Source organism: Rattus norvegicus, chromosome 4 (genome assembly GCF_036323735.1).
Source record: "Rattus norvegicus strain BN/NHsdMcwi chromosome 4, GRCr8, whole genome shotgun sequence".
Classification (NCBI taxonomy): Eukaryota; Metazoa; Chordata; class Mammalia; order Rodentia; family Muridae; genus Rattus; species Rattus norvegicus.
The window spans coordinates 1122532-1185819 of NC_086022.1; the positions used below are offsets into that span (position 1 = coordinate 1122532).

General features: G+C 38.9%; 2 pseudogenes; one reads left to right on the forward strand and one right to left on the reverse strand.

Moving 5' to 3' along the window:
- Nucleotides 1-32350: 32350 nt before the first annotated feature.
- Nucleotides 32351-34755, reverse strand: LOC134486527 (ubiquitin-like; annotated as a pseudogene).
- A 23451-nt stretch (nucleotides 34756-58206) lies between these two features.
- Uba52-ps4 (ubiquitin A-52 residue ribosomal protein fusion product 1, pseudogene 4) lies at nucleotides 58207-58819 on the forward strand (annotated as a pseudogene).
- Nucleotides 58820-63288: the final 4469 nt, after the last annotated feature.

A 63288-nucleotide genomic window follows, 5' to 3' on the forward strand; every position in this document is an offset into this window, starting at 1 on the left:
AGAAATTTTTATTCCATTCTTGAAAATTTTTCTATATCCCGAACAGTCCACTTATTACTACCTCGGCCTATATGGAACTAGCGGAATTCACCATGTTACTCAGATTCGGCTCACCATATTTTGATAAATCTTTAAAAGTACACAAATTACAAGAGCCTGCTACTGGGAACTAACTGAATTCACAAAGAAACAGTGTTTCAGTTCGTTAGAACGTTGCTCTATCTTGAATAACAAGCTTATTACATCGAATCCTATTGGGAACGTACTGAATTCATCATGATACTTAGTTTGCGTTCCTAAAAATGTTGCTCTTTATTGAAAAGCACACTCATAGAAGCATGTCCCATTTGGAACTCACTTAATTCGCCTAGAAATTTTGATTCCATTCGTGAAACTTTTCTATATCCCGACAGTCCACTTATTACTACTACGGCCTATTGGGAACTAACCGAATTCACCATGTCACTCAGATTCGGCTCACCAAATTTTGATAAATCGTTAAAAGTACACATATTACTAGGGCCTGCTACTGGGAACTAACTGAATTCACAAAGATACACTGTTTCAGTTCGTTAAAACGTTGCTCTATCTTGAATAACAAGCTTATTACATGCGAATCCTATTGGGAACCTACTGAATTCACCGTGATACTTTGATTCCGTCCCTTAAAATGTTGCTATATATCGAAAAGCACACTAATACAAGCATGTCCCATTGGGAACTCACTTAATTCGCCTAGGAATTTTGATTCCATTCGTTAAAATTTTTCTATATCCCGAACAGTCCGCTTATTACTACTGCGGCCTATTGGGAACTAACCGAAATCACCATGTTACTCAGATTCAACTCAGGAAATTTTGATAAATCTTAAAAAGTACACATATTACAAGAACCTGCTACTGGGAACTAACTGAATTCACAAAGATACACTGTTTCAGTTCGTTAAAACGTTTCTTTATCTTGAATAACAAGCTTATTACATGGGAATCCTATTGGGAACCTACTGAATTCACCATGATACTTAGATTCCGTTCCATAAAATGTTGCTCTATATTGAAAAGCACACTCATACAAGCATGTCCCATTGGGAACTCACTGAATTGACCAAGAAATTTTGATTCCATTCGTGAAAATTTTTCTATATCCCGAACAGTCCCCTTATTACTACTGCGGCCTATTGGGAACTAACCGAATTCACCATGTTACTCAGATTCGGCTCACCATATTTTGATAAATCTTTAAAAGTACACATATTACAAGGGCCTGCTACTGGGAACTAACTGAATTCACAAAGAAACAGTGTTTCAGTTCGTTAAAACGTTGCTCTATCTTGAATAACAAGCTTATTACATTGAATCCTATTGGGAACCTACTGAATTCACCATGATACTTAGATTCCGTTCCATAAAATGTTCCTCTATATCGAAAAGCACACTCATACAAGCATGTCCCATTGGGAACTCACTTAATTCGCCTAGGAATTTTGATTCCATTCGTTAAAATTTTTCTATATCCCGAACAGTCCACTTATTACTACTGCGGCCTATTGGGAACTAACAGAAATCACCATGTCACTCAGATTCGACTCAGGAAATTTTGATAATTCTTAAAAAGTACACATATTACAAGAACCTGATACTGGGAACTAACTGAATTCACAAAGATACACTGTTTCAGTTCGTTAAAACGTTGCTCTATCTTGAATAACAAGCTCATTACATGGGAATCCTATTGGGAACCTACTGAATTAACCAAGATACATAGATACCGTTATTTATCATGTTACTCTACATTGAAAAGCACACTCATACAAGCATGTCCCATTGGGAACTCACTATGTTCGCCTAGAAATTTTGATTCCATTCGTGCCGTGGCCTGAGAGGCAACCAAGAAAGACTAATTCCAGAAACAAATCCAGATGGCCAGATTCTGTTTTTCCTCAACACGGTCGTTTCTAAAATAACCATTGTTTTTTTTAAATCTGACAAAACAGGAAACAGAAGTAACTGGGATAAAACCAAAATCTAGATCCTTTCTACTCTGCTATATGTCTTTCTTCTCGTTAATGTGTTTCTAAAACAATGATTTTTTTTTTAATATTTGTGGTTTTATAATTTATTCTACAAGGAAACCAATGGGAAAGACTTGCCAATTTCTTTGGAACTGTAATGCAGGGTAGTAAAACAAATGAAGATCTTGTGATTGTAAAGAGACTAATTTTCCAACAGAGTTACGGAAATATTTTTTCTAAGAAACCAGCTCAGTCAAATGAGGCATTTAGACTCTGGTTACCATAGTGCTTGTGTCTTTCCTTGCGCTGGGTTTCCCTGCTCTGTAGCCTTCCCTTGAAAGTTCTGTTCTCTTGGTGTCATCTCCTGAAAGCCGAAATTAGGTACCATGGTGTCTGCTTTTAAGTTCTAAAAAATACTGAAGAACCTAAACTTTAGTGTCTGCATGGTGACATAAGCCACATCGCTAATAGCTCATCTAGTTAATATGAAAAAATCATGCTTTCACTCCCAACCTAAATTGGGATTGAGTTCCAGGTGAACATCATCCTCCAGTTCCAGTAACCAAAACTATACACTGGTCATTGCTCAGATTTCGATTTTGTTTCGATTCATGTTGTCACTTGTAGAAGTTTGGACCCGGTTCTTCCTCCAAGCCCCATGCTCCCAGAAATAAGACAGAGACTCAAAATATATTAACAAATACCTTGGCCATAGAGCTAGACTCTTCTCTGACAAATTCTAACCCACTTACTCAAATCTACATTCCGCCATGTGGCTCATTACCTGTGCTCAGGAACCACGAGTCTGTCTGGTCACGTTTTCCAGGGCAAATCTCTCCAACCTGGCTCTATCCCAGAATTCTTTCTGCCTCCTGGATGTCCCACCTTCTATTCTACCCTTTCCTATAGGCCATAATTTTTTTTAACTGAAAGGTGATATATCCATACAAATACACAAGATACTCTCTCTACAGTCACTAGCATTCTTAAAGCCTTCAAAGTGCTAATTATTCCAATTCTACTTTTACTTCTAATGCACCAACACCAACACCAACATTCAGAGACCATCCATGGGAGGACTATTGCTTTAAAGAACTTATGTGCACCGGCTTTTCCTTTCAGTTTATTCTGGTAATAATGCCACTCGAGCTGGGTGTTAGTATCAGGATGAAAAGTTGTTCTATGTACACCAGCCTTGCCGGGAACTCATAGAAGTTCACCTGCTAGGATTAAAAGCTTGCTCCACCAAACATGGCTTTGATGAACTGACTCAATCTAACAGCAGCAGAGTCAGTTTTCTGTGGCCTTTGGTTTCTTACAATGAAAAACAGGCAACTCGGATACCAGGTTCAGATTGTAGGAGAAGAAAATGAGACAAAAAACTACAATCAGACTTTTGTAATTCTGGTATAAGTAGGTATAAATAGATTTTGAGAGCAGGTTGCTCAGAACAAAGAAACATATAACACACAAGCTCTCCTGCCTCACTACATAAGCCAGACAAAAGAACAATAGACCAGAAGGTAAGTGTCCCTAGCCTAAAATCAATTCCTTTACATTCAAAAAAATCCCTTTCAGAGCTGAGTCCAAACTATCCAGAACAAAATAAAGTCTTGCTGGGAATCTAGAATTTTCTAGTATTTTCACATAAGAGAAAAACTGACTTTCAAATGAAACTGCAAATGTAGCTATCTTGTCCAGAAAGAACTAAAGAAAAATGCTAAATAAATGCTTCTAATACCAGTAAGTAGTACACACATAAACCTGAAATTTCATTTGCAAAGCAGACTGCCCAGTTGACTCAACTCAATGATACAGAATTATCCAAAACCCAGAAGTTAGTATGTTTACCTACATTAAGGGAGGAGTTATTTGAACAGAAGAGAAAGTCTGAAGACACAGTATAGCAGCAAATTCCCCTTAATGTGCAATAAAAAGATATAGAAAATATCCAGAAACTCTCATCTATGTGAGATAACGGAGTCCTCAATTTAAGATACTCTTCTCTGTATATTTCAACGTACACTAAAGCAGTACTATTCTAATTTTCCTATACCTGTGATAATAAAGGGTAGCCAATTTGAACAAATGAATAAATTTAATTGAGAAAGAACAAAATACTTTCCAAAGAATATATTGTTATCATTTCAGATACACACACAGACACACAGACACACAGACACTCACTCTCTCTCTCTCTCTCTCATGTGTCAATTTTTTTAAACAAACAAGAATACAGATCTTTAAGATCTGTTATACTTCTTACACCCAGGAGACAAAGAAGAAAACAGTATCAACATGCCTTCCAGAGCTCTGATGTCTGGGTGCCCTCAATACTGACATATTGCCTAAACGGAAAAAAAGAGCATTCAAACCCAAACTAATTCTTCTCATTAAAAACATAGTTAGTCAATTTTAAAAAATCACATTTAAGAATAATGTTAACATAATATAGAATATATTATGGACTGAACTCCACCTTAATAGATGAATTTCCATTTCTTCAGTTTTCTGATAGAATGTTCAATCACTTCTAACAATAGCATAGCATTATTTCCTATTCTACATTCTAACCTTCTTCCTTTAAGATTATAATTTTATAAGATAAATCTGATTATACAATTTAGTTATGTGTAGTTTCACCTATTTAGCTTTGATAAACTCCATTCTGCACAACTCTACAAATTTTACTTAATGAAACAATTACAATGGCTACTACTACCCAATGTTGTTGATAAGTAATAAAACACAAGAAGTTTACAAGGAGTTAGATTAATTCTCACAACACTATAGGGAAAAATTACTATCACCCACAACTTGTATATTAGTAATATAAGTTCAACACCTGGTACGTGCCCAAATTGGAATTTATTTCCAGTCAGTCTGATTTCCAAGCTCTTAAATTATCATACTTGTTGTTATTAAAATCTCGTTGTAATAAAATACCCACCACACCCATCCAAATAGAGCACACAAAACTAACACAGTTCCACTTGGTGAAATTTAATGGGAGAACAAGTCAAGGGAAAGGGGCAAGAGAAAGAAGAGAAAAGAATGAAGAGAAGAGAGAGCATGAGGGCAGAAGAAGTCTGCCTTTCATTTGGTATATGACATAACTATTCCCACAAGGAGTTGGGATTTGGACCAAAGGAATACTGGGAAGTAGGGCTGTTGCCATGTCAACAGTTACCAAATGGTGTCGCTGCTCAAGGCAATTCCTGATACCAACAATACTGCTGTTATAATTCAACATATTTCAAAAAGTAGTTCACAAAAAAAAAAAAAAAAACAAAGTCTATACACACAGGGAATTGTTCTTTCATCATTAGCTGTTACTAGTTCTGCCGCATGACTATTATATTTATGGAGATGAAAGTAAATATTATCTCATAAGGAAAATTACTGACTTAGAATAACCAAAGATTGTTAATAAGGATTATTATAACCCAACTATTAGGTTAACATTACTTTATAATAATATTACTTCTAATAATCCCCCTGGTGTTCCAAAATATGATAGTACAGGTCCTAAAACTGCCACCCATTTCTCCTTGTTTCAAGCTCTGGCCGAATCTTTCCTGCACTGTGACAGCCAACTCTGTGAAAAACTGACTCATAAAAGGGCAGTGAAAGAACACAGACTAGAAACCATTAAAAAAAAAAGTCTATTCAGTCCCAAAAAAAAGGACACCTGCCTGGTAAGATAAAGGAGAGAGCAAGCAGTGAAGATCCAGGTAAATATATTTAAAATGCAAATTATACCAGCCCTCAACAAACACCGAGAAGTCAACAAAATGATCTAAGTATTAAAAAGAAAAAACAAGGGGCTGGGGATTTAGCTCAGTGGTAGAGCGCTTACCTAGGAAGCGCAAGGCACGGGGTTCCGTCCCCAGCTCCGAAAAAAAGAACCAAAAAAAAAAAAAAGAAAAAGAAAAAAAGAAAAAACAAAACAAACAAACAAAAAATCCTAAAAACCCCAAACCACTCTTTCTCTTCAACAAGGTGGCCAAGTAGCAGATACCAACATGCAGATCTTCATGAAAACCCTAATGGGCAAGACCATTACTCTTGAGATTGAGCCCAGTGACACCATCAATAATGATCCAAGACAGGGAAGGCATCCCACCGACCAGCAGAGCTGATATTTGCTGGCAAACATTTGGAGGATGGCCACAACCTGTCCAACTACAACATCTAGAAAGAGTCCACCTTGCACCTGGTGCTGTGTCTGCACAGTGGCATCATCGAGTCATCCCTTTGTCACCTTGTCCAGAATTACAATTGTGACAAGATGATCTGCCACAAGTGCTACTCATGCCTGCACACAGTGTAGTCAACTGCTACAAGAAGTTCGGCCACTCCAACAACCTGAGCCCCAAAGAAGAAGGTCAAATAAGGCTTGGGCCATACCTGGCCTGTGACCCTGTGACCAAATAAAATCCATTGACAAGGGCAAAAAAAAAAAAAAAAAAAAAGAGAGGGGGAGAGAGAGAATGACAAATAAAAATATCAAGCTGGGCACAGGACTTAAACCCTAGCATTAAGAGACAGAGGGCAGGCACATCTCTGTAAGTCTGAAGGCAGCCTGGTCTACAAGGTGAGTTCCAGGACAGCCAGGGCTATACAGAAAACCCTGACTGTAAAACAAAACAAAATTCTGACAATTAGCTTTTCTTTGTAAAACCATTATGACTCTTTAGCATATCCAACAAAAATTCATGTATTGGTGGCAAGAAAATACACTGTTAACTATGAATACTCTATGCTGGTACAGAACACCAGACAAACCCACATTTGGAAAATAGCTGTGTAAGAAATATGGTAAGACACACATTTAAACAACTAACATTATTGGATTTTGTACTAAAAACTGAGATCTTACGAGTAAACTGTAGTGGTTTGGCTTGATGCTGCTTGTATATTATTATTCATATTGGTTCCTCAAGAGGGGTTGCCCCCACCCCACAAGCAGAGCATCATGTACTTAGGTGATGCTATGTGAACCTTCTCTCCACTTTAATAGGTCAATAAATGGTTAGAGCCTATGATTGGGTACTGGATAGGAAAGGTGGGACTGGAGGCTCTGGAGGGGGTGGCAGGTAGAAGGAGAAAAAGAATGAAGGAAGAGGAGAGAAGGAAGCCACTATACACCAGAATCATGTGGCTGGGAGAAACCAGAAGTAGTAAGGAGTCTTAGAATTGGGAAATAAGTTAGTATTGTATTAGATATGCCCAATGTAGGCATATAACTTATAATTAAAATATTTGGATTGTGTGTCTTTTACATGGGCTGTTAGGGTTGGAAATTTTAGTAACAAATTGACAAACCCATGTCTGGCTTAGAACCGAAGTAACCCGATACGGAAATCCACCCCCATCCACTCATTATTAACAACTAGGGCTTCACTCTAAAGCTGCTTCAGGGTGGAAATTAAGCATGAGTCTAAAGGGTATACAGAGAGCTAGCTGAGAGGCTCCCTTCCCAAGTCCCAAGCAAACCTAGGCAACCAGAGGTACCACACCAGTCCTGAGCTGGGACACAAGGTGGCGCCAATCCCACAACATAGTTGGGGTTCCCTGAGTCTGAGAGAAAAAAAAGAAGGACAGGAAGTCAAGGTTGCCTGAGATGAGGCCTTCACAACTGAAAATTAGCAACTGAAAACACAGCAGGTATCTTTCCAAAGCTTTCTCACAGATAACAATGGGCTGATCTAGGCATCTCTCTCCCAAGTCACCCTTCCCATGCACACTTTGATTTCCAACATCCCTCCACTTCTAAACACAGGTAGCAAGACCAGCTCTCTCAACTGCTTACACTGCAGGCTGTGTAAGATCAATACACAGGCTGAAGGCTATACAGGACAGTCAAAAGACCTAAAGGGCTCAAAACACAAAAGCCAAGGGTCTTTGTACAGTCAGCCCCTCCCTACTAGTGAAAGAATCTGAAAGGACCTTAATGTCCTAAATCAAACACCAGAAGGAAACAAAGATAAAAGAAACTTCAGACCAAATATAAGAAATAAAATAGTACCACAGCAATCTTTTCCTCCTTCACTTTTTCCCACATAAGGTGCTATCGAGAATTGAGGAGTTTCTTAAGTAGTGAATATAAAAAGCATTGATTTTGTTTTTAACATTCTTAGCTTGAATATATATGACCAAAGTCTAAGAAATTAAATTTGCAAAGGTATGTTGAAGAAAATTTTTGCATTTTCTATAGGCTAACTCTAAAAGCTGTACCAGGATCCACTCTGACGTAACACTTTACCAGCAAAACTTGTAATTATAAACAGTATGATCTGCTCTCTTTAAGCAAATATCTTGATTGATTAGTATTTAACTTTAACTCAATGAATAAATAAAATAGTTAGATTCAGTCATCACAGAGACAACAACAGTACAATTAATACTGTAATGAAAATGTAGCTCTACCATATGTCTATATAACAAGGAACTATAGTAAGGACTAAAAAGTGCTAATATTGCACATACCCTAAGAGGCATGGACCTGGGCAGGAGAGATAGCTCAGTGGATAAGAGGTCCTGAGTTCAGTTCCCAACAACCACATGGTGGCTCACAACCATCTGTAATGGGATCTGATGCCCTATCCTGATGTGTCTGAAGACAGCTACAGTGTACTCATGTTAATTAATTAATTAATCAATCAATTAATTAATTAGCCATGTTCCCAGAGAAACAAGGTGAATTCATCTAAACCACTATGAAGACAACCAGGCAATCAAGCACAGTGATATTGAAAGAGCGTACCCCAAAACGGGGAGCTGCATCTCTCGCTCCGATCGCGGGGTGGGGTGCAATAACAATGGATGTTTGGAAAAGTTAAAAAACAAGAAAGCTATAGAATTTTCCCCACCAAATTCCCCTACAAAAAGATAAGAAAAACAAAGGGGAATAAACCCAAAACAGTAATTTGGAAAACCCTCCATTTAAAAAGTACTTACAAAGAGGGCCAGAGAAGGCTCGAAAGGTAAATAAATCCCTTTCCTTGAAATCCGAGTTCAGTTCCAGGAACCCATGTAAAAGGAGAGAACTGGAAAAAATACTACTAGAATGGCTTTCCTAACTCCCACACTTTCTCCTGTATAATCCACTCCCTGATTCTTTGCATTCTTGCTACATTCTTGATTGTTACTAGGAATACATGAGACTTGAGTTAAAAAAAACAAAGAAAAACAAGAAGCAAACCCACACACAAATTATACTTAAGCATATTCTATCAGTCTCTATGTCCTCCACACAGAAGTCTTCCCCTCCCCAGACTCTGTTTCTCTTAGGTTCTACTTTTCATTTCCTTTAAGACTTTCCAAGCTGCTCTAACACAGTGTTCTGTAAATAAATGCTGGTGTACTTCTGATGATGCAGAAAGAGCTCATGGCTGCCCAAATATAACATCAGTGTGAGCTGTCTCCACTGGGTAGTGAAAGCAGCCATGTTTCCAGTTGTCTTTGGCTTTCTTTGTGCTGTTTGCCTAGATATGCTGTGCTTTTCCCCAAATCAAATCACCTGTTATTGTTACATGTGACCTGCTGGCCACCAGCACTTCCTCTAGAACTTGGTACTTGAGCCAGAACGATGTTCCTGAAGTCAATGATAGCAATAGCAAGCCTTAACTGAGCCATCTATAACGTATAGGGCTCGGCCTGGGCACTCTTTCCACTGTTTTGTTTATCCGGTAATCGTGCCTCATTTTCAGATACAGAAATGGAGTGTAAAGGGATTACCTGCCTTAACCAAGAACCCACTCAGCAAGAGTGAAAAACCAAACTTCAAGCCCACGCTATCTGACCTCTGACTTCCCTCAAAACATGGGCAACAGCTGAACCTCTAATTCTGCCAGCCAGTTCTTCTGTTCCAGATTTTCATGAAGCTAGAATTATGTGTGCTCAACTGGACATACCTCATAAAATTAGAGGTCTTTAAATATCTGAATTCTTTAGACTGAAAAAATATGACACCATGCCCTTTAAAAGCTTGCAGTCTAGATTTGTTGATGATGTTCTCATAAGTCATTAAAAATTTATTACACAATAGACATTGCAATGGATTCGCAATCTTCGTCACATCGTATGAGATAAGAAAATTGAGATTTTGAAATTTTAAGTGGCTTACTCGTGCTCCAACAGATAACAGTAGCTAAATGAAAATCTGAATGGCCCGAAAAGCAACCTCATCCATAAATATAGCTATGCTTCATTAATCCAGCAGGAGGAACAGGGGTTGTAAGCCATCCAGAATTACTGCAAAGTTCTCAGAATTCTTCCGAGAATGAGCATCACACATTATACCACAACATAAAATACTAAATGAAGAGTGGGTTCCACTGAGATGGTATCATTTACTGGTAATAGAATGTCATGTCACACACTGCATGTCTCTTCCTACTGAAATACTATTGTCAAGATTATCCTGGGCAGTAGTGAGTTCTCACTTTCTCAGTGATGGAAAAGGGGGCTATATTCTAAGGCTGCTTTTCTTCTTTGTTTTGGTCATTTTTTTGGCTACTTTTAACTGTCATTTTTACCCAATCTAGAATCACCTGGGAAGAGAGTCTTACTTAGGAATTGTTTCGATCATGTTGGAGTATAGACACGTTTTGGTGGTTGTGGTGGTGGTGGTGGTAGATATCTTGAATTTTTTTTTTTTAATCTCAGCACCCAATGACTATCTTACTCTTGGTACCAATTTTTGTTCTAGTCTTATTTGTCTTACTGTCATTACATATCCTGGCAAGATCAACTTAGGGAACAAGGGATTATGGTGGCTTGAATGAGAATGGCTGCCAAAGGTTCATATGTTTGAATACTTAGTAAGAAGTCCTAGCTCATCCTACAACAGATAGAGGCCTTATATCCAAAATATACAAAGAACTCAAGAAGTTAGACCGCAGGGAAACAAATAACCCTATTAAAAATGGGGTTCAGCACTGAACTGAGAATAGGTCCCCTATTGAAGGAATAAGAGAAAGAACTGGAAGAGCTTGAAGGGGCTCGAGACCCCAAAAGTACAACAATGCCAAGCAACCAGAGCTTCCAGGGACTAAGCCACTACCTAAAGACTATACATGGACTGACCCTGGACTCTGACCCCATAGGTAGCAATGAATATCCTAGTAAGAGCACCAGTGGAAGGGGAAGCCCTGGGTCCTGCTAAGACTGAACCCCCAGTGAACTAGTCTATGGGGGGAGGGCGGTAATGGGGGGAGGGTTGGGAGGGGAACACCCATAAGGAAGGGGAGGGGGGAGGGGGATGTTTGCCCGGAAACCGGGAAAGGGAATAACACTCGAAATGTATATAAGAAATACTCAATAAAAAAAAATGGGGTTCAGAGCTAAACAAAGAATTCACAGCTGAGGAATGCCGAATGGCTGAGAAACACCTAAAGAAATGTTCAACATCGTTAGTCATAAGAGAAATGCAAATCAAAACAACCCTGAGATTTCACCTCACACCAGTGAGAATGGCTAAGATCAAAAACTCAGGTGACAGCAGATGCTGGCGAGGATGTGGAGAAAGAGGAACACTCCTCCATTTTTGGTGGGATTGCAGACTGGTAAAACCATTCTGGAAATCAGTCTGGAGGTTCCTCAGAAAATTGGACATTGAACTGCCTGAGGATCCAGCTCTACCTCTCTTGGGCATATACCCAAAAGATGCCTCAACATATAAAAGAGACACGTGCTCCACTATGTTCATCGCAGCCTTATTTATAATAGCCAGAAGCTGGAAAGAACCCAGATGCCCTTCAACAGAGGAATGGATACAGAAAATGTGGTACATCTACACAATGGAATATTACTCAGCTATCAAAAACAACGAGTTTATGAAATTCGTAGGCAAATGGTTGGAACTGGAAAATATCATCCTGAGTGAGCTAACCCAATCACAGAAAGACATACATGGTATGCACTCATTGATAAGTGGCTATTAGCCCAAATGCTTGAATTACCCTAGATCCCTAGAACAAACGAAACTCAAGACGGATGATCAAAATGTGAATGCTTCACTCCTTCTTTAAATGAGGAAAAAGAATACCCTTGGCAGGGAAGGGAGAGGCAAAGATTAAAACAGAGACTGAAGGAACACCCATTCAGAGCCTGCCCCACATGTGGCCCATACATATACAGCCACCCAATTAGACAAGATGGATGAAGCAAAGAAGTGCAGACCGACAGGAGCCGGATGTAGATCGCTCCTGAGAGACACAGCCAGAATACAGCAAATACAGAGGCGAATGCCAGCAGCAAACCACTGAACTGAGAATAGGTCCCCTGTTGAAGGAATCAGAGAAAGAACTGGAAGAACTTGAAGGGGCTCGAGACCCCAAAAGTACAACAATGCCAAGCAACCAGAGCTTCCAGGGACTAAGCCACTACCTAAAGACTATACATGGACTGACCCTGGACTCTGACCCCATAGGTAGCAATGAATATCCTAGTAAGAGCACCAGTGGAAGGGGAAGCCCTGGGTCCTGCTAAGACTGAACCCCCAGTGAACTAGTCTATGGGGGGAGGGCGGCAATGGGGGGAGGGTTGGGAGGGGAACACCCATAAGAAAGGGGAGGGATGAGGGGGATGTTTGCCCGGAAACCGGGAAAGGGAATAACACTCGAAATGTATATAAGAAATACTCAAGTTAATAAAAAATAAAAAAAAAAAAAAGAAGTCCTAGCTCACTATGGGCAGCACCATTCCCTAGGTTGGGCCCTGAACTATATATACAAGTGAAAAAAGCTAGTAAGTAACTATCCATGCAAATATGCTCTCTTTACTCTTGACTGTGAATATTCGTCAGGCATCTGCCTCAAATTCCTGCAATTCCTATGATTTTCCTGAAATAATGGACTGTTACCTGAAATTGTAAGTCAAATAAACTCTGTGTTTGTCACTATTCTATTGCTACGAGGAGATACCATGACTAAAGCAACTCTTGTAAAAGAAAATTTTTAATTGGGGGCTTGCTTACAGTTTTAGAAAATCAGTACACGTTATCATTGCCAGAAGCAAATAAGAAGGTGCTGGGGCAGTAACTGAGGGCTGTACATCCTAATATATCCCAGAATGATACACTGGACTTTGAAACCTCTAAACCCACTCCTTCAATAACATGCCTCCTCCAATAAGGCCATACCTATTCGCAAAGGCCACACCTCCTAATCCTTCTCAAATAATTCAACTCCCTGATGACTGAGTATTCAAACATATAAGCCTATTGGGGTTCATATACAAAAGAATGTAAATGACTAAACTAAATACTACACCAAGGACTGTGGAGAACCAACCCACTCATTGGACATTCTGTGCATGTGATGGCTTGTACTGGGTAGGGTTTTTCCTAAAAGGAAGAAACACACAATGTAAAGCCATAAAATTATAGGATACCACAAACTGTGGCTTTCCTCTTTGTGAAACATTAACATACTTTAAAAATTCGGTTTTTACAAAAATCACGAGCAACAGAATACTGAGGCAGCCACATGCCCCTCCCTCTATAAGAGGTCTGAAATGGCACTGTTGTTTTTTCCTGATCTTTGAGAAGAAACAATCAGACAATTTCAGTTGGGCTCTATTGAAAAGCCCTCACTGGGATCTAGAGGTGAGGTGGTCTATTCAGATATTTTGATGTTCAGAAGCCTACCTCCAAGAAGAAAACCGGACCAACCAACTTAGCCTCAACACAACCCTTTTCTTCTGGTCAACTTTAAATAGTGGGAGGGAAAAATAAAACAATAAAAGCCTAAAGCATAATAAGGTTATGAGGAGGTAAAGAGCTACTCTATTGATAAAAAAACTCCACAAAGGTCCGCTGAGGTTATCCAAAGCTAGAACTGAAACATATAGATTCACTGAATCCCAGACAGTTATATAACACAAGTGTCATGTATTTTACACACTGCAGGGCCCCTAAGAATTGCACCCCAAGCACCATCAACTGTGTCCTGTGTATTGAGGACTTACACATTCTGTTTAAGTAGTTTCTGACTACATGTGTTCTCTACTGTGTGGTGATATTTTGGTACTATCCCTCTAGGACCTTGCCCATCCTACAGGCTTGCCTTCTCTTGGGCATGCTTGAGGTTTTAGGCACAGTCAAAACAATAGGCCATTTCTTTCCATTCCCCCTCTGTACTGTTAAGTCAGCAGTCAGCAGAAGATAAAGCAACTTGGATTGGACTAAAGGTACCTTTGCTGAATTATAATTAATTTTGTTAGGCTTTCCGTTTTAAATTTTCATCGCATTTTTATGTGTATGTATGTGTATACATGTATGGGTGCGGAGGTCAGAGGCCAACTTGTGGGTGGTAGCTCCTTCTACCATATGTGATCCAGGTATTGAATTCAAGTCATCAAGCTCTGTGGCAAAAGCCTTTTGCTGAGCCTTCATGCTGGTCCTCAATTTTTATAATAGTTCTTCATGAGGAAAATGGACTTGACAAACAGATCTTATATTCAAGACTATTATTACTGTTGGCGAACTTTCCCATATTGATGTAAAAGGGTAAAAAAACCCTCCTAAACATTAATGATTGAACAAGGTGAGCATTCAACTAAATGGGTGTCTCCTCAGCTAGGCTTTGAGAAATTAGAAATCTACAGAAATAGCCAACCCCAGGAGTTTAATGTAGGCCTTGTTCTGTCTGAGAACAGAATTTCGACTAGATGTTGACCCTTCACATCATTGTGTTGAACATTGAGCATCCTATTTCCCCAGTCCATCCCTCTCCTGTATTCTGCTGAAATCTGTGGCACTGCTCTGTGTAAGGTGATGCCATTATGGAGCAAGGCGAGTCCGGGATAAGGCATACCCTATCATTGGATGAGAAGGAATGGTAGGTGGGGAAAAGTCTAGGAAGGAGGGAGGAGAAAGAGAGGTGAGGAAAAGCGAGATGGAGACAACAGAGCAGGATGATCCAGGTCCAGGTGGATAGTTTTCCAAAGCATTGTTTAAATTTGGCTTATGAGAAAGGAACAGATTTGTAGAGATAACAGTACTTGTTTGGTTCACATGGTATAAAAGAAACCAGTATGTTTACCTCCCTTTGACTCACTCTTTTTGTTAGCTACATCTTAAAAGGACAAAGTTTTGCATTTTGCCATATATTCATAAGTGTATATTCATCCAAATTACTGGCAGTATTTCATTATTTTTGCCTAAGAAGACGTTGTCTGATTCCTGGCAGCTGTAGTGACTGGTGTTTGCAGGATGCTGGGATTCAGACTGCAGGCCTCATGATCGCACAGCAAGTTCTTTCAACCTGGGAAGTATCTGTCTAATCACCAGAGTTATAGTTTATAAGAAGGCGAATATAGATTTAAACATGGACACTAAGGGAGGAGAAACACACATGAAAGAATGACAGGCATGAGAGAAGGGGAGGCAGATGTGGGGAGTTGAGCTGTGTAAAGCAAAGACAGAGTGAGCTGGGGCCAAGAACAGATAATTAGAAAAACTTTTAATTAATTAATTGATTGATTGATTAATTAATTAACTCATTAATGTATTCTGTGTCCATATGTCTATATATGTTAGTGTGTGTATATGGAGACCAGAGGACAAATGAGTGGGGAGGTCGTCCTCCTACACCATGGATTGTAGTGATAGAATTTGGATCCTCATAGGTGATGACAAATTCATTTACCCCTTTTAAAAGTGACAATTTTTATTTGTGTGTGTGTGTGTGTGTGTGTGTGTGTGTGTGTGTGTATGACAGGATTTGTATGTGTGAATGTTGTAGAAATGGTTTAATCCTCACACAGGGTTTCTCCCCTGCCTCTGACCACTTAGTTCCTAGATAAAAGACACTCACAAGCTTTATATTTACATTAATCAGCAAAGGAGCTGGGCAGATATGGATCCTCTTGCTGTTATGTCTGTTTCACAGCCAATAATCCCACTATAAAATTAAATTTCCTATGTGTGGGCTTCTCTTAACTCCAATTAGCCAACCTACCTGACCCATGGAGGCTTCCTCCTCCCTTCACATTCTTTTCCCCTCATGGTTCTTCTCTGATGCCAGAAGTCCTGGAATGCTAAACCCTGTCTCTGTGTCTTCCGCCCAGCTGTTGACTTTTGGCATCTTTATTCACTTATCAGAAATAATTTGGGGAAAATATCACATCTCATCACTTGGGTCTACTTGTGGACTCTTGTCTCTGGGACAATCAGGCCTTGGGGGTCTGCAGTTAGCATTACAATGCAAAGCAACAGACCAAACCTCAAAACAAGGAGGTCAGGGGCATCTGGTAGGAGTCAGGTTTTAGTGTTGGTCCCAGGTATTGAACTGATTACATCTGGCTTGGCGACGCAAGAACCTTTACCCATTGAGCTATCCAATTGGCTCATATCATATCCAAGAAATCATTAACAAATCCACTGTCAAAATATTTACCTATTTTCTTTTTCTAGACTTCAGTAGTTTTGGTCTTATGTTTAAGTCCATTTTAAAATCTATTATGAATTAATATTTATATATAGTGTAAGCTAATGGTCCATCTTTTTTTGCATGTGATATCCCAGTTTCACCAGCTCTCTTCATTTAAAAGACTGTCCCATTGATTTCTTACAGAGAAGCCCCTTTAAATACAGATGTCCCTGGATTGCACTATACCTTAAGGTCCTCAGTTGTAAGTAACTGCCTAAGTAGGAAACTGATGGCTAAGGTAAGGGAGAAAGGTACTGAGAAGAGAGATAAGTGTGGGCCCAAACCCAGCTTCTCTCTCCTTGTCTAAGAGTGGCCCCAGGTTGCTTTCTCTACATTTGTGGCACATTATGTGTTATGTCAAACAACTAAAATGGGCACAACAGTGAACTCATTGTACATTTGTTTTAGTTAACAAATATTTCTTGTAACAATTAAGTGAGGGTAAGGTAGCACTTTGTATCTGTATATGACCACAGCAATGAGACTGAATAAAGTCACTCAAAGCAGTTGCACTTACTTGTTTTGGTTATTGGTTTGTTTGAGATAGGATCTAACTACATAGCTATCTAGCCTCTGTTGGCTTGAACTCAGAATGCTCTTGCCTTAGCTTCTTCCTGTGTTCTGGGATTACAGGTATGATTTACTCTACCTGGCTTGTTCTTTTTATGTCTCCTCCCCACAACACCGCCATTACCACTCCTAGGTAGCCCAAACCAGCCATAACTGTTCAGCCTCAGTCTTCTGAATGTTGAAATTATGGGGGCGTGGGGGGGAAGGCAAGCTTCAGTTTCTTTCATTAATACTTCATATCTTTAGGAGTTACAAATGCCATTAGCTGTATTTGGGAGCATTTTGTCAGGGTGTGATAAATGAGCTCTTTCTTATTTATTGTATAAGTAATTTTCTTAGTAAATATGTGAAATGCCACTTGTGGAAAACCTGATTGTTCCTAATGAAGATAGTTCCTTTGAAAAATATTAAAATTAAGAATCAAATGTGGTAGTCTATGCCAAGACCCAGTCTGAGTCAGTAGGATAATTTTGAGTTCTAGGCCTTCCTTGGCTATAGAAACCCTATGTCAGAAAATCCAAAAAATAAGCAAAATTAAGTAAAGCTTACCAATGCCCACGTAAGCAGACAAAAGGAAGTTTTGATGGGGTGTGAGAGGCCTCTTAACATGTACATTGAAGTCCAGAATGAGCTGCTACTGCTGTGCCCATCAAGAAGGACACATGCTTTAGTAATCCTGTAAGTCAAGAAGCCTATTGTAAACATTCTAAATCCATGCTGCTCTATCATTCCCCTTCCATTGAAGGGAAGCCAGCTGGCTGACTGTTCTGGTATGTTGCATGGAACAGGGCATAGTTATATTTTATAGTCACTGATTGGCTGACATTTAATATTTTTGCCTTAATATTTCTTTACAGTTTTAGCTTACAGAACCTTTCAGGGGTTGAAGCACTTTGGGCAACTTTCATAGAGTCATATGAAAACAAGAAGTAAGAACTGTGTGGTACCATGAAAGAGAGCCTGGTTCCTGGTTGAACTAAGGCTAGAAATCCCGGTGACACTGAAGAGACAGTAGGCATTTCGCCTGACTCCTGGGAAACTAGGCAGATCACAAGCCCACAGCCCTCCATAGATTCATGGCCATCAGTCACAGAAAGGTAATGCCTCAAGTTCCTCCACAGGTAGAGGACATGGCCTGTGGTCTCATAGACTCAAGACATTTCTCCATTTTAATGAGGTACCAAAGGCCTGGAGGCTTAGCCAATAACCTTTCCTTCCTAGATATTTCACCCTTCAAAAGGTACTTAGTCGCAAGTCCACCCTAAGAAGTGGAGTATGGTTTTAATCATTCACTTTTCACCATGCCGATAAATATCGTAAAACCATGGACTGCCTCATTTTATTGGGATTCACCATGGTGAGCCACAGAGAAGGCTTTAGACTACAGAGCCAGCATCTAATCTCCTGCAGAAGGCCTCCCTGCTCTCCCAACCACAGCAACCACCACAACCAAGCCACACCAAGCACCCCCTCACCAAGCAAAGCCTCTCCTCAAAGGACTAGCTAGAGACCCCCTTCTTTCCCCTTCAGCCTGGGACTAGATCCAGTTCCATGGGCCCCAACTCTATTCTCAACTCTTCTGTGGCATTCAGGGGCACCTGGATGCCTAAGAGCATAAGAACCAGAAAGCCCCTGCCTTGTTGCAGGCCCAAGGAACCTTCCCAATCCCTCAGGCAGCTCCAGTGGTCCTGTGCCTCAGACTGCATTTCATCATCCCCAGAGCAGTGTACCTTGACCTCCCACACAACCACTGGTCGATGGGGTAAGTGCAGTCATCACCCACATCCCGCCTATTGCAGCCTTGCCCTGTGGCAGAGTGGACATGGGACCCACACAAAACTACACTGAGGAATTTTACACTATTTTTAGCTGACTAGTTTAAATCAGTCACATCTGTTCAAAACTCTTTAATTTTAAACCTTGAGGAGACTCTATTCAGAACTTAAATTTAAAACTTAAATAAGAAAAAGACTGCTAAAGACAGGATTAAACAATGGAACCCTCCTTGCTTGACATATTTACATTCAGTTCTCTTTACTCTGGTCACATCACTACCTAATATTCACATATGGCCCCACATGGGGATTTTCTGATCACTAGTCAGTCACATTTCTTGTTAATAGGTGAAGAGATCTGAGGCTCACTGCTCTTGAATATACTCTGTATAATAGCTAAGGTGGCAGTCCTTTGACTAAGATCTGAGCTGAGGTCTTTCATTAGTAAATCCTTTCCATTGTGTCTCTCTGTAGCGGTTGGATGGTGCCTTTAAGTAACTTTATGTTTGTATAGTTTTCAAAGGGATTCTAAGTCTGTTCCAATATGCTTTTTGCTCTGCACTGGCAGGATAGAATCCTGTGATAAATCACTAAAGTGTTTTGAGGACATTCCCCAAATGATGGGCATAATGTGTTGTAGGTTTATGAGTTCATGTCTAATTTACTTTTAAGCTTAAGTTTTTGACATCATCATTGATAGTTTCTCTGTTAATGTTGCAGAATATAGAGAAGTTGTGGGCTGATTTATTTTGTGCATTGTATTTTAGACACTGTTTATCACTGATGCTCACCTGAGATGAGCAAACACCATACAATTAGCTTTGGAAACCCAATCAGCTCAAACAAGGTGATTTTTACCTACAAGTCTAGCTTTATAATTGATGACTTGTCAATACAGAACCATTGCTTCCTAATGAGTCAGCATAGTAAAGAGGACACATTGTAATTGGAAAAGTTGCTTGGAACAGGAAGAAAAACCTCATTTTTTGAACTATGCCTCATCATGTTATTTGTATCCTAATCCATTGCCCTCTTCCCTTTAGACAAAGTCTTATTTAAATATACAGACAAGTCTTGTGGAGTGGGGAACCTCTCTATAGATAAGACCACAGAGACATCAATAAACTATTTCTTTTCTGGTGATCGTTATGGATTAGCAGAAATTTATGCTTTTATACCATGACACCTTATAGAGTATAATCCTATAAATGATTTGTAGTAATTTTCCACATACTACATGTTTTTTTTTACTATCAATGAGGTTCTAATGCTGGAGTTTTTTCCTATACTACTTTTAGGAGAGAATTTGTGATATATATGTTCAGAGTTTGAGTCTGAATTTTCAAAATTTTTTCTATTAAAATGTTTTATTTTATTTTAATAATATGCATGTGTATGTAGTAGCTGCTTGGTGGTGATGGTGGGTATGCACACATGTGAATGAAGGTGCTGGCATCCAGAGAGTGCGTCTGAGCTTTTGGAGCTGAGTCAGGTGGTTGTGAGCTGCTAGATGTTTTTGCTTTGGCCAAACTCTGATCCTCTGCAGGAGTATTATATTCTCTTCTCTACTGAAGCATCTCTTCAGTCCTGGAAAAAACTTTTTTGTTCATTTTCCTTGTTTGTTTTTTGTTTTTGTTTTTTTTTTTTTTCTTGGAAACAGGTTCTCACTATGTGTTAGTTTTCTGTCTAAGCTCCACTCCCACAATTACTTGGTAATGAAAGAACAAAAGGAAGAACCCCAAATTGGGACTCTCGCTCCAGTCTCCGGATGGCGGCATGCCCCAGGAAGCTCGAGAAGCCATTCATGGTGTAATAACAAGAGGCATCTTTTATTAACGAGATCTCAGGCCGACACCGAGGTCTCGGGCCGACATGCCACGCATCTCACGCAGGAGACAGAGGGCCGATGAACCACGAACCTCTAAAGGTGGGGGTTTATATAGGGAAAGCCATGGAATTTCGCGCGGTTACACAGGATTGGCTAATTCAAATGGTGTAGTTACTTTTGGCACGGAGTTACATCAGGAAAGCATACGTGCAACCTAGCTGCTCAGCAATGTGGGTAGGGATGATCCATCACACTCAGCAGGGGGATGACTCACCTCTAGAGTGAAGGAAGGGGAGGGGGTGGCTCCAAATGATTATGACTAACTTTTTGAAATTTAACTCTTCAGTAACAGCCAGTTATGCCTGGCACTATAAAAGGGGATGCTTGTCCCCTCCTCATTCTCTTACTCTCTTCCTTTCTTGCTTCTTGTTCTCGCCCTGCTTCCCCTCTTCCCCTTTGTCCCTTCTCTCCCCATTCTCCTTCCCCCGTCCCTCCTCATGCTCATGGCCTGTCTTTACTCCTCTCCTCTTCTACTCTTCTCTCATTAAACATTTCCACATGGAACCTTGTTGTCCCATTGTGGTTTGTCTGGACGCGAAATGAGATTTCTACCCCAACATTATGTAGTCCTGGCTGGACTGAAACACTCTTTGCTACCCAATCACATGTACAGTTAATGGCAATTTAATATATTTTCATGATAATATTTGAGTATGTGAAACAGGAGTCTTGTTGGTTTCAGTGAAATATGAACATGTACATATGAATATGCTCTCCATGTTTATGTCAGCTCAATCTAGGCTATAGTCATCATAAAGGAGGGAACCTCGATTGAGAAAATGCTTCCCCATAAGATCAGGTTGTAATCAAGCTTATAGGGTGTTATTTCAGTGATTTATACAGGAGGGCCCAGGCTCTTGTGGGTGTGGCCACCCCTGGCCTGGTGGTCCTGGGCTGTATAAGAAAGCAAGCTGAGGAAGCCAGTAAGCAGCACCACTGGTTGACCACTGTACCAGTTCCTGCTTCTAGGTTGCTACCTTGTTTGGGTTCCTATTCCAAGTTCCTTCAGTGATGGATTACCAAGTGGAAGTGTAAGGCAAATACACTCTTTCCTCTGCAACTTGCTTCAGTGTTTCATCACAGTGATAATAACCCTAACTAGGGCAATGAGTATCAATGCAAGTGTCGAGAAATGTATCACTTGCCTTGTATTTGGTCTTTTAGTAGAAGTTGTCCGGGGTTTAATTTCCGGAAAACTTGATTTGTTTACTTCTAGTTTGTTCTTATTTCTTTTTTTTAAATTAATTTATTTATCTTATGTATGTGAGTATACTGTCACTCTCTTCAGACACACCAGAAGAGGGCATCAGATCTCATTACAGATCTAATCTGAGCTACCATGTGGTTGCTGGGAATTGAACTCAGGACCTCTGAAAGAGCAGTCAGGGCTCTTACCCACTGAGACTTCTCTCCAGCCTCAGTTCTTATTGGTAATATAGAGATCAGTATATTTGGAAGATTCAACTCCAGTTCTCATTCGTTTCGTGTGGTGTTTGTTAAAATTATGGCTGCTCTTCAGCCACTCCTCTGGAGTTGACAGATTATTCTCAGAGAGGAAAGAATCCCATTGGGGAGAAGTAGCAGGTATTTGTAAGTTTTGTTCTCTTCAGATATTTATTTCACTGATTTCCACTACTTAGTAAGTGACTTTGCCTTGGGACAATTTTTTATAGAAAACACAGTTTTAGCTGCTTGTGGGGCTTGCTTGGTTTTGCGTTTTTCCTTAATTATTGACACCAAACCCACAGCCTCTTCAATGACAGGCGAGTGCTGCACCCCTGATGCATACTCATATCTTTCTCAGTGTCAGACTTGATACCCTCCTTGTTACACCATCAATAATGATTTTCTCACTGGCTTTTCACACCAGAAATTTTAGTGAGCATACCGTGCTCTTAAATGAATAATCAAATGAATTGTTATTATTTTTTATTTCTCATTTATTTTTCTTTTATTTGTTCATTTTTTTTATAAGAACTGAGAGTAGGGTTCTGTAGTTGAGGCTGGTCCTGAGTTCATTATATAGATAGGGCTGGCCTTGAACTTCTGATTCTCCTCATTGTACCTCCCAGACACTGAAATTAAAGGTGTAATACACCATACCTGGCTTTAAGTTTGAAGATATATTTTATTATTTGTAGAGAAATGGCCAAAGGACACTGTTCCTAGCTTGCCAGCTTGCAGGCAACCTAGGGTCTTTGTCATTCTAAGCAAACTGAGACAAAGGAAGCAGACTTTCTCAAGCAGAGAATCCTGGTGCTCTGCCAAGTAAGCTGCAAACCTGAGGAAGAGACCTTCCTGTTGCTTTTCCCATGAGAAAGTAACTTTGTTTATAGTTTAATCGACATCTTGATGGGAAGCATGGTGGTGAGCAGAAGCAGAGAGAGCAGACTGGATAAACAACATTCTTTACCTCTCAAAGCTTCCCTCCTGGGACATGCTTCTTCCAGCAAGGCCATACCTCTTAATCCCTTCCAAACAGCACCACCAGCTAGGTGTCTAAATATCAGAGTCTGTGAGGACATTCTCATGCATATGACTACATGTTGTTACATTTAATGACTGCCGCATACACATTTGCAGAATGTTCAAATCATTTGCTGTTAAAAGTACGTGTATAGATTCAGAGTTTCTTTGAACCAGTCATTATGCAATAGGAATTTCTTTGGCTCTTAAGGGATGAAGATTAGCAAATAAGTCTCTTAAGGAGAATTTGTGAGATACATCTGGCAATTCTGTGCTTGATATGGAACACACCATGGAACACCCTGGTACCAGCCTAGAGCAAATTTAAGAGCAAAGTCCACAGAATTAGTAATTTATTCTCAGGGCCTTTTACATAGGCCCCTAAAACATTTAAATTGTCTTTCTCACTCTAGAGACTTAGCTGAAAACGTCCGTGTGTTTTTAGCCATTTTTCATGTATATAATATGTTGTTAATACAAATGTCAGAAAGAGAAACCAAATCAAAAGGCATTTCAAAAACTAGGAATCATGTGTGTGGAAAAAATATGTTTTAAGATTAAAGATTCTTACAAATCTTACCAAAGCTAGTTTGACTTTGATACTGAAGGCTTCATATAATAGTCTTTGATATAATCTTAGAGAATTACAGAAAGCAATGTAAATATTGCATTAATTTATGAAAGTTAATGCAGTGGTGGCCTAACTTGTACCTGGAAAATTTAACTTTGTGCCTCTTTTGATCCAACAATGACTTATCTAGTTAGTCCCTAGGCTGGAAGCTTGAGACATGCCAGGATCTGGTAATCTTGGTGTTGTACAGTACAGTTAAGTGTTGCATTAAGAATGCCAGTCTTTTCTGTCCTCTGACCTTGTCTTCCCTTCTCTGGCCTCATGGCTCTGCTCTTGTCTGCCTGCTTCTACCCAGTCTCCAGGCTCTCACCGCCCCCCAATCCTTCTTACCCCTGATCTCTTGCATGTAATCATTTCTCAAGAGCACATCTTGGCATGGGTCTGCAGTAAGTAATACTCCCTAAATATATTTTGTTTCAACTTCATGTATTAAATTTGTTATCACACTAACAAGTCCCTTATGTAGATCTTTTAATGAAGTTCTTGGGGGTACATTTTGCTTAGTAGACGTATTATATTATGTGTGTTTTCTTGAGTTGTTTGTATGACACAGTTTAAGAGTCATTTTAGGTCAGATGATGAAGGAAATATTTTAATAGATTGTTTAACTAATTAATGGTAACGAGTAAGTTACAGTTGGATTTATTGATGTTTTATCCAAAGAGGATATTAAGTGTAATTCAGGAGCTCATAGATTCCCCATTGACCCCTCTTACAAGTAGAAAGTTGGAAAGTGTTTAAATATGAGACTAAAAGTGTAGGGAGGATGTTCTCTGGACAGACTGCACTGATAAAGCAACCTGAAAAGAACACATTTTGATAAGGTTTACTTGGGATTATACTTTTGTCTTTTGTTAATTGGACATTTGAGTTTTCAACTTTCCCATTTCCCTTGATAAAATATCAATGAAGAGTACGTTATGGTATAAAACTCACTTATTTTTTTTCTCTCCATACAGAATCTCTGCCTACCATGAGGAGGTGTTGTTGGAGGACGAAATCTGAAAATCATGGCTGGGAAAAAGACTGTTTTAATGAATAAAGATATTTACATATCCAGATAATTTTTGTTCACTTTAGTTTACAATATGGCTTCAGGTAGTATATATTTTCACTGTTCAAAAATTCTAACCTTTAAAGTTAATTTTACTCTCAAAAATTTTGTTCAGAGGAAGTAGATATTCTTGCACAAAACAATTTAATATATTTTTGTTTATCTCAGCATTTCTAGTAATACTGAGAATTGGGAAAAACATATAAGTATCTAGTACAAAGTGTTATTAGTTAATCATCTGTATATAGCAAAACATTTTCTTTTTATGTTTCTAATTTTTGAAAAATACAAAAAATATAAAAAAAATTTACTAATCAGTAAAAGTAAGTTGTTTGCAGTTTGGACAAAGTATACCACTAGTTGTCACCTATAGCTTCACTTTAAAGGCAAACTAATCTTTACTATATTAATCTTGCCAATCCAAGAACTTGGGAGATCTTTCCATCTTCTGAGATCTTCTTCAATTTCTTTCTTCAGAAGCTTGAAGTTCTTATCATACAGGTCTTTCTCTTCCTTGGTTAAAGTCACACTGAGGTATTTTATATTATTTGGGACTATTATGAAGGGTGTCATTTCCCTAATTTCTTTCTCTGCTTGTTTCTCTTTTGTGTAGAGGAAGGCCACTGATTTCTTTGAGTTAATTTTATACCCAGCCACTTTGCTGAAGGTGTTTATCAGGTTTAGTAGTTCTCTGGTGGAGCATTTGGGATCACTTAAGTATACAATCATATTGTCTGCAAATCATGATATTTTGACTTCTTCCTTTCCAATCTGTATCCCTTTGATCTCCTTTTGTTGTCTGATTGCTCTGGCTAGAACTTCAAGAACTATACTGAATAAGTAGGGAGAGAGTGGGCAGCCTTGTCCTCGATTTTAGTGGGATTGCTTCAAGTTGCTCTCCATTTAGTTTAATGCTAGCTACTGGTTTGCTGTATATGGCTTTTACTATCTTTAGGTATGGGTCTTGAATACCTGTTCTTTCCAGGAACTTTATCACGAAGGGGTGTTGTATTTTGTCAAAGTCTTTCTCAGCCTCTAATGAAATGATCATGTGGTTTTTATCTTTCAGTTTGTTTATACAGTGGATTACGTCGATGGTTTTCCGTGTGTTAAACCATCCCTGAATCGCTGTAATGAAGCCTACTTTATCATGACGGATGATTGTTTTGATATGCTCCTGGATTTGGGTTTGCAAGAATTTTATTGAGTATTTTTTGTTGATATTCATAAGGGAAATTGGTCTGAAGTTCTCTTTTTTTGTTGGGTCATTGTATGGTTTTGTTATAAGTGTAATTGTGGCTTCAGAAAAGGAATTCTTTAGTGCTCCACCTGTTTCAATTTCATGGAATAGTTTGGATAGTATTGGTATGAGGTCTTCTATGAAGGTCTGATAGAATTCTGCACTGAACCAATCTGGACCTGGGCTCTTTTTTGTTGGGAGACTTTTAATGACTGCTTCAGATTCAATGCAATCCCCAACAAAATTCCAAGACAATTCTTCATAGAGTTAGACAGAACAATTTGCAAACTCGTCCGGAATAACAAAAAAGCCCAGGGTAGCTAAAACTATCCTCAACAATAAAAAGACTTCCAGGGAAATCATTATCCCTGAACTCAAGCAGTATTACAGAGCAATAGTGATAAAAACTGTATGGTATTGGTATAGAGACAGACAGATAGACCAGTGGAATAGAATTGAAGACCCAGAAATGAACCCACACACCTATGCTCACATGAGTTTTGACAATGGAGCCAAGGAAAAAAGATAGCATTTTCAGCAAATGATGCTAGGTCAAAGGGAGGTAATCATGTAGAAGAATGTAGATCTATCCATTCTTATCACTCTGTACAAAGCTTAAGTCCAAGTGGATCAAGGACCTCCACATCAAACCAGATACACTCAAACTTATAGAAGAAGAAGCGGGGAAAAGCTTCGAACATGTGGGCACTGGAGAAAATTTCCTGAACAAAACACCAATAGCTTATGCTTTAAGATCAAGAATTGACAAATGGGATCTCATAAATCTTCAAACCTTCTGTAAGGTGAAGGACACAGTTGTAAGGGCAAAACAGCAACCAACAGATTGGGAAAAGATGTTTACTAATTCTATGACCTATAGAGGGCTTATATCCAAAATATACAAAGAACTGATGAAATTAGACTGCAGGAGACAAATAACAGTATTAAAAAATAGGGCTCAGAGCTAAACAAAGAATCCACAGCTGAGAATGCTGAATGGCTGAGAAACACCTAAAGAAATGTTCAACATCTTTAGTCATAAGGGAAATGCAAATCAAAACAACCCTGAGATTCTACCTCACACCAGTGACTGGCTAAGATCAAAAACTCAGGTGACAGCAGATGTTGGTGAGGATGTGGAGAAGGAGGAACACTCCTCCATTGTTGGTGGGATTACAGACTGATACAACCATTCTGGAAATCAGTCTGGAGGTTCCTCAGAAAATTGGACATTGAACTACCTTAGGACCCAACTATACCTCTCTGGGCAGATACCCAAAAGATACCCTAACACATAACAAAGATACGTGCTCCACTCTGTTTAAAGCAGCCTCATTTATAGTAGCCAGAAGCTGGAAAGAACCCAGATACCCTTCAACAGAAAATGGATACAAAAAAATGTGGTACATCTACACAATGGAATACTACTGAGCTATGAAAAACAATGACTTTATGAAATTCATAGGCAAATGGATGGAACTGGAAAATATCATCCTGAGTGAGGTAAGCCAATCACAGAAAAACACACATGGTATGTACTCATTGATAACTGGATATTAACCCAAATGTTCGAATTACCCTAGATGCACAGAATACATGAATCTCAAGAAGTATGACCAAAATGCGAATGTTTCACTCCTTCTTAAAAGGGGAACAAGATAACCCTTGGGAGGGAATAGGGAGGCAAAGTTTAAAATTGAGACTGAACGAACACCCATTCAGGGCCTGCCCCACATGTGGACCATACATATACAGCCACTAAACTAGATAAGATGGATGAGGCAAAGAAGTGCAGGCCGACAGGAAACGGATGTAGATCTCTGCTGAGAGACACACCCAGAATACAGCAAATACATAGGTGAATGCCGGGAGCAAACCACTGAACTGAGAATGGGACCCCCATCGAAGGAATCTTAGAAAAGACTTAAAAAGCTTGAAGGGGCTTGAGATCCTATATGAACAACAATGCCAACCAACCAGAACTTCCAGGGACTAAGTCAGTACCCAAAGAGTATACATGGAGTGACCCTGTGCTCCAACAGCATAGGTAGTAATGAATAGTCTAGTAAGAGCACCAGTGGAAGGGGAAGCCCTTGGTCCTGCTAAGCCTGAATCCCCAGTGAATGTGATTGTTGGGGGGAGGGTCGTAATTGGGGAGGATGGGGAGGGGAACACCTATATAAAAGGTGAGTGGAAGGGGTTAGGGGGATTTTCTCCTGGAAACCAGGAAAGGGAATAACAATTGAAATGTAAATAAGAAATACTCAAGTTAATAAAGATGGAGAAAAAGAAGCAAACTAATCAAAACAGTGTAAAACCATGAAATTGTATTTGTAAGTGTGTTGGGATTTTAAAGTTATTTTTGTGGCAGGGAGCTGTACCTGCTGTTTATTGGAATGTCTTTTCTCGGTTGTAGGATGAGCACCTGGCTGTCTTGTTCTAGAAGCTGGAGGAACCGTTTGTTCTGTTAAGCAGGAGGATGGAACACTGCAATATTTAGAGGAATTGCTATCTATATTAATGGTTAGAGATGTTGAGAGCTTTTTACTGGTTTTGTGCCCAATTTTATCATGAACTTTTGAAGATTAAGAAAAAATTGTTTTAATCTTCAATTACTTATAGTCTGACTTATTTGCTTTTCTGTTGCTATAATGAAATACCATGACCAAGCCAGTTTATGGAAGAGGTCATTTTGGTTGGGCTTCCATGAGACCATCATGGCAGGGCGCTGAGAGATCACATGTTAAACCCCAAATATGAAGCAGAGAGAGTGAACAGGAATTGGGGCTAGTCAATATATAATAGCCTCAGAGCTAGTCCCTAGCAAGGTATAGCCTGTAAAGTCACCACCAGGGTTCAGACATTTGAGCCTATGGGAGATAGTCTCATTCAAACCACCACATTTCCCTCCCAGGCTCCAAAGGCCATTGTTAAAATATGAAGTATATTTAATCCTACTTCAGAAGTCCCCATGATCTCCCACAGTCTCGATAAAACCCTGTGAATTTGAAAACTGAATTCATTTCAACATACAATGGAAAAGATATATATTACTATTTCCTAAAAGGAGGAATGGGGGCATAGTCAGAAAACGCTGGACCAAGCAAGACTGATAAGGCAGCATGTAAACATCAAGTCCCGTAGGTCAGACTTCCCACCTCTGGGTCATGGCCCATTTACAGGGGCTCCCTAAGTCCATCTGTAAACATATATTTACATTATGATTCATGACGGTAGCAAAATTACTGTTGTGAAGTAGCAACAAAGATAATTTTATGGTTGGGGTTCACCACAACACAAGGAATTGTATTGAAGCGTCACAGCATTAGGAAAGTTGAGAACCAGGGCTCTAGCTTAATATCTGATATCAGAGGCTTAGATGGCGCCATCCCTCCATCTTTCTGCCTGTAAAATATATCTCTTCCAGGCTGGTTCTATCCCATGTAAGCAACTCTCCCTGGCAGAAATCACAGCTTTGGCGCTTCCAACATGTTGGAGTCTGAAGAAGTATCCCAGGCTTCACTTCATCTCTCAGGGTCTTCATGCAGGAACTCAGGATTAGGGTTGGCCCTGAGGTCCTTTGGTGTGCATGCTTGTGATTTCCTAGAGAAAGATCTGTTTTTTCTTGCTTGAGAAAGGGTACATTCATAGCAGAGAACATTTTTGGATTTGTCAAAGAAGGTCAGGAAAGGGCCACAATTGTCAGTCTAGAAAGGGTATCACCGAGTTACCCCTTTGTATTGGTTGCCTCTTCTACCAACTCTATCTACTCTTCCTGGGTCTAGTCTCTGGAATGAATGAGTAGTTTGTCTTGTGGGTCTGTGAAGATATCTGGAAAGTTTAATTTTTATATAGTTTTAGCTATGATCTCCCTGTCTAAAGACTTATCTGCTGTGATGATTTGAATAGGAATGACCACCATAGGCTCATATGCTTGAATGCTTGTTGTATAAGGAGTGGCACTATTAGGAGGTGGGGCCTTGTTGGAGTATGTGTGGCCATGTTGGAGGAAGTAGGTCACTGGGAAAGTGGGCTGTGAGGTCTTTATATTCAAGCTATGACCAGTGTCGAAACAGTCTCCTGCTCCTGTCTTCAGATGAAGATGTAGAACTCTCAGCTCCTTCTCCAGCACGATGCCTCCCCGAATGCTGCTGTGCTTCCCGCCATGGCGATAATGGACTAAACTTCTGAGAGTGTAAGCCAGCCCAATGTCCCTTTTCCTTATCAAAGTTGACTCAGTAACAGCGTCTCTTCACAGCAATAAAACTGTAAGACACCTATTCACCTACTTTCTTTTGCCCAGTGAGATTGTTCCATCTGTTTCTGGCCCCAAATTTTTTTATTTATTTAATTAATTTTATTTTCCTTTTTTTTATACCAAATAATTTCTTTCTGAGTTTTCATTTACCCAATCTAGATTTATTCCTTTCTGATCATTTTAGCACTTGTCTTTCTTTATTGAGTATTACTACCCAAATTTTTCTTAACTTTGAGTCTTCTTGATGGTCATAGTTGTGTATGTTTGCCCCCAATTGACAGCAAATTGCTGTCAATATGTATGTCTGTGTCATTTTTTTAACCCGTGCAGTTGACTGATACATATTTGTCATTTGAGATCTCTTCATATATCACTGTGCGTGATTGTCTGGTTGTCTTCATACTGGTTTAGATGAATTCACCTTTTTTCTCTGGGTCCATGGCTAATTAATTAATTAATTAATTAATTAATTAACATGAGTACACTGTAGCTGTCTTCAAACAAATCAGGATAGGGCATCAGATCCCATTACAGATGGTTGTGAGCCACCATGTGGTTGTTGGGAATTGAACTCAGGACCTCTTATCCACTGAGCTATCTCTCCTGCCCAGGTCCATGTCTCTTAGGGTATGTGCAATATTAGCACTCTTTAGTCCTTACTATAGTTCCTTGTTATATAGACATAAGGTAGAGCTACATTTTCATTACTGTATTAATTGTACTATTGTTGTCTCTGTGATGACTGAATCTAACTATTTTATTTATTCGTTGAGTTAAAGTTAAGTACTAATCAATCAAGATATTTGCTTAACGAGTGCAGATCATACTGTATATAATTACAAGTTTTGCTTGTAGAGTGTTACTTCAGATTGGATCCTGGTCTAGCTTTTAGAGTTAGCCTATAGAAAATGCAAAAATTTTCTTCAACATACCTTGGCAAATTTAATTTCTAAGACTTTGGTCATATATACTCTGAGAAGCTAAGAATGTTAAAAACAAAATCACTGCTTCTTATATTCACTACTTAAGAAACTCCTCAATTCTCTATAGCACCTTATGTGGGAAAAAACCAAGCAGGAAAAGAGTGCAGTGGTACTATTTTAATTCTTATATTTGGTCTGAAGTTTCTCTTATCTTTGTTTCCTTCTGGTGTTTGTTTTAGGACATTAAGGTCCTTTCAGATTCTTTCACTAGTAGGGAGGGGCTGACTGTACAAAGACCCTTGGCTTTTGTGTTTTGAGCCCTTTAGGTCTTTTGACTGTCCTGTATAGCCTTCAGCCTGTGTATTGATCTTACACAGCCTGCAGTGTAAGCAGTTGAGAGAGCTGGTCTTGCTACCTGTGTTTAGAAGTGGAGGGATGTTGGAAATCAAAGTGTGCATGGGAAGGTTGACTTGGGAGAGAGATGCCTAGATCAGCCCATTGTTATCTGTGAGAAAGCTTTGGAAAGATACCTGCTGTGTTTTCAGTTGCTAATTTTCAGTTGTGAAGGTCTCATCTCAGGCAATCTTGACTTCCTGTCCTTTTTTTTCTCTCACACTCAGGGAACCCCAACTATGTTGTGGCATTGGCGCCACCTTGTGTCCCAGCTCAGGACTGTTGTTCTACCTCTGGTTGCCTAGGTTTGCTTGGGGCTTGGGCAGGGAGCCTCTCAGTTAGCTCTCTGTACACCCTTTAGATTCATGCTTAATTTCCACCCTGAAGCAGCTTTAGAGTGAAGCCCTAGTTGTTAATAATGAGTGGATGGGGGTGGATTTCCGTATCGGGTTACTTCGGTTCTAAGCCAGACATGGGTTTGTCAATTTGTTATTAAAATTTCCAACCCTAATAGCCCATGTAAAAGACACCCAATCTAAATATTTTAATTATAAGTTATATGCCTACATTGGGCTTATCTAATACAATACTAACTTATTTCCCAATTCTAAGACTCCTTATTATTTCTGGTTGCTCCCAGCCACATGATTCTGGTGCATAGTGGCTTCCTTCTCTCCTCTTCCTTCATTCTTTTTCTCCTTCTACCTGCCACCCCCTCCTGAGCCTCCAGTCCCACCTTTCCTATCCAGTACCCAATCATAGGCTCTAACCTTTTATTGACCTATTAAAGTGGAGAGAAGGTTCACATAGCATCACCTAAGTACATGATGCTCTGCTTGTGGGGTGGGGGCAACCCCTCTTGAGGAACCAATATGAACAATAATATACAAGCAGCATCAAGCCAAACCACTACAGTTTACTCGTAAGATCTCAGTTTTTAGTACAAAATCCAATAATGTTAGTTGTTTAAATGTGTTTCTTACTATATTTCTTACACAGCTGTTTTCCAAATGTGGGTTTGTCTGGTGTTCTATACCAGCATAGAGTATTCATAGTTAACAGTGTATTTTCTTGCCACCAATACATGAATTTTTGTTGGATATGCTAAAGAGTCATAATGGTTTTACACAGGAAAGCTAATTGTCAGAATTTTGTTTTGTTTTACAGTCAGGGTTTTCTGTAATGCCCTGGCTGTCCTGGAACTCACCTTGTAGACCAGGCTGCCTTCAGACTTACAGAGATGTGCCTGCCCTCTGTCTCTTAATGCTAGGGTTTAAGTCCTGTGCCCAGCTTGATATTTTTATTTGTCATTCTCTTTCTCCCTCTCTCTCTCTCTCTCCCTCTCTCTCTCTTTTTTTTTTTGTCCCTGTCAATGGATTTTATTTGGTCACAGGGTCACAGGCCAGGTATGGCCCCAGTCTTATTTGACCTTCTTCTTTGGGGCTCAGGTTGTTGGAGTGGCCGAACTTCTTGTAGCAGTTTACTACACTGTGTGCAGGCATGAGTAGCACTTGTGGCAGATCATCTTGTCACAATTGTAATTCTGGACAAGGTGACAAAGGGATGACTCAATGATGCCACTGTGCAGACACAGCACCAGGTGCAAGGTGGACTCTTTCTGGATGTTGTAGTTGGACAGAGTGTGGCCATCCTCCAAATGTTTGCCAGCAAATATCAGCTCTGCTGGTCGGTGGGATGCCTTCCTTGTCTTGGATCATTATTGATGGTGTCACTGGGCTCAATCTCAAGAGTAATGGTCTTGCCCATTAGGGTCTTCATGAAGATCTGCATGTTGGTATCTGCTACTTGGCCACCTTGTTGAAGAGAAAGAGTGGTTTGGGGTTTTTGGGGTTTTTTGTTTGTTTGTTTTCTTTTTTCCTTTTAATACTCAGATCATTTTGTTGACTTCTCGGTGTTTCTTGAGGGCTGGTATAACTTGCATTTTAAATATATTTACCTGGATCTTCACTGCTTGCTCTCTCCTTTATCTTAACAGGCATGTGTCCTTTTTATGGGACTGAATAGACTTTTTTTAAATTGTCTCCAGTCTGTGTTCTTCTTTCACTGCCCTTTTATGAGTCAGTTTTTCACAGAATTGGCTGTCACAGTGCACGAAAAATTCGCCCAGAGTTTGAGACAAGGAGAAATGGGTGGCAGTTTTAGGACCTGTACTATCATATTTTGGATCACCAGGGGGATTATTAGAAGTAATATTATTATAACGTAATGTTATCCTAATAGTTGGGTTATAATAATTCTTATTAACAATCTCTGGTTATTCTAAGTCAGTAATTTTCCTTATTAGATAATATTTACTTTCATCTCCATAAATATAACAGTCATGCGGCAGAACTAGTAACAGCTAATGGTGAAAGAACAATTCCTTGTGTATATAGACTTTGTTTTTTTGTGAACTACTTTTTGAAATATGTCAAATTATAACAGCAGTATTGTTGGTATCAGGAATTGCCTTGAGCAGCGACATCATTTGGTAACTGTTGACATGGCAAGAGCCCTACTTTCCCAGTATTCCTTTGGTACAAATCCCAATTCCACATGGGAGTAGTTATGTCATATTCCAAATGAAAGGCAGACTCCTTCTGCCTTCATGCTCTCTTTTCTCTTCATTCGTTTCTCTTCTTTCTCTTGCCCCTTTCCCTTGTCTTGTTCTCCCATTAAATTTCACCAAGTGGAACTGTGTTAGTTTTGTGTGCTCTATTTGGATGTGTGTGGTGGGTATTTTATTACAACGAGATTTTAATAACAACAAGTATAATAATTTAAGAGCTTGGAAACCAGACTGACTGGAAATAAGTTCCAATTTGGGCACTCAGCAGCTGTTGAACTTATATTACTAATATAAAAGTTGTGGGTGATAGTAATTTTTCCCTATAGTGTTGTGAGAATTAATCTAACTCCTTGTAAACCTCTTGTGTTTTATTACTTATCAACAACATTGGGTAGTAGTAGCCATTGTAATTGTTTCATTAAATAAAATTTGTAGAGTTGTGCAGAATGGAGTTTATCAAAGCTAAATAGGTGAAACTACACATAACTAAATTGTATAATCAGATTTATCTTATAAAATTATAATCTTAAAGGAAGAAGGTTAGAAGGTAGAATAGGAAATAATGCTGTACTATTGTAAGAAGTGACTTAACATTCAGAAAACTGAAGAAAAGGAAATTCATCTATTAAGGTGGTGTACATTCCATAATATATCCTACATTATGTTAACATTTTTCTTAAATGTGATTTTTCAAAATTGACTATGTTTTTAATGAGAAGAATTAGTTTGGGTTTGAATGCTCTTTTTTTCCGTTTAGGCAATATGTCAGTATTGAGGGCACCCAGACATCAGAGCTCTGGAAGGCATGTTGATACTGTTTCTTCTTTGTCTCCTGGGTGTAAGAAGTATAACAGATCTTAAAGATCTGTATTCTTCTTTGTTTAAAAAAATTGACACATGAGAGAGAGAGAGAGAGAGAGAGAGAGAGAGAGAGAGAGAGAGAGAGAGTGTCTGTGTGTCTGTGTGCCTGTGTGTGTATCTGAAATGATAACAATATATTCTTTGGAAAGTATTTTGTTCTTTCTCAATTAAATTTATTCATTTGTTCAAATTGGCTACCCTTTATTATCACAGGTATAGGAAAATTAGAATAGTACTGCTTTAGTGTACGTTGAAATATACAGAGAAGAGTATCTTAAATTGAGGACTCCGTTATCTCACATAGATGAGAGTTTCTGGATATTTTCTATATCTTTTTATTGCACATTAAGGGGAATTTGCTGCTATACTGTGTCTTCAGACTTTCTCTTCTGTTCAAATAACTCCTCCCTTAATGTAGGTAAACATACTAACTTCTGGGTTTTGGATAATTCTGTATCATTGAGTTGAGTCAACTGGGCAGTCTGCTTTGCAAATGAAATTTCAGGTTTATGTGTGTACTACTTACTAGTATTAGAAGCATTTATTTAGCATTTTTCTTTAGTTCTTTCTGGACAAGATAGCTACATTTGCAGTTTCATTTGAAAGTCAGTTTTTCTCTTATGTGAAAATACTAGAAAATTCTAGATTCCCAGCAAGGCTTTATTTTGTTCTGGATAGTTTTGACTCAGCTCTGAAAGGGATTTTTTTGAATGTAAAGGAATTGATTTTAGGCTAGGGACACTTACCTTCTGGTCTATTGTTCTTTTGTCTGGCTTATGTAGTGAGGCAGGAGAGCTTGTGTGTTATATGTTTCTTTGTTCTGAGCAACCTGCTCTCAAAATCTATTTATACCTACTTATACCAGAATTACAAAAGTCTGATTGTAGTTTTTTGTCTCATTTTCTTGTCCTATAATCTGAACCTGGTATCCGAGTTGCCTGTTTTTCATTGTAAGAAATCAAAGGCCACAGAAAACTGACTCTGCTGCTGTTAGATTGAGTCAGTTCATCAAAGCCATGTTTGGTGGAGCAAGCTTTTAATCCTAGCAGATGAACTTCTATGAGTTCCCGGCCAGGCTGGTGTACATAGAACACCTTTTCATCTTGATACTAACACCCAGCTGGAGTGGCATTATTACCAGAATAAACTGAAAGGAAAAGTCGGTGCACATAAGTTCTTTAAAGCAATAGTCCTCCCATGGATGGTCTCTGAATGTTGGTGTTGGTGTTGGTGCATTAGAAGTAAAAGTAGAATTGGAATAATTAGCTCTTTGAAGGCTTTAAGAATGCTAGTGACTGTAGAGAGAGTATCTTGTGTATTTGTATGGATATATCACCTTTCAGTTAAAAAAAATTATGGCCTATAGGAAAGGGTAGAATAGAAGGTGGGACATCCAGGAGGCAGAAAGAATTCTGGGATAGAGCCAGGTTGGAGAGATTTGTCCTGGAAAATGTGACCAGACAGACTCGTGATTCCTGAGCACAGGTAATGAGCCACATGGCGGAATGTAGATTTGAGTAAGTGGGTTAGAATTTGTCAGAGAAGAGTCTAGCTCTATGGCCAAGGTATTTGTTAATATATTTTGAGTCTCTGTCTTATTTCTGGGAGCATGGGGCTTGGAGGAAGAACCGGGTTCAAACTTCTACAAGTGACAACATGAATCGAAACAAAATCGAAATCTGAGCAATGACCAGTGTATAGTTTTGGTTACTGGAACTGGAGGATGATGTTCACCTGGAACTCAATCCCAATTTAGGTTGGGAGTGAAAGCATGATTTTTTCATATTAACTAGATGAGCTATTAGCGATGTGGCTTATGTCACCATGCAGACACTAAAGTTTAGGTTCTTCAGTATTTTTTAGAACTTAAAAGCAGACACCATGGTACCTAATCTCGGCTTTCAGGAGATGACACCAAGAGAACAGAACTTTCAAGGGAAGGCTACAGAGCAGGTAACCCCAGCGCAAGGAAAGACACAAGCACTATGGTAACCAGAGTCTAAATGCCTCATTTGACTGAGCTGGTTTCTTAGAAAAAATATTTCCGTAACTCTGTTGGAAAATTAGTCTCTTTACAATCACAAGATCTTCATTTGTTTTACTACCCTGCATTACAGTTCCAAAGAAATTGGCAAGTCTTTCCCATTGGTTTCCTTGTAGAATAAATTATAAAACCACAAATATTAAAAAAAAAATCATTGTTTTAGAAACACATTAACAAGAAGAAAGACATATAGCAGAGTAGAAAGGATCTAGATTTTGGTTTTATCCCAGTTACTTCTGTTTCCTGTTTTGTCAGATTTAAAAAAAACAATGGTTATTTTAGAAACGACCCTGTTGAGGAAAAACAGAATCTGGCCATCTGGATTTCTTTTCTGGAATTAGTCTTTCTTGGTTGCCATCATCTGCTTACACGGTCCACCAGGAAGGGTGATTGTAGACACATATTTATAATTTATATCTGTATCAGTTTTTCAAGTTTTCTAGGGCTCTTATTAGCTGTTAAATGTTTTCAGAAAATATTGAGATTAGTGATTTGTGTCAGTAGATCTTGGGATAACTTCCTGAGCTATTTGAGTCTTTGTTTGATTGCTTGTGGTCAGTTTCTTCAGCATACTTGTGTACCATGTTGCTTTTTCTTTCTGAATTTCCTTCTTTGTATTATTAAATAGATAAAAATTTAAGTTCTAGAAAGCAAGGGATGTGTAACGGAAGGAAGTACACAGTACGTGTCCCATGCTGAACACTAAGAAAATACTTAGTGAACATCTGTCAAAATGAGGGAAAAAAAAACTGTTGTGCATGTTTGTTGGTGTTTCTAAGTTCCTTTGTTGCTCAGTCTGGTGGGTAGACTCCAAGTCAGCTGCTTGTTTTAGTAGTCTGCATCTAGATTTTGACCTGGGTAGGTGCTTGTTCTTTGAAAATAGCAGGAAACTAATCTTCTTTTGTCTTGCTTTCCATCACTGGCTGGCCAAGCATGGTTTTGCAGCAGAATATTTTCTTTGCTTACTTAATTAGCTGCATCTTATTAGCCACTGGATTTTTAAAATATTTAACATCCTTTTATAATTCATATCTTTTTCATTTCTTTTGGATCGGCCACCGGAAGTCAAATATTAGAGGAAATGTTTAAGTTCCACAAAATGAAATATTCCTTTCCTTTAAAAAAGTGGTCATAATACTTTGATACTATATTCTTGTTTTAACTTTATGACATTCATTTTTGTATCTTAAGGTCTTTGACCCATTTGGAGCCTGTAAAAGTATTTGATAGATATAAAATGACTAGATTGTCTTTTACTAAATTTACAGCCAAACCTGTGCCTAAAACTCCTTTTCCAATGCCTTTCTTCTACTTTTTTCCAATATCACATTCTCTGAGTCATTATTAGACATCGCACAAAAATTAAATGTACAAAGAGTCATTTTAGAAGTTAGTATCTTTGACTTCTACACATTAGCTCTATAAAAATCAGGTCTAATATTGACTTGTATTGTTAGATGAAGCATCTTTTGTGTTTTTTGGAAACTGATTTCTTGTTCCTTATACTAAGAAATTAGGTCAATGTAACCAGAGCATTTGATCCATCTGTGACTTCCTTTGTGTGCTGTTTCCTGAATCATCTCTTTGATGATTCCGTTTAGACCTATTTAATCTCTGCACATGTTTGGGGCCTTTTATAAACCCTTCCTGGATTCCCAGGATGCAGATGTTTTCTACCCTGTTAGGAACTTTACTTTTCATTCTACAAGAGCAACAATTTAAATTCTATTAGTCACATTCTGACTCTCAGTGATTACTCTTTCACAATTTTGTGTCTTGGTCTCTGATTTCTCCAACTATTCCTCCACTTCTTTTCTCCATGTGCTTCTCTAGTTTGCCCTCCAGTGAGGACCGTGTATCCTTGCATTTCCATGAATCTCAGATAGAGTAGTTCACTCTGCTTGTGGAGAGACCCATGCACTCTGCTGCACTGTGGAACAGGTCAGCTAGAGGAGCACTATGGTGTTGCCTCTCAGGCCACGGCAGTGGGGGTGCATGGCCCACACTCAGTAGTCAAAGATGAATTTTGCATAATTTCCAAGTGAGACTCTTATTTTAAAAGTTCTTAAAATATAAAGGTTATGTAACTTCCTTTTAAAGCTTAATTCATGGTTGTAACTTTGGAATATAATATATCATGGCTGTTGTCTTTGTTTAGTGGCATTTTCTGTTGGATTGTTATTGATGACCCTTAAATTCTTGCAGATTAAATAGTGGACTGTTGTGGAAACACTGGATAATCTGCTTACTTTGTGTTGAGTTTGTAAGAATGTGACATGTACTTACATTTTACCAGAAGCCATAGCTATGGGTGCTAGGATCTGAAAATATCTGTATGGGCTGTGTATTAGGTAAAGATGTTGATGGTTATTGGTCAGATAAGGAAAATTTATTGGTGGGGTTGGTGTGGTGCTGCTTGTATTTAAATGCTCCCACATACTGGCTCCCAAGACCCCGAAGCCCTGAGGAACAGATCCTCAAGTACCCCAAGTGATGCTTTGTAAACTTTGCTTCTTAGTTTAACTCATCAAAAATGGATAGAGTCTGTGATTAGGCAATAGAAGAAGAAAGGTGAGATTGAGGATGTAGTGGAGGGTCTCAAGAGAGCGGAGAATGGGGAACAAGAGAGGAGACCAAGGGAGGAGGAAACCACCATGTGAGGAGATGGACCCTGAGCATATGGCCTGGAAAAACAGCAAGTAACAAGGGACATTATGGCATGGAAATAGGTTAGTATAGCTGTAAACCTGCCCAATTAGGCTTATGACTTGTAAATAAAGTACCTGGATTGTGTGTCTTTTATTTGGACTAGTTAGAGTGTTTAATTCCTTTTATAATTGGTGCCTTTCACCCTGAGATTAAGTCTCATGCTCTACTGAAATGAAGTTAGATATTGTACTGTGTGTTTCTGGTGGTGCAATAACTTTGCTGTTTTTCATAGAGCATTGAGGTGTTTCAATATTTGTGAAAAAGAGGCAGTGAGTAGTTTTTTTTAACTATGTGCTACTGCAGTGTACACAGAATAGCTTTGTTTGGAATTAGCTAAAGTGATAGGTTTGGGTCTTGCTTTACTAACAGTGTAGTTTGTAGCAGAAAAGTTTCTATAAATGCACACATCATACTTAACCTAATAGTATTATCCAGAGCAATGACCAATTTCTTTAATATATTCATCCATTATTAATTGACTTCTTTATGGTTCAGGTGCCGGGCACATTTATACATCTGGGTGAGATTGCAAATTTTGTTTGTATATTACAAATGCCGGTAAGCTGTTTTTCTATCGAAACTGGAATTATGTTCTGTAAAGCAGTTACTACTGACAAAAATTGAGCTCAGGTTTTTTAGTTGAAGGTGCACTTGTTTCATGACAAGTAGAAAATAATGCTGTTAGACTGTTTTTACCTGTGCGTAAAAGAAAAACTTTAATGTTTAAGATAAAGTGTCATTATAGTATATAAAAATGTTCATATAATGTACATATATTTGTGTGTGTGTGTGTGTGTGTGTGTGTGTGTGTGTGTGCGCGCACATGTATGTTTGATTGTAGTGTATAGATGAGATCATCAAGCTAACTGACTTAGTTTCTGGATATGGGAAACAGGAAACCAAATTTTCTAAAAATGATTAGTAAGTTTTTGTTTAATCAAATGGCTGGCAGAAACTTGAAATTTCTTTAACATGTTATTTTTAAGTTCTATAGAAAGTTCTTTTAGGAAAGAAAAAATAACCATTCCAAGAAACTTCTTTTCTGTTTTTCCTGTTATAGTGAGCTGCATAGTTCTCCTAAGCAAGGAGGTGGATTTCATCCTCCTTACCACTTTCACCCTTGCCTACCCCAGGGACTGTCTGACAAGGTAAAAGAATGGTTTCCATTTATTAAAACATGATACCATGAGTTTATTGTGACGCGTTTTTGTCTGAACACTGCTGAAGAATAAAAAAACAATATTACTAGTTTTTGTACTAAGTATAGAAATAATGGCCATTCATGCAGGTGTTTGGAACCTAAATATTTGCACCTGAAAATAATAGAAACCATATTTCCTTAATAAAATTTAAGGAAAACATATTTTAACATAATTATTAAATCTTATTTTAATGCAGACCTAATATCAGATTCATCAGTGAGTAAGAATCCCGATTCTATGCAAAGAAATTGAATTGGTTCTGTTTTTTTCAAGAGATGAAATTGCTTCTTGTGGTTATGAAGGCAGGTATGGAGAAGCTAAGTGAGTTCTATAATAATAATAATAATAATAATAATAATAATAATAATAGGATCTCTACCTTGTGATCTAGACTAATAAATGAATCACAGAAAGAAAAAAAGTGGAGGTAGAGTTACCATTAAAGGTTTTTGGGGCCTGGGAATCAGATGCAAGGGACAGAGAGACTACAAGGCCACAGAATATGTTGCTTATCAATTATATTGAGAGGTTACAAAGAGGATGGCAGGTTTGAGGAAAGCAGCCAGTTAGACAGGACTGTGAACTAACACTTCCTTGCTTATGAAAGAAAACTCAAAAGTCACATCCAGCTGGAAAGTCTTATGAATACTATGAAGTACCTATTAATGTGGGGAGCCAGGACTGCCCAAGGCTGTCTAAAAGACCTGGACAAAAGAATAAGTAGAACACTAGTTCTATTCCCTTACCCAGGATCAAACTTCTCAAGGCCTGTCCGATGCTGAAGCCAATGCCTTAAAGGAGTCAAGGTTGAGGGAAGAGACTCTTGTGGTTATCAGTTCTTAGGCAGCTGTATCTGTGGTATCCCATGTTCTTTTCTTCAGCATTGTCTGACTTAATCATTTGCTGACTTAGTTGTTCCCCATGTACAACCATCAGTTACCCCCAGGACTGGAAAGTATAAATATGATTCTACAATTTCTAATAAAGTGCAAATAAATTTCAAGCAATCTTCACAAAAATGTTTACTAACAGCAATCACATTTTAAATCAGACAAACTAAAAATAAATTGAACACCATGTGCTCCAGCTGTATATCCTCTGGACATAACCCCAAGACACCAAATTACTACAGAGGTACTTGTACAGTTTCACCCATTGTTGCTTAGTTCCCAGCAGGGAGGAAATGCAATTCATATGAATCCTAATGGGGTGACTGCTCTGCTTTTCCTATCAGTTATTTTGCTATACTGCCACTATGCCGTCCTCATCGTGCAATCCTAGATAGCACAGTGATCTATGACTCCAAGATATAATGTTTGACTCTGTAATTGCAAATATTGGAAGAGAAGTGAAGTCTTAAACGCTTCTATATATTTATTTAAATGTCCCTGTTTGTTTTATTCCAGAGACTGTGCTGCAAAAGGTATATACATACCTCTCCCTCATTTCCTTTGCTGAAGGCTATGTGGCTCAGTTTTAATTCTCATGTGATAAAGTATCACATTCTCTATACTATTTCAAGAGATGTATCTCTATTATTCCTTTTCTATTTAAAGAGTCTAAACTGTCCTTATATCAAACTATGCTGTTTATATAACAGGCAAACCCAGAAATATCAACTGTGCTTCACAAGGTAAGTATGCAAAATACGATTTATAGAATTGATTGTAATGCATCTACTCTTATTTTTATTTTCTGGTCTATTCAGGTGTGTTTTATAATATCCACCTGCAGAGTTACCTATGGAAAATTACAAACGAAAGCAAAAACAGAAAACAATTAAGGTCTGTTATCAAATCTTAAGCAAACATTCACCACTCTAGGACTGGGAAATTGCTCAGTGGGTAGAAACATATGGACCTGGGTGTGAATATTCAGCATGTATACATAATGCCAGGCATAGGGGATAGCTACACATAACTATTACCTCTGAATCCTGAGGCCTCGCTGACCAGTTCTCCAATCCCACACTGAATTTCTAGTTCAACAAGAGAACTCATGTCAAGAACAGTGAACAGCACTAAAGAAGACGCTTGAAATCCTTCTCAGAACTCCAAAAACACATGCACAGATGGGTAAAGCCACACAGTTACAGGCATGCACCACACACTCACATCCATCAACATTCTTACAACACACAACACCACAGATACATAGAAAATGGTTAAGGGACTGCAGGGTAATTCTTAATTTGCTGTTGTCACCCAGCAGGTATCTCAGATACTGATAATAACCAAGAAAAAATTAAGCTGGAAGAGAGTTTATCCATAGTTTTAACTTTTGCTTTATTTTAATTTAATTAAAATGCTTCCGTAATTTTACACAAAATATTATATCCAGATTTATGGGATTCTAGAATCACCCAGGACAAAAACTTTTGAGCATGTCTGAGAGAGAGACATCAGACTGGAAGCATTCTAGTGCAAAGGCCCTCCAGCCAGAAGCTGGAACCCAGATGCCCTTCAACAGAGGAATGGATACAGAAAACGTGGCACATTTACTCAATGAAGTACTACTCAGCTTTCAAAAACAATGACTTCAGGAAATTCCTAGGCAAATGGATAGAACTAGGAAATATCATCCTGAGTGAATTAACACAGTTAGTAGATACTAACTAGTCCAAAGCTTGGAATAACCAAGATACAATTCTTAGACCATATGATGCTCAAGAAGGAGGAAGAACAAAATGTGTACACTTCAGTCCTTCCTAGAAGGGGGAACAAAATACTCAAGAGGGAGCGGAATATAGGGACATAGAGTGGAGCAGAGACTTAAGGAAAGGCCATCTAGATACTGCCCCATCTGGGGATCTATCACATATGCAGCCACCAAACTTAGGCAGTATTGCTGATGCCAAGAAGTCCTTATTGATGGAAGCTTGATGTGGATGTCTCCTGAGAGACTTTGCCAGAACCTCACTGATTTAGACAAGCATGCTTGAAGCTAACCATCGGACTCCATGGGGACTCCAATGAAGGAGTGAAGGAAGAGCTGAACTAAGTCTTTGCCTTCACACAGCTTCTCAACTGATTTCCAGAGATAGTTACAGCCCCAGTCCCACCCCCACCACCCAGCCAGCCGATAAATTTGGATGCTCGAATCTGAGGTTTGTCATGGTAGTGACTTTCTAAGGTGACATAGCTAATTGGGTGAAGAGATTTCTGGAGCTACAGGCCAGAAAGTCTGTCAAGATGAGAACAGCCCACCAGGGCCAAATGACCCATTGGTGCCATGTGACCTGCTGGTACATGGGGTAATATGGGATGGTGCCCTCTTCGGTATTTCACGCTGCAGGTGTTCAAATTCAGTTTGAACCAAAATGAGTACTTTGGTATTAAAGTCTAAGTTTTAACCAATATCGATATTCCAGCACTGACATTATATTTCTTAGCATAAAGCATCCTATGGGATCTGTGTACGGTTCAGAATGAGTTCTCTGTATTTGATCTTTTCACAAGATTCAACCCAACTCCCAGCTCCTTTGGAGGTCACCAACTATACTATAGGCTGTTCTCCTATGGCACCAAACCTGGACATAAAATGTAAAATGTTATCAGGTTGATTGAAATCCAATGAATCCATTTCCTTTCACTTTCCTCTTTGTTCAGCCACTGATGGCTTTTGGTTGTCTTTTTAAGTAGCCATACACATACCACCTTTTACATTGTCTTTTACAGAGAGGCTCTATGGCTCACGTCTGGACAAACCACACCAGGCCAAAGGGCTCTACGTGGAGAGGTTTATTGGAATGGTAGAGACAAAGGCCAAGGGGTGAAGAGGGGTGGGAGAGAAAGAGAGGAGAAAAAGGGAAGAGAGGAGAGAGAATGGAAGAGGGCAGAAAGGATCTGCCTTTTATGTGAAATGTGGTGTGACTGTAACATGAAATGTATGCTGGAAATGGATGACCGTTGCCTTGACAGCAGATGCTCAGGTGACCAGATGACAACATTGCTGGAGGTAAAAGCAGTTCCTGATACCAACATTTGGGAATTTAGGTCACCAACTGGGACCCTCCTTTGTACCTGTAGCATACCTGTCAAAAAAAACTAGATCTAACCATGCAGGGATGGCACCTTGTGTTTGTACCTTAGCAGCTGCTGAACTCCTTATTGAAGAATAAGAAAACCTAACATTTGGGTTGCCTATAATGGTCTTCTCCTCTTATAACATGTCACAGCTCCTACCTTTCAAAGGTTTACAGAATCTACCTCCCTCCAAGGTTCTTTCTCTTCAGGTAGCACTAATAGAAGACTCCACACTAACCTTTCAATCACACCTGCCTTTCCAATCTTCTTTCTCCACCAAATACTAACCACTCCTTATCTCACCCCTGCACTAAAACCTTAGAGGAATTATTACCTCACCCTTCACACATACAGGAGGGCAATTTGCCTCAGACCATCTATACATGGTATACAGATGGAAGCTCCTTTCTACAAGAAGGAGCCATAAGAGCCAGCTGCCCCATAGTGTCAGACACTGAGGCACAGGCCCTTCCTGCTCATATCACCAATCAACAGGCTGAAGTAGTAGTCCTTACCCATGCCTTTCAACTGGCACAGGGACAAACCCTCAACATCTACACAGATTCTAAACATGCTTTCCATATCATCCTGACCCATGCCACTAACTGGAAGGAGCATGGGGTACTTATGACTAAAGGAGGATCAGTAACTAATGCAAACCAAATTATGGCCATGCTAAAGGCCTCCCATCTCCACACAGCTATTGGGTTTGTCCACTGCCGATCCCACCTGACGAATGACTCTTTTGTCTCCAAGGGAAACAAGGGAGCTGAAGAGGCAGCCAGAGCTGCGGCCCGTAGGTGCCTACACATGTCTCACCCTCCCCAGGACATTCTTACACTGCAACCCACATCCCCACTCTCACTTCCTAACACTCATCAAATTCTGTCCTATTTTGGCCACATCTTTCATCCTAACAGCAAGGCATTGTCTTATTTTGTTAAAACCCACCTGAAGCCTACTCCTAAGGACTTAAGTTTCTTAAAATCCATCACTGCCTCTTCCAAAGTCTGTCAAGTGTCAGATTTCAACCTCTGGTATTGTAGCACCCCTTTTTCTACCCAACAAGGCAGAGGTTCACTTCCTGGAACTGACTGGCAACTTGTCTTTACCCACATGCCAAATGTGCCAAGTACCTCCTAGTTTTGATTGACACATTCTTGGGGTGGGTGGAGGCATATCACACAACTAACAAAAGGGTTCAGACAGTTTCTGAGCTCCTCTTCCAAGAGATCATCCCCAATTTTCATACCGTCAGTGAGACAATGGTCCCGAATTTACTTCCCAAATTTCTGAAATTCTGTCTAAGGCCCTAGACATCACCTGGCATTTTCATATTCCATACCACCCTCAATCTTCAGGTAAGGTAGAAAGAACTAACTGCTCCCTAAAAACCACTCTTGTCAAACTGTCACAGGAACTTCGATTGGGCAAAACTCCTACCTCTGGCTCATTTTAGGCTACAAGCTCTTCCCAAGTGACCTCTTTTTGTCTCACCTTTCAAACTCATGTATCGATGTCAGTACTAATTCCTGGTCTTTCAAGTAAATGCGCTCCCCTCCTAGACCATTGACTTACCCCATTACTTTGTCACCCCCTTTCTCTCCTATGGAACTCTACTGACCAACACTGACTAAGGCCACACGCTGTCTCCTGTCCACTACCTATCAACATTTGAGACCAAGTTCTTCTGTCCCCTCCAGATCAGCAGCTCTTAGCTGTCTCTCCTAAATGGTAGGGCCCTTCATGGACCCTGCTCTCTTAAGCTCCACAAGATGTTGAGACCACCCACCTTGTCCCCAATCCCAGAAGAATGAGACTCCACTCTAGCATCTGTGCTCCACTCCACTGGATTAGACCTGGGCTTCTCATCTGATCGTTTCCATCCATAGTATCACTTACATCTAGAGATTTGAGGTTCAAGGAATCCCCACTGATAACAAACAGACTTTCCCAATAGGATCAGGAAACTGCTCCATGCTGGGAGCCAATCCAAATTACTGTCATCCCTATATCTGTCATTCCTTCTACATATTATGTTCTCTTTGTCTGCTTCCTCTTTGACCAGACAAAAGATGATTGCAAAAAATGGCCAGACAAATATGGGGGCTGCCCACATTGGTCGTTCCAGATACATATGTTAGGATCAAGGACCAATCACTTCTGTCAGCAATGCAAGACCCTGTTCTTCTATATACCAGACCCATGGAATCCCAGGTAGAAAACAGGAGTTGTTGGTAAACTCTAATGTAAAAACCAAGCAGGGTCTTCAGTGAGTACTATCCACATCTAGAGAAATTTTGTCCAATTTCTCAAAATCTAGATATCAGAAAAATAGGAGAAATAATCAAACACTCCTCCAGGGTCCTTACGTCCTTGACATCCCCCCCTCACAAATGGTACTAACTTGTCATTTAGCTTTTTGATTCAGACCCTGACCTTGGTGTACCAACTCCTTATGGCACCCAACCTGGTCACTTTAAAGACTGCTAGCTATGCAGTATACCCCTTAAACTAATTCACAATTGCCAATTACAGCCTCTCTAGTGATACTGCCCAATAACCTTACCTCAGCTTCTATCAGCTGCCCTATAGTAATGGAACCAAGATCATTCATGGTTCAGAACCAAGAAGTATACCTTTTGAGTGTGCACAGTATTGTAATCTGTATTGACAATAAGTCAATATTACTTCCTGAATCCTATTTGAGCCGATATAAAGGTAGGGGAAGAAAAGAATGAAAATGGCGGCCACCACATTCTCAAAGCTTAAAAGGTAAGATATTCCAAAAACAGTTAGAAAACATTTACTGGGAGTCTAATCCTGATGCTGAAACCAAACAACCAAAAAAGAAAGTCATACACCAACATCTCTGATGACCATACGTGCACAAGGCATTAATAAAATACGTGTAAACCAAATGCATTAACACAAACAGATTTCCCATTAGGCTTAAGGCAACTTCATCCCAGAGATGGAGGAAAGAGTCAATACATGAGAATTAACATAATCTACCACATAAGTACAAGTACCACCCTATTGCAAACATAAAAGACCTTTGATAAAATACAGCCTCAATTTGAGATGAAAGTCTTGCAGAGAATAGAGATACAAGGGATTTACCTCAACTTGATAAAGGCAATATACAGCAAAAGTCATTCATAAGAGAGAAGAAGTCAAAGTATTTGTGTTGGAATCAGGACCAAGACAAGGATGTTCACTCTTCTCACTTCTCAACAAACTTCTTATAGTGTTAGGTCAAGCAATTAAACAAGTCAAGGTAATGAAGCAAATACAAATGAGAAGGGAAGAAATCAATATATGTTTACTTTCAGGTTTTAAGATTCTATACATAAAAACTAAATCTTAAAAAAAAAAACTCCTAGAGCTGATAAATATTGATAAAAGTTGAAAAACACAAAGTTAAAGCACAGGAATCAGTATCCTTTTTATATACAAAAGACAAACACAGAAAGCAAGGGGACAATACTATTCTCAAGAAACTAAAACAAAACAAAACAACAACAAAATACTTGAACTAAATATGACAAAGGAATGTGTGCCATGAAAACTGTAAAACACTAAAGAAATTCACTGAACATATTCCTGCTTAAGAAACAGCTACAGGTGTTTCTTGCCCTCTTGCTAAGAGCAGAAGAATAAATAATACTCTGTTAGTACTCAGTGGCTTCTGGGATTTTCCTAACATTCACATCACCACAGAGAACTACAAACAACTAAGAAACCTCTCAAGTTATTGAGAAGCAAATCCCAAGCTTCATGCATTTTTCATGTAAATAAAATAAACCATTTAAGTATCAAGTTTAAAATGGAGATAGGATCTAGTATGCACCCCCCCCCATTACCACAGTCGTGTGGGTGCGACTCAGTGTGACAGCTCCAAGGACTATGTGTCCCGAGAGCTATGTGTCCTGAGGACTTGATGCTGTTATGCTGTTATGGATTTCTACTCTGTTCAGTGCCAGCATGTTCCTCCTAATCTAAGAATTATGGGAAAATTCACTCACTGGCCAACATCTCTGGCACTAACAATTGATTTCTTATACACATTTTTGCCCTCAGCTTCCTGATGAGATTTATTAAAAATTGCTCTTGAGTAGATACTCATTCTGAGGATTTAAAGTAGATATGACTGATATTTATATAAGTGGTTAGATCTGTGAGTCTTTTAAGGATACTTTTTAAGAATAAATAATGAAATAATACTCCTGTCTTTATTTAGAAGAAAACTAAAACAATTACATTGCAATTTAATGATGCTTGAAAAATTTGGCTGGGATATATAAGTGATAGAACAAAGAATAAAGCACAAGGGTTAGGGCATCCATCAACTATGTGGATCTGTTGTGTATGATGGGCTGGAACACTGTTCCTTCTAACATAAACTCTGTGTGTGTGTGTGTTTGTGTGTGTGTGTGTGTGTGTGTGTGTGTGTGTTTGTGTGTTTTTGTGTGTGTGTGTGTGTGTGTGTGTGTGTGTGTGTGTGTTTGAATTTTCTCTCTTCCCTGGTCTTTCTCACTGACGCCAAGGAGTTAAGAGTTCATAGGTTTTTCGCTTGTCATAGAGAGTGCCAACCCCCCAGTAACTTAAGCTTTGCTCCCTCAGAAAACTGTCTGTTGAGTAACATCTCTAGTCGCTGGCTGCCTGTGGCAGCATCTCCATAGGTGTCTGGATCCACCCCCATCAATAGCTTTAAGCACTGATGCCCAACGGCTGCCTGCCACATTTTACGCACCACACAGATGCCAACATTGATCACCAGCAATGGTAGAAAATCGTTTACTTTTAATTTAGAAGAAAATCGAGTTTCAGCTTAATTTTCTGTGTATTTCTTGATGGATGTGACTTGATGGAAGAGACGGACTGCCCAGAACTGCAGTTATGAACTGTTGTGAGGTGTGTTTTTCTTATTTGTAAAGACTGACAAATAAGGCCCTGCCAATGCCATTCAAATAAAAAAAGAAAAAGGAAAAGAGAAATGTAGCTTTCAATTTCTTACCATTTTATACCAGATGGAAGATAAACATGACAATGTCTATTATTATTAATATTAATATTATTATTATTTTGGTTTTCACTGGAGAATCACTAGGGACTATTATGTTATTTAAAATTCTTTACATGGTAGTATAGATGAAGGACTCAGACTAAAATATTTCCTTTGTAATATATATTTCATATGTGGAAATTATAGAACTGACTTGCGAGGCTTACTCTTTCTAAAAATATAAAACAAATCAACTATCCATTAAGAAATAGAACTCACTTAGCTTCTCCATACCTGCCTTCATGGCCACAAGAAGCAATTTCATCTCTTGAGCAAAACAGAATCAATTTCTTTGCGTAGAATCGGGATTCTTACTCACTGATTAATCTGATATTAGGTCTGCAATAAAATAAGATTTAATCATTATGTTAAAACAGATTTTCCTTAAATTTTATTAAGGAAATATGGTTTCTATTATTTTCAGGTGCAAATATTTAGGTTCCAAACACCTGCATGAATGGCCATTATTTCTATACTTAGTACAAAAACTAATAAAATTGTTTTTTTTTTTCTTCAGCACTGTTCAGACTAAAGCACGTCACAATGAACTCACGGTATCATGTTTTAATAAATGGAAACCATCCTGTTACATTGTAACACAGTCCCTGGGGTAGGCAAGGATGAAAGTGGTAAGAAGGATGAAGTCCACCTCCTTGCTTAGGAGAACAATGCAGCTCACTATAATTGGAAAAACAAAAAGAACTTTCTTGGAATGGTTATTTTTTCTTTCCTAAAAGAACTTTCTATAGAACTTAAAACTAATATGTTAAAGAAATTTCAAGTTTCTGCCAGCCATTTGATTAAACAAAAACTTACTAATCATTTTTAGAAAGTTTGGTTCCCTGTTTCCCATATCCAGATACTAAGTCAGTGTAACTAGATGATCTCATCTATACACTACATCCATCAATAAATGCGTGCGCGCGCACACACACACACACACACACACACACACACACAAACACACACACACAAATATATGCACATTATGTAAATACTTTTATATACTATAATGACACTTTATCTTAAACATTAAAGTTTTTCTACACACAGGTAAAAACAGTCTAACAGCATTATTTTCTATTTGTCATGAAACAAGTGCACCTTCAACTAAAAAACCTGAGCTCAATTTTTGTCAGTAGTAACTGCTTTACAGAACATTATTCCAGTATCGATAGAAAAACACCTTATCAGCATTTGTAATATCCAAACCAAATTTGCAATCTCACCCAGATGTATAAATGTGCCCGGCACCTGAACCATAAAGAAGTCCATTAATAATGGGTAAGTATATTAAAGAAATTGGTCATTGTTTCTGGATAATATTATTAGGTTAAGCATGATGTGTGCTGTTATAGAACCTTTTCTGCTACAAACAACACTGTTAGTAAAGCAAGACCCAAACCTATCACTTTAGCTAATTCCAAACAAAGCTATTCTGTGTACACTGCAGTAGCACATAGTTAAAAAAACTACTCACTGCCTCTTTTTCACACATATTGAAACACCTCAATACTCTATGAAAAACTGCAAAGTTATTGCACCACCAGAAATACACAGTATAATATCTAACTTCATTTCAGTAGAGCATGAGACTTAATCTCAGACTCAAGGGCACCAATTACAAAAGGAATTTACTCTAACTAGTCCAAATAAAAGACACACAATCCAGGTACTTTATTTACAGGTCATAAGCCTAATAGGGCAGGTTTAGAGCTATACTAACCTATTTCCATGCCATAATGTCCCTTGTTACTTGCTGTTTTTCCAGGCCATATGCTCAGGGTCCATCTCCTTACATGGTGGTTTCCTCCTCCCTTGGTCTCCTCTCTTGTTCCCCATTCTCCTCTCTCTTGAGACCCTCCACTCCATCCTTAAGTCCCACCTTTCTTCTTCTATTCCCTAATCACAGACTCTATCCATTTTTGATGAGTTAAACTAAGAAGCAAAGTTTACAAAGCATCACTTGGGGTACCTGAGGATCTGCTCCTCAGGGCTTCCAGATCTTGGGAGCCAGTATGTAGGGAGCATTTAAATACAACCCCACCAATAACTTTTCCTTATCTGACCAATAACCATCAACATCTTTACCTAATACACAGCCCATACAGATATTTTCAGATCCTAGCACCCATAGCTATGGCTTCTGGTAAAATGTAAGTACATGTCACATTCTTACAAACTCAAGACAAACTGAGCAGATTATCCAGTGTTTTCACAACAGTCCACTATTTAATCTGCAAGAATTTAAGTGTCATCAATAACAATCCAACAGAAAATGCCACTAAACAAAGACAACAGCCATGATATATTATATTCCAAAGTTACAACCATGAATTAAGCTTTAAAAGGAAGTTGCATTACCTTTATATTTTAAGGACTTTTAAAATAAGAGTCTCACTTGGAAATTATGCAAAGTTCATGTTTGACCACTGAGTATTGGCCATGCACCCCCACTGCCCTGGCCTGAGAGGCAACACCATAGTGTTCCTCTTCACTGGGCTAGCTGACCTGTTCCACAGTGCAGCAGAGTGCATGGGTCTCTCCACAAGCAGAGTGAGCTACTCTATCTGAGATTCATGGAAATGCAAGGATACACGGTCCTCAGTGGAGGGCAAACTAGACAAGCACATGGAGAAAGGATGTGGAGGAATAGTTGGAGAAATCAGAGACCAAGACACAAAATTGTGAAAGAGTAATCACTGAGAGTCAGAATGTGACTAATAGAATTTAAATTGTTGCTCTTGTAGAATGAAAAGTAAAGTTGCTAACAGGGTAGAAAACATCTACATCCTGGGAATCCAGGAAGGGTTTGTAAAAGGCCCCAAACATGTGCAGAGATTAAATAGGTCTAAACGGAATCATCAAAGAGATGATTCAGGAAACAGCACACAAAGGAAGTCACAGATGGATCAAATGCTCTGGTTACATTGACCTAATTTCTTAGTATAAGGAACAAGAAATCAGTTTCCAAAAAACACGAAAGATGCTTCATCTAACAATACAAGTCAATATTAGACCTGATTTTTATAGAGCTAATGTGTATAAGTCAAAGATACTAATTTCTAAAATGACTCTTTGTACATTTAATTTTTGTGCGATGTCTAATAATGACTCACGGAGAATGTGGTATTGGAAAAAAAGTAGAAGAAAGGCATTGGAAAAGGAGTTTTAGGCACAGGTTTGGCTGTAAATTTAGTAAAAGACAATCTAGTCATTTTATATCTATCAAATACTTTTACAGGCTCCAAATGGGTCAAAGACCTTAAGATACAAAAATGAATGTCATGAAGTTAAAACAAGAATATAGTATCAAAGTATTATGACCACTTTTTTAAAGGAAAGGAATATTTCATTTTGTGGAACTTAAACATTTCCTCTAGTATTTGACTTCCGGTGGCCCATCCAAAAGAAATGAAAAAGATATGAATTATAAAAGGATGTTAAATATTTTAAAACTCCAGTGGCTAATAAGATGAAGCTAATTAAGTAAGCAAAGAAAATATTCTGCTGCAAAACCATGCTTGGCCAGCCAGTGATGGAAAGCAAGACAAAAGAAGATTAGTTTCCTGCTATTTTCAAAGAACAAGCACCTACCCAGGTCAAAATCTAGATGCAGACTACTAAAACAAGCAGCTGACTTGGAGTCTACCCACCAGACTGAGCAACAAAGGAACTTAGAAACACCAACAAACATGCACAACAGTTTTTTTTCCCCTCATTTTGACAGATGTTCACTAAGTATTTTCTTAGTGTTCAGCATGGGACACGTACTGTGTACTTCCTTCAGTTACACGTCCCTTGCTTTCTAGAACTTAAATTTCTATCTGTTTAATAATACGAAGTAGGAAATTCAGAAAGGAAAAGCAACATGGTACACAAGTATGCTGAAGAAACTGACCACAAGCAATCAAAAAAAGACTCAAATAGCTCAGGAAGTTATCCCAAGATCTACTGACACAAATCACTAATCTCAAAATTTTCCGATAACATTTAACAGCTAATAAGAGCCCTAGAAAACTTGAAAAACTGATACACATATAAATTATAAATATGTGTCTACAATCACCCTTCCTGGTGGACCGTGTAAGCAGATGATGGCAACCAAGAAAGACTAATTCCAGAAAAGAAATCCAGATGGCCAGATTCTGTTTTTCCTCAACAGGGTCGTTTCTAAAATAACCATTGTTTTTTTTAAATCTGACAAAACAGGAAACAGAAGTAACTGGGATAAAACCAAAATCTAGATCCTTTCTACTCTGTTATATGTCTTTCTTCTCGTTAATGTGTTTCTAAAACAATGATTTTTTTTTTAATATTTGTGGTTTTATAATTTATTCTACAAGGAAACCAATGGGAAAGACTTGCCAATTTCTTTGGAACTGTAATGCAGGGTAGTAAAACAAATGAAGATCTTGTGATTGTAAAGAGACTAATTTTCCAACAGAGTTACGGAAATATTTTTTCTAAGAAACCAGCTCAGTCAAATGAGGCATTTAGACTCTGGTTACCATAGTGCTTGTGTCTTTCCTTGCGCTGGGGTTCCCTGCTCTGTAGCCTTCCCTTGAAAGTTCTGTTCTCTTGGTGTCATCTCCTGAAAGCCGAGATTAGGTACCATGGTGTCTGCTTTTAAGTTCTAAAAAATACTGAAGAACCTAAACTTTAGTGTCTGCATGGTGACATAAGCCACATCGCTAATAGCTCATCTAGTTAATATGAAAAAATCATGCTTTCACTCCCAACCTAAATTGGGATTGAGTTCCAGGTGAACATCATCCTCCAGTTCCAGTAACCAAAACTATACACTGGTCATTGCTCAGATTTCGATTTTGTTTCGATTCATGTTGTCACTTGTAGAAGTTTGGACCCGGTTCTTCCTCCAAGCCCCATGCTCCCAGAAATAAGACAGAGACTCAAAATATATTAACAAATACCTTGGCCATAGAGCTAGACTCTTCTCTGACAAATTCTAACCCACTTACTCAAATCTACATTCCGCCATGTGGCTCATTACCTGTGCTCAGGAACCACGAGTCTGTCTGGTCACGTTTTCCAGGGCAAATCTCTCCAACCTGGCTCTATCCCAGAATTCTTTCTGCCTCCTGGATGTCCCACCTTCTATTCTACCCTTTCCTATAGGCCATAATTTTTTTTAACTGAAAGGTGATATATCCATACAAATACACAAGATACTCTCTCTACAGTCACTAGCATTCTTAAAGCCTTCAAAGTGCTAATTATTCCAATTCTACTTTTACTTCTAATGCACCAACACCAACACCAACATTCAGAGACCATTCATGGGAGGACTATTGCTTTAAAGAACTTATGTGCACCGGCTTTTCCTTTCAGTTTATTCTGGTAATAATGCCACTCCAGCTGGGTGTTAGTATCAGGATGAAAAGGTGTTCTATGTACACCAGCCTGGCCGGGAACTCATAGAAGTTCACCTGCTAGGATTAAAAGCTTGCTCCACCAAACATGGCTTTGATGAACTGACTCAATCTAACAGCAGCAGAGTCACTTTTCTGTGGCCTTTGGTTTCTTACAATGAAAAACAGGCAACTCGGATACCAGGTTCAGATTGTAGGAGAAGAAAATGAGACAAAAAACTACAATCAGACTTTTGTAATTCTGGTATAAGTAGGTATAAATAGATTTTGAGAGCAGGTTGCTCAGAACAAAGAAACATAGAACACACAAGCTCTCCTGCCTCACTACATAAGCCAGACAAAAGAACAATAGACCAGAAGGTAAGTGTCCCTAGCCTAAAATCAATTCCTTTACATTCAAAAAAATCCCTTTCAGAGCTGAGTCCAAACTATCCAGAACAAAATAAAGTCTTGCTGGTAATCTAGAATTTTCTAGTATTTTCACATAAGAGAAAAACTGACTTTCAAATGAAACTGCAAATGTAGCTATCTTGTCCAGAAAGAACTAAAGAAAAATGCTAAATAAATGCTTCTAATACCAGTAAGTAGTACACACATAAACCTGAAATTTCATTTGCAAAGCAGACTGCCCAGTTGACTCAACTCAATGATACAGAATTATCCAAAACCCAGAAGTTAGTATGTTTACCTACATTAAGGGAGGAGTTATTTGAACAGAAGAGAAAGTCTGAAGACACAGTATAGCAGCAAATTCCCCTTAATGTGCAATAAAAAGATATAGAAAATATCCAGAAACTCTCATCTATGTGAGATAACGGAGTCCTCAATTTAAGATACTCTTCTCTGTATATTTCAACGTACACTAAAGCAGTACTATTCTAATTTTCCTATACCTGTGATAATAAAGGGTAGCCAATTTGAACAAATGAATAAATTTAATTGAGAAAGAACAAAATACTTTCCAAAGAATATATTGTTATCATTTCAGATACACACACAGACACACAGACACACAGACACTCACTCTCTCTCTCTCTCTCTCATGTGTCAATTTTTTTAAACAAACAAGAATACAGATCTTTAAGATCTGCTATACTTCTTACACCCAGGAGACAAAGAAGAAAACAGTATCAACATGCCTTCCAGAGCTCTGATGTCTGGGTGCCCTCAATACTGACATATTGCCTAAATGGAAAAAAAGAGCATTCAAACCCAAACTAATTCTTCTCATTAAAAACATAGTTAGTCAATTTTAAAAAATCACATTTAAGAATAATGTTAACATAATATAGAATATATTATGGACTGAACTCCACCTTAATCGATGAATTTCCATTTCTTCAGTTTTCTGATAGAATGTTCAATCACTTCTAACAATAGCATAGCATTATTTCCTATTCTACATTCTAACCTTCTTCCTTTAAGATTATAATTTTATAAGATAAATCTGATTATACAATTTAGTTATGTGTAGTTTCACCTATTTAGCTTTGATAAACTCCATTCTGCACAACTCTACAAATTTTACTTAATGAAACAATTACAATGGCTACTACTACCCAATGTTGTTGATAAGTAATAAAACACAAGAAGTTTACAAGGAGTTAGATTAATTCTCACAACACTATAGGGAAAAATTACTATCACCCACAACTTGTATATTAGTAATATAAGTTCAACACCTGGTACGTGCCCAAATTGGAATTTATTTCCAGTCAGTCTGATTTCCAAGCTCTTAAATTATCATACTTGTTGTTATTAAAATCTCGTTGTAATAAAATACCCACCACACCCATCCAAATAGAGCACACAAAACTAACACAGTTCCACTTGGTGAAATTTAATGGGAGAACAAGTCAAGGGAAAGGGGCAAGAGAAAGAAGAGAAAAGAATGAAGAGAAGAGAGAGCATGAGGGCAGAAGAAGTCTGCCTTTCATTTGGTATATGACATAACTATTCCCACAAGGAGTTGGGATTTGGACCAAAGGAATACTGGGAAGTAGGGCTGTTGCCATGTCAACAGTTACCAAATGGTGTCGCTGCTCAAGGCAATTCCTGATACCAACAATACTGCTGTTATAATTCAACATATTTCAAAAAGTAGTTCACAAAAAAAAACAAAAAAAAAAAAAAAACAAAGTCTATACACACAGGGAATTGTTCTTTCATCATTAGCTGTTACTAGTTCTGCCGCATGACTATTATATTTATGGAGATGAAAGTAAATATTATCTCATAAGGAAAATTACTGACTTAGAATAACCAAAGATTGTTAATAAGGATTATTATAACCCAACTATTAGATTAACATTACTTTATAATAATATTACTTCTAATAATCCCCCTGGTGTTCCAAAATATGATAGTACAGGTCCTAAAACTGCCACCCATTTCTCCTTGTTTCAAGCTCTGGCCGAATCTTTCCTGCACTGTGACAGCCAACTCTGTGAAAAACTGACTCATAAAAGGGCAGTGAAAGAACACAGACTAGAAACCATTAAAAAAAAAAGTCTATTCAGTCCCAAAAAAAAGGACACCTGCCTGGTAAGATAAAGGAGAGAGCAAGCAGTGAAGATCCAGGTAAATATATTTAAAATGCAAATTATACCAGCCCTCAACAAACACCGAGAAGTCAACAAAATGATCTAAGTATTAAAAAGAAAAAACAAGGGGCTGGGGATTTAGCTCAGTGGTAGAGCGCTTACCTAGGAAGCGCAAGGCACGGGGTTCCGTCCCCAGCTCCGAAAAAAAGAACCAAAAAAAAAAAAAAAAGAAAGAAAAAAAGAAAAAACAAAACAAACAAACAAAAAATCCCAAAAACCCCAAACCACTCTTTCTCTTCAACAAGGTGGCCAAGTAGCAGATACCAACATGCAGATCTTCATGAAAACCCTAATGGGCAAGACCATTACTCTTGAGATTGAGCCCAGTGACACCATCAATAATGATCCAAGACAGGGAAGGCATCCCACCGACCATCAGAGCTGATATTTGCTGACAAACATTTGGAGGATGGCCACAACCTGTCCAACTACAACATCTAGAAAGAGTCCACCTTGCACCTGGTGCTGTGTCTGCACAGTGGCATCATCGAGTCATCCCTTTGTCACCTTGTCCAGAATTACAATTGTGACAAGATGATCTGCCACAAGTGCTACTCATGCCTGCACACAGTGTAGTCAACTGCTACAAGAAGTTCGGCCACTCCAACAACCTGAGCCCCAAAGAAGAAGGTCAAATAAGGCTGGGGCCATACCTGGCCTGTGACCCTGTGACCAAATAAAATCCATTGACAGGGGCAAAAAAAAAAAAAAAAAAAAAAAAAAAGAGAGAGGGAGAGAGAGAATGACAAATAAAAATATCAAGCTGGGCACAGGACTTAAACCCTAGCATTAAGAGACAGAGGGCAGGCACATCTCTGTAAGTCTGAAGGCAGCCTGGTCTACAAGGTGAGTTCCAGGACAGCCAGGGCTATACAGAAAACCCTGACTGTAAAACAAAACAAAATTCTGACAATTAGCTTTTCTTTGTAAAACCATTATGACTCTTTAGCATATCCAACAAAAATTCATGTATTGGTGGCAAGAAAATACACTGTTAACTATGAATACTCTATGCTGGTACAGAACACCAGACAAACCCACATTTGGAAAATAGCTGTGTAAGAAATATGGTAAGACACACATTTAAACAACTAACATTATTGGATTTTGTACTAAAAACTGAGATCTTACGAGTAAACTGTAGTGGTTTGGCTTGATGCTGCTTGTATATTATTATTCATATTGGTTCCTCAAGAGGGGTTGCCCCCACCCCACAAGCAGAGCATCATGTACTTAGGTGATGCTATGTGAACCTTCTCTCCACTTTAATAGGTCAATAAATGGTTAGAGCCTATGATTGGGTACTGGATAGGAAAGGTGGGACTGGAGGCTCTGGAGGGGGTGGCAGGTAGAAGGAGAAAAAGAATGAAGGAAGAGGAGAGAAGGAAGCCACTATACACCAGAATCATGTGGCTGGGAGAAACCAGAAGTAGTAAGGAGTCTTAGAATTGGGAAATAAGTTAGTATTGTATTAGATATGCCCAATGTAGGCATATAACTTATAATTAAAATATTTGGATTGTGTGTCTTTTACATGGGCTGTTAGGGTTGGAAATTTTAGTAACAAATTGACAAACCCATGTCTGGCTTAGAACCGAAGTAACCCGATACGGAAATCCACCCCCATCCACTCATTATTAACAACTAGGGCTTCACTCTAAAGCTGCTTCAGGGTGGAAATTAAGCATGAGTCTAAAGGGTATACAGAGAGCTAGCTGAGAGGCTCCCTTCCCAAGTCCCAAGCAAACCTAGGCAACCAGAGGTACCACACCAGTCCTGAGCTGGGACACAAGGTGGCGCCAATCCCACAACATAGTTGGGGTTCCCTGAGTCTGAGAGAAAAAAAAGAAGGACAGGAAGTCAAGGTTGCCTGAGATGAGGCCTTCACAACTGAAAATTAGCAACTGAAAACACAGCAGGTATCTTTCCAAAGCTTTCTCACAGATAAGAATGGGCTGATCTAGGCATCTCTCTCCCAAGTCACCCTTCCCATGCATACTTTGATTTCTAACATCCCTCCACTTCTAAACACAGGTAGCAAGACCAGCTCCCTCAACTGCTTACACTGCAGGCTGTGTAAGATCAATACACAGGCTGAAGGCTATACAGGACAGTCAAAAGACCTAAAGGGCTCAAAACACAAAAGCCAAGGGTCTTTGTACAGTCAGCCCCTCCCTACTAGTGAAAGAATCTGAAAGGACCTTAATGTCCTAAATCAAACACCAGAAGGAAACAAAGATAAAAGAAACTTCAGACCAAATATAAGAAATAAAATAGTACCACAGCAATCTTTTCCTCCTTCACTTTTTCCCACATAAGGTGCTATCGAGAATTGAGGAGTTTCTTAAGTAGTGAATATAAAAAGCATTGATTTTGTTTTTAACATTCTTAGCTTGAATATATATGACCAAAGTCTAAGAAATTAAATTTGCCAAGGTATGTTGAAGAAAATTTTTGCATTTTCTATAGGCTAACTCTAAAAGCTGTACCAGGATCCACTCTGACGTAACACTTTACCAGCAAAACTTGTAATTATAAACAGTATGATCTGCTCTCTTTAAGCAAATATCTTGATTGATTAGTATTTAACTTTAACTCAATGAATAAATAAAATAGTTAGATTCAGTCATCACAGAGACAACAACAGTACAGTTAATACTGTAATGAAAATGTAGCTCTACCATATGTCTATATAACAAGGAACTATAGTAAGGACTAAAAAGTGCTAATATTGCACATACCCTAAGAGGCATGGACCTGGGCAGGAGAGATAGCTCAGTGGATAAGAGGTCCTGAGTTCAGTTCCCAACAACCACATGGTGGCTCACAACCATCTGTAATGGGATCTGATGCCCTATCCTGATGTGTCTGAAGACAGCTACAGTGTACTCATGTTAATTAATTAATTAATCAATTAATTAATTAGCCATGTTCCCAGAGAAACAAGGTGAATTCATCTAAACCACTATGAAGACAACCAGGCAATCAAGCACAGTGATATTGAAAGAGCGTACCCCAAAACGGGGAGCTGCATCTCTCGCTCCGATCGCGGGGTGGGGTACCCCCAGGAATCACGAGTAGCCATTCTTGATGTAAAAGCACGAGGTAGCTTTATTAACGAGATCCCGGGTCTTAGCGGGATCCCGGGTGGACACATATCTCACACAGGAGACAGAGGAATCGACCCCGAGTCTCCAAACTCAGGGGTTTATATAGGGGAGGTTAGGGGCATTCTCGAGGTTACACATGATTGGTCAATTCAAATGGTGCACAGTTACTTTCGGCGCGAAATTACATCAGCAAGGAGTCCATGCTCTCTAGCAGCTCAGCAGGCAGGTAGGGTGGCTCATCTCACTCAGGGGGGTGAAGGAAGGGGAGGGGGTGGCTACAGATGGTCAATGTCCTTGGGGCTGATAGCTGGTTTGGCAAGTCCTATCTCTGGCTCTCCCTCAGGCATGTCTGGCCCTGCACATCCTGACTCTGACAATGAGTAACCTTTTTAAAACTCTAGTTCTACAATATATGAAGAGATCTTAAATGACAAATATGTATCTGTCAACTGCACGGGTTAAAAAAAAAATGACACTGACACACATATTGACAGCAATTTGCTGTCAATTGGGGGCAAACATACACAAATATGACCATCAAGAAGACTCAAAATTAAGAAAAATTTGGGTAGTAATACTCAATAAAGAAAGACAAGCGCTAAAATGATCAGAATGGAATAAATCTAGATTGGGTAAATGAAAACTCAGAAAGAAATTATATGGTATAAAAAAAAAGGAAAATAAAATTAATTAAATAAATAAATAATTGGGGGCCAGAAACAGATGGAACAATATCACTGGGCAAAATATTGTAGGTGAATAGGTGTCTTACAGTTTTATTGCTGTGAAGAGACACCATTACTGAGTCAACTTTGATAAGGAAAACTGACATTGGACTGGCTTACACTCTCAGAAATTTAGTCCATTATCGCCATGGTGGGAAGCACGGCAGCATTCAGGGAGGCATCGTGCTGGAGAAGGAGCTAAGAGTTCTACATCTTCATCTGAAGGCAGGAGCAGGAGACTGTGTCGACACTGGTCATAGCTTGAATATAAAGACCTCACAGCCCACTTTCCCAGTGACCCACTTCCTCCAACATGGCTACACATACTCCAACAAGGCCCCACCTCCTGATAGTGCCACTCCTTATACAACAAGCATTCAAGCATATGAGCCTATGGTGGTCATTCCTATTCAAATCATCACAGCAGATAAGCATTCACACAGGGAGTTCATAGCTAAAACTATATAAAAATTATAATTTCCAGATATCTTCACCAACCCACAAGACAAACTACTCATTCATTCCAGAGACTAGACCCAGGAAGAGTAGATAGAGCTGGTAGAAGAGGCAACCAATACAAAGGGGTAACTCGGTGATACCCTTTCTAGACTGACAATTATGGCCCTTTCCTGACCTTCTTTGACAAATCCAAAAATGTTCTCTGCTATGTATGTACCCTTTCTCAAGCAAGAAAAAACAGATCTTTCTCTAGGAAATCACAAGCATGCACCCCAAAGGACCTCAGGGCCAACCCTAATCCTGAGTCCCTGTATGAAGACCCTGAGAGATGAAGTGAAGCCTGGGATACTTGTACAGAGTCCAAGGTGTTGGAAGCGCCAAAGCTGTGATTTCTGCCAGGGAGAGTTGCTTACATGGGATAGAACCAGCCTGGAAGAGATATATTTTACAGGCAGAAAGATGGAGGGATGGTGCCACCTAAGCCTCTGATATCAGATATTAAGCTAGAGCCCTGGTTCTCAAACTTCCTAATGCTGTGACCCTTCAATACAGTTCCTTATGTTGTGGTGAACCCAACCATAAAATTATCTTTGTTGCTACTTCATAACTGTAATTTTTCTACTGTCATGAATCATAATTTAAATATATGTTTACAGGTGGTCTTAGGGAGCCCCTGTAAATGGGTCATGACCCACAGGTGGGAAGTGTGACCTAGGGGACTTGATGTTTACATGCTGCCTTATCAGTCTTGCTTAGTCCAGCGTTTTCTGACTATGCCCCCATTCCTCCTTTTAGGAAATAGTAATATATATCTTTTCCACTATATGTTGAAATTAATTCACTTTTCGAATTCACAGGGTTTTATCGAGA